Raw genomic sequence first — 68,523 nt, 5'->3', positions numbered from 1 at the left:
CTCCCTACTCTAGGCTTGGCTCTCTATCCACTGGGCTAACTAGCTGCTCCCAGGATTCATGTTTTTCCCTTTCTTTGCTAAGCACAGAATAAACATAAGCATAATACCTGCTTAATAAATATTCATTTACTTGACTCATTTCTGCCCCACTCCTCTGTATTGGGGATCCCATTCCCTGCTCTCCCATCTCCTTAGCTCTGAAGCTCATTGGAGTGCTGCCACTTCTAGACCCCCCAAATCCATCCGCACCCCCCCCCAAGGAGAGAGGTTTCTTTTCAGGGCTGTCAGTCTGGCCCCTTTCCGAATCCTAGACTTGATCCGAGAATCAAACTTGGGCAGAAGAAGGAAACAAAGGTCTTTTCGGCTCAGACCTCGAACTCCCCTCTCCCCCTCCTCATCCTGACTGCCCTGTGGGCGAGGCGGCTCCGGTAACTGGGGCAGGAAGAAGTCTCTTCTGGGAGTTCCCAGGGGACCTGAGGCCAGGAAGGGAGAGCATCCTGCTCAGGGAAAGTGGGGGAGGAGGGAAAAGTGGGAGCAGAGACAGGAGAAGCACTAGCTGGGGCAGTCCTGAGGGGAAAGAGTAATCCATTGGGAGTTAGAGACCCTGGGTAAGGATCCAAGTCTGTGTGATCTGGAGAGGGTCCCAATCTGTCTGGGCTGCTGTCCATGCTTCCTTAGTGGTCAGATGAGGAGCTGGGCCAGACCAGGAGCCCTTATCCTGGTTCAGAGAGCTTGTTCTGTAAAGACACTGTCAGAATGGAATTTCAGTGTCTTTGTCTAAGAAGGGTTGGTTCCCAGAGCTTCTCTGGAGCTACTGGAAGGGTCCATGACCCAAAACAGGTTAAGAAGCCTTGTGCTAGATGGCCATTAAGGTAAAACCATCTTCAAGCATTTATCAAGTATTGGCTGTGTGCAGGACCCAGAGCCAAATACTGGATCCAAAGCCAAGGGAAAAATAACTGCTCTCATTAGAGGGCCTTCCATTCTAATGAGGGAGATATCAAATAGGGACCAAAAAGCTATCACTTGCAGATTAGGGGGAGCCAAAGGGCTGATTGGGAAAAGCCCCTCTGAGAAGGTGGGAGCTTCAGCCAGGGGATTCTACGAGCTGAGATAAAGAGGGAGGAAATTCCAGGAGTGAGCTACAGTCAGTGCAAAGGGATGGAGATGTTCGGCATGAGCCCTAGGAACTGGCCCCCTACCCTTTCTGAGCTGTTCACATGATCCTGGTCTTCTCCTCTGGGGATTGTTCCTTGACTAATTCCACCTGGCTCTTTCAGTCTCCACCTCTCTCTGCCCCTGCTCCTCTGGAGACCTGTCCTACCAGATCAGGAGCTCTCCCAGGGAGAAATGCTATCTCCTCCCCTCAAACAGGGGAGCTCCTTCAAAGGCAGAGGGCCAGACAAGCCCATCCTTGAGATTAGAGCCTGAGGCTTCCCTCATCTATTTTGATTTTTTTTTTTTTTTTTTTTTTTTTTTAAATATATTTTATTTGATCATTTCCAAGCATTATTCGTTAAAGACATAGATCATTTTCTTTTCCTCCCCCCCACCCCCCATAGCCGACGCGTAAGTCCACTGGGCATTAGATGTTTTCTTGATTTGAACCCATTGCTTTGTTGATAGTATTTGCATTAGAGTGTTCATTTAAAGTCTATCCTCTGTCATGTCCCCTCAACCTCTGTATTCAGGCAGTTGCTTTTTCTCGGTGTTTCCACTCCCATAGTTTATCCTTTGCTTATGAATGGTGTTTTTTTTTTCTCCTGGATCCCTGACAGTTGTTCAGGGACATTACACCGGCTTCCCTCATCTAAATGGGAGTCTGCCCCAGGACCAGGGCCTCCCCTTCTCTTCCTTTGCCCCCTGGGTAAGCTTTGAAGAGCTGGGGATGAGGCTGCATGGACTCCTGGCTGGGGGTAAAGGCTTCACAGGCAGTCCTTGTAGACCAAATCAAGCAGGGCTCTTGTCAGACTCAGGGGCAGCCTCCTGCTGGTCCCCACCTCCCCCAAGAGGAGGGAGGTTTCCTGCCTTAGACAATGTCCCAGCTGGACCCAGCCCAGCCTCACAGGCCACTGCAAGCTTAACCCCTTCACTGCCAGATTCCAGATTGCTTCCCAAACTGACCTGGATCTTCCTCTGGAGCTGAACATGTGCTTAAAAGGGGGGATGGGGATAGGGGAGAAGGTCCAGAAAAATGACCTTTCATAGCCCCCTCCAAGTTGTGAGGATGGACCTAGGAAAATGCCATATGCACCTACTGGCAGGCATATAGTAGGTGTTTAATAAATGTTTGTTGGTTTATTTAAAAAAAAAAAACTCTTGTGGGCAGCTGGATGGCTCAGTGGATTGAGAGCCAGGCCTAGAGATGGGAGGTCCTAGGTTCAAATCTGGCCTTAGACATTTCCCAGCTGGGTGATCCTAGGCAAGTCACAGCCCCCATTGCCTAGCCCTCACCACTCTTCTGCCTTGGAACCCATACACAGTATTGATTCTAAGACAGAAGGTAAGGGCTTAAATTAAAAAAAAAACAAAAAACTCTTACCTTCTATATTATTTGGGGTTTTGGTTTTATAAGATTATTAAATGAATTATATGGAAATAAGTTTTTGTAAATCCTTTACCATTCCTGGGTCTCAGTTTTCTCATCTGTAAAATGGGGGTAATGATGGGAAAGAGATGGCCCCTGACATCTCTTCTGGCTCTAGCTCTCAGATTCTAATCTTGAAGACCCCTTCCATTCTGATTTGTTCTGTTCCAAAGTCCCTTCCTACCCTTTCGGGCTGTGGGCTTATCAATCCATTTTGCTCCTGGAATATAAACCTGTGGGGAGAGCTTCCCCTTTCCAAAGCATTTTCCTACCCAACCAGACTCTCATTTGATCCTGTCAGGGAAATAAGGCAAGATGGTGTATCATGGCCATTCTTCAGATGAAGAGCTGAGGTCCAGAGAAAGTCCAACAGGGAATCAATGACAGAGAAGGGGCTGAAACCCAGGTCTCCTGCCTCCTACTTCTAGGAGAGAATACTCTATAGAATCATGAAGTTAGCACTCAGGTGACTAACAACCCTCCTAAGTGATGCTGGGAGAATGTTTTTAAATGCTTAAAGTAGGGGGCAGCTGGGTGGATTGAGAACCAGGCACAGAGATTCAAGATCCTGGGTTCAAATCTGAATTCAGACACTTCCTAACTGTGTGACCCTGGGCAAGTCATTGAAACCCTGAGCCTCTGTACAAGGCTTTGCACCTCAAAGTCTTGTAAGGATTAAATGAGATCTCATTACCAAAGCACTCTTTAAATGCTGGCTATTAGCACTTTGTCTCACTGAAGCACAATGCATCCATGTTTGCCCCACCGAACATCGGCTCAGCATACTTGGACCTACTTGGAGCTTTCTTGACATCTTCAGGGGTTGTCGGTGGGCTTTGGGGATGGCCATTGGTCATCCCCTCAATCTTTAAAAAAAGTTTTTTTAAACCTTTACCTTTTGTCTTAGAATCAATACTATGTATTGGTTCCAAGGCAGAAGAATGGTAAGGGCTAGGCAATGGCGGCTAAATGACTTGCCCAGGGTCACTAGTAAGACCTAGCCCTTAATGCTCTTCTGCCTTGGAACCAATAAATAGTATTGATTCTAAGATGGAAAATAAAGGTTATTTAAAAAGACAGACAGAGAGAGAGAGAGAGAGAGAGAGAGAGAGAGAGAGAGAGAGAGAGAGAGAGAGAAGAGAAGAGAAATGCAATGACCCAGGACAATTCTGAGGGACTTATGAGAAAGAACACTATCCGCCTCCAGAGAAAGAACAGTGGGAGAAGAAACACAGAAGAAAATCATCTGATCAATCACTTGTTTACATGGATATAGGATTTGGGGTTTTGGTTTTAAAAGATTTTAAAATGTATTAGCTATTACAAAAATGAATAATATGGAGATGGGTTTTGAACAATAATACATGTATAACCCAGTGGAATTGCTTGTCAGCTCCAGGAGAGGTGAGGGAAGAGGGAAGGGAGACGACATGAATCAGGTAACCATGGGGGAAATTTTTTTAAATTAAAAAATAAATACATAAAACTGGCCATACACCATCCCTGGTTTAACTTTGATGTTCAAAAGATGGACTTTTATTTCAGAGTTTTCCTGAATCCTGGCCTGGTGCTCTATCCACTACAGTGTCACCTAGCCTCCCATACATATCCTTTGATCCAGTCATCCTACAATTAAATATGTATACCAAGGAAGACAAACACAGAAACAAAGGTCTAATACATGCCAAAATAGTAATAGAATACTCTGTGGCAGAAACAAAAACAAAAACTAGGGAGCAGGGGTAGCTGGGTAGTTCAGTGGATTGAGAGCCAGACCTAGAGACAGGAGGTCCTGGGTTCAAATCTGACCTCAGACACTTCCTACCTGTGTGACTCTGGACAAGTCACTTAATGGGGATTGCCTAGCCCTTCAGGTTCTTCTGCTTTGGAACTGATGATTCTAAGACAGAAGGTAAAGGGTTTTCCCCACCCCACTGAAAGTATGTATTTATTATCAGGCAAAACATATTTCCATATTGGTCATTGTTGTAAGAGAATACTCATATAAACCCCACTCTCCCAAATAAAATCGTAAACAAACTAATGTGAAAAATCATCTGCTTTGATCTGCAGCTGACTCCACCAATTCTTTGTCTGGAGGCAGATAGCATTCTTTGTCATAAGTTTTGTTGTTTTATTTCTAGAAGGGAAAAAACTTTAAAAATAAAAAAAAAAATTTAAGAACTTCACTGGTCAGTAGAAGCAGGAAGACCATAGGCACCAGGACTGCCCCATGGGCATGAGAAGACCTGCAGCAGGACTATGGAAATGATCATTACAATCACTTGGGTCCAAGCTTGGTCCCAAAGAAGAGCTGTAAGAAGGCACCCCGCCTCGCTTCCTTGGCAGAGGAAGGGGATGATGGGTATGAAACACTATTAGACCTTTCAGATGTGTTCCTTCTTTTCAATGAATTGTTTTTTCTTTTTTTTCCTGTTCTTTGTTATAAGGGTAAGTTCAATAAGAAGGGAAGAGAGGGAAGTATACAGTGGGGAACAGAAGCCACCTTAGGCAAAAGATATCAATGTAAATTTATTTTTAAAAAATCTTTGTAATTTCCCAAAGATTATGCATCTCTCTTTTCTCCATCCCGGAGGCCCTTAATCACTGCAGGAGAGAAGGCCTGCCTGGAATCAGTCACACTCTCCAACCCTCCCGGAAACTGAGCCAGTCAGTAAGGGATGGGGGAGGGAAGGAGAGTAGCTAGGGATCTCTTTGTTCCCTGGACCTCCACTTCCTCAGCTACAAGATGAGAAGGCAGGACTGGCTGATTGTTAGATCCTTTTCTAGCTCTAACTCTATGTTCTCTCCATTCACATTGGAAATAAGCTGAGGCAGCTAGGTGTCTCAATGGATATAGAGTTAGGCATGGAGTTGAGAAGACTTGGGTTCAAATCTGGCCTCAGACACTTCTTAGCTGTGTGATCCTGGGCAACCTCCATTGCCTAGTTCTTGCCCTTCTGTCTTGGAGAAGGAAGGAAGGAAGGAAGGAAGGAAAGAAGGAAGGAAGGAAGGAAGGAAGGAAGGAAGGAAGGAAGGAAGGAAGGAAGAAGGAAGGAAGAAAGAAAGAAAGAAAGAAAGAAAGAAAGAAAGAAAGACAGACAGAAAGAAAGAAAGAAAGAAGAAAGAAAGAAAGAAAGAAAGAAAGAAAGAAGAAAGAAAGAAAGAAAGAAAGAAAGAAAGAAAGAAAGAAAGAAAGAAAGAAAGAAGAAGAAAGAAAGAAAGAAGAAGAAGAAAAGAAAGAAAGGAAGGGAGGAAGGAAGGAAGGAAGGAAGGAAGGAAGAAAGAAAGAAAGAAAGAAAGAAAGAAAGAAGAAAGAAAGAAAGAAAGAAAGAAAGAAAGAAAGAAAGAAAGAAAGAAAGAGAAAAAAGAAAAGAAAAAAGAAATAAAAAAGCTAGGGATGATAAAACTAAACTTGCCCACTGAGCTACAGAATCTGAGCCATTTGCCATCTCTGTAAAATGACTAGCTAGCATTTAAGATGTCTCTTCCAGCTCTAAATCATGTGACCATAGATCCAAATATTAGGCCTCCTACTTATCAGCTGTGTCCCTTATCAAATCTCTGCAGCTCTCCAGTCCTGTTTCTTCATCTGTAAATAAGGATTTTATTTTATTTATTAAAAAACCCTAACCTTCCATCTTAGAATCAATACTGTGTATTGATTCTAAGGCAGAAGAGTGGTCAGGGCTAGGCAATGGGGGGTAACTGATTTGCCCAGGATCACCCAGGTAGGTGGTATCTGAGGCCAATTTTGAAACCATGATCTCTTTCTTGTCTCTAGGTCTGGTTTTCAATCTGTTCAATCACCTAGCTGCCCCATAAATGAGGATTAAAAAAAAGAACAACCATTTAAATCTTTTTCTTTTTTACATGTAAACAAAATTGTTGACATGTTTTTAAAATTTTGGATTCCAAATTGTCTCCCTCCCTACCCTCTCTCCTCCTTGAAAAGGCTTTGATATAGATGACACATGTGCAGTCATGCAAAACATTTCCATATTAGTTGTGTTGCAAAAGAAAATATAGTCCCCAAACTCAGATTGTTTTCATTTGCATTTTTCTAATCAACAGTGATTTAGAGCATTTTTACATATGACTGCAGATACTTTTAATTTCTTCATCTGAAAACTCCCTGTTCATATCCTTTGACTGTTATCAATTGGGGAATGGATTATATTCTTATATATTTGGCTCAGTTCTCTATATCTTTGAGAAATTTGGTTATTAACAGAGAAACTTGCTATGAAAAAGTTTCCTCCCAGTTCCCTGCTTTCCTTCTAATCTTGATTGCATTGGTTTTGCTTGTGTAAAGAACTTTTCAGTTCCACGTAATCAAAGTTATCCATTTTACATCCAGTAACATCATTATGTCTTGCTTGGTCATAATTTCATCCCTAATCCGTAAACATGACAGGCAAAATATTCCATGCTCCCCTGATTTGTTTATATCATCCTTTACATATAAATCATGTACCCATTTTGCCCTTATCTTGGTATACTGTATGAGCTGTTGGTCAATACCTAGTTCCTGCCAAACTGCTTTCCAGTTTTCCCAGAAATCTTTGTCAAGTTATGATTTCTTGTCCCCAAATCTTGAATCTTTGTGTTTACTAAACACTAGATTACTAAGTCATTGACTGCTGGGTATTGTGTACCTAATGTGTTCCACTGATCTACCAGTTTATTTCTTAGCCACTATCAGCTTGTTTTCATGATTATCCATTTGTAATATAGTTTGAGATCTGGTACTGCTAGACTACCTTCTTTCACATTTTTTCCCCCTTGATAGTCTTGGCCTTTTGTTCTTCCAGATGAATTTTATTACTTTTTCTAGCTCTATAAAATGATTTTTTAAGTAATTTGATTGGTGTGGCACTAAATAAGTAAATTAATTTAGATAGAATTGCCATTCTTTCTTTATTTTTTTAACCCTTACCTTCAGTCTTGGAGTCAATACTACATATTGGCTCCAAGGAGAAGAGCAGTAAGAGCTAGGCAATGGGGGTTAAGTGACTTGCCCAGGGTCACACAGCTGGGAAGTGTCTGAGGCTAAATTTGAACCTAGGACCTCCCATCTCTAGTCCTGATTCTCAATGCACTGAGCCACCCAGCTGTCCCCTAGAATTGCCATTCTTATTATATTGGCTTGAGCAGTTAATCTTTCTCTAGGTGTTTAGCTCTGAATTGATTTATGCGGGTTCATTTTAGATCCTGCATCTTTGCTGACACTTAATTAGTGCCTGAGGATTCTGGATTCGTGACTCTAGAGTCCCTTCTAGCTCTGAGCTGCTGATCTGGTCCTAAACAGAGGAGGGACGCTACAGAGGCTCATCGGTCATACTGGGGGAGAGGAAAGAAGGGGTTAATGGAGGCTGGGCTAGAGGAGAAGGAGGGGTTAATCCAGGGACACCGAAGAAAGGCCAAACCTTTCCTGCTGGGAGGGGAGTCGGGGATGGGCTGGCTATGTGCCGCCTCAGCTAGCTCTGTCCTTCCAGTCTGCCCGCATCTGCCTGGTGCCCTCCTGGTCCGCTCCCAGGCACCTGGAGTGAGTATTAGACTCTTCCCGCCGCTCGCTTGGAGCAGGAGGGCTGCCGGACCCCGACGAGGAGGTGGGGAAGGTGGAGTTGCTGCCTGGGCAGTGAACATCCTGAGGTCTGGCCCCTGGACAGACCTGGGGCCGTGGAGCGCCGGGACCTTAGGGACGCCCCCCAGCCCCCTTAGGATGTGTCTGCAGCTGGAAGGAGAGGGAGTGGGCGGCTGGGTATTTTGGGTCCTATGATTAGGAAGAGCCTGTAGTTTGAGGCTTTTTATAGCTCTAGAGCTGGGGAGGGGGTGGATGGGGGAGAGTGGCTGTAAGCCTGCCCTGGCCCTGGGTTCCAGACCCACGTTAGAGCCACAGAGGGTCCGTTTTGGGGATAGATCCGGCCGGAATCTGTGCTGGTGCTGAACTGAGTCCTGCAGCTCCCCACCGCACGCCCATCTGGGGTTGATCGCACCTTCTCTCATCGGGGGAGTCAGAGAGAGAAACGAGGAGGGCTTGACTTCCTGGCCCCCTTCCGCCGCTCGCACCCCCCAAACCACCTGGCTGTCTCTCTGCCCACCCCAACCCCCAGCTCATCTTTGTTTCTTTGTCTCCTCTGTCTGTATTTGTATGCGGGTCCAGATCCCCTCCCTCTTAGCCCCCACTGCTGTGGGAGTCTAGATCTGGGGCTTTGAGGAGGGAAAGGGAGGGCACTCTCCCCATATGCCCTGTTTGGGTCATTCTCCTCTCCTCCCGCCTGGCTGCACTCTCTGGCTGCTCTCTCCCTATGCCCCACTCAGCTCCCCAAGGCTGCTCCTCCTCCTCCTCCTCCCCCCCCCCCCAAAGCCTGTGGTCAAGGGGCAGGCAGGATGTGAGGATTGGAGCCATGTGGGTGGCCGGTCCCTGTCCTGCCCGGAGCCCTGGGGGCTGCTTCTGGATCTCTCAGAAATCGGTTTATAGCCTCTGTAGCCGGCTGCCCTCCCTAGGCAGAAGCCCAGGGGGGAGGGGGGAGGGGGGCTCTCTGGTTCTCATAACTAAGCGGCTGATAGCACAATGGAGTAGGAGCCTCAGGGATGAAGACTGGAGGTAGGGGGTGGAGGAGATTCTAAGATTTAGAGATCCACTAGTGCAACCCTGGGTTAGAGCTGAGGAAACTGAGGCTGAGAAGGGAAAAGAGACGAATGCACTTCCAACAGGAAGGAGATAGGAGATGGGATGTCTAACAGGAAAGCTGGAGTGAGGAAGATTGTCGGTGTGGAGGCAGGGGACTGGACAAGTTGGCCCTGGTGACCTGCTCCCCTCCCCTCCTTCAGAGGCCCGGAAGGGCCTGGGCAGGCCCTGGACTATGATTACTGGAGGCTCCCACCCTGCGGTTACATCCTGGACCTCTGTGGAGGCGGGAGGGGCGGGGAGGGCAGCTGAGTCCTCTAGCCCAGAGTGGACAACTTTGTCTTGGCCTCTGGAGCTTTGGGGCTGGGAAGAGGTATTTTTTCCGGTTGAAGCCACTTTCGGGATTTGGGCTGGGTCAGTCCTTGGAGGAGGGGAGCCATCTCTCTTGTTCAAGAGCTGCCCTCCATTCCCACTGAGCCAAGCCTCCCACCCAGCTCAGGAATGTGCCCTCCATGACCGGGAAGGACCCGCTCAGTGTGGGGTGTCCGAGAGGAGTTGGGGGTCTGGGCCCCTCGTCACCTAGCCCAAGCTCAATGTCTGGCCACCCTGGCTACCTCCACCCACTCCAGCTCCCTGTTTTGTTTTTAAACCTGTGCCTTCTGTCCTACAATCAATACTAAGTATTAGTTCCAAGGCAGAAGAGTGGAAAGGGTTGGGGCAATGGGAGTCAAGTGACTTGCCCAGGGTCACCCAGCTAGGTAGTGTCTGAGGCCAGATTGGAACCCAGGACCTCCCATCTCTAGGCCTGGATCTCCATCCACTGGACCATCCAGCTGCCTCCAGCTCCCTGTTTTTAAGGGGGGGGGGAGAGGGTGGCAGTATAATATGGTTGGAAGAGCCTCAACCAAAGTTGGAAAAAACCAGTTCTAATCTTGGTTCTGCCCCTGCCTGGCCGGGCGACCCTGGGCCCAGAGTCACGGGCCTTCAGCCAGCACCTCTCTAGCCAGCGCCGTTGCTCCCTGACGCCTCTCGGGCGGGCCAGGCTCGCTCATGGGCCGCCTCCTTCATAGTCTTTCTTCTCCTCCCCACAGACGGTACCGGGGCCCATGGGGCATGGCCCACCCCTTTCCTGCCGAGATGCATTCGACGTCAGCGGCTACCCCATCCCCTTCCAGGACCCCCAGTGCCGTAGAGAGGCTGGAGGCAGACAAGGCCAAGTATGTCAAGACCCAGCAAGTGATTGCGCGGCGCCAGGAGCCAGCCCTTCGGGGAGGAACAGGCCCCCTGACCCCGCACTCCTGCAATGAGCTCGAGACCCCGGCCTCCCCCCGGCCTCCTGGGCCAGCGCGAAGAGGGAGCGGCAAGCGACTCCTCAGGCCCGACTCGCTTATCATCTATCGGCAGAAGAGAGACTGCAAGGCAGTGAACAAGGAAAATGCCAAGGGGCAGAGCCTGGTGCGACGTCTCTTCCAGGGAGCCTCCCCGGATTCTCCTGGAACTCCCGGCCCCGTGGAACGCGGGGCTCCAGGGCCCCGAGCAGGATGGGCCGCGGCTGGAAAGGGTCCAGGAGCTCCCCAGGCCACCTCTCCCGAGCCAGGCAAGCGCGCCCTCTGCCCCACGTGTTCCCTGCCCCTGTCTGAGAAAGAACGCTTCTTCAATTACTGCGGGCTGGAGCGGGCACTGGTGGAGGTGCTGGGGGCCGAGAGGTTCTCGCCCAAGACCTGGGAGACGGACGGCAGCCCTCCCCTGGGCAGGCCCAGCTCGGAGGGGGGCAGCGAGTGGGATTCGAGCGGGGGCGATGGCGGCGGCCGAGACTCTGAGGCAGGCACGTCTAGAGATGGGCAGCCCCCCGTGTCTGTGGTGGAGCGAAACGCCAGGGTCATCAAGTGGCTCTATGGGTGCCAGCGGGCTCAGGCACCCCCCCTGGAGTCAGAAGTGTGAGCGGCTGGGAAGGGAGGGGACAGGCGGGCGCAGGAGCTGGGCTCTTCCCTGCCCACGGATCGCAGAGGGACGCCCCGGGCCTGGGGCTCCAGCAGACGGGGCCGGACCCGGGTTGGAGTCACTGGGGAGAGGGAGGGTGCTCCGTGGCTCCTGTGGAGGCTTGGGTTGGGAGGGGGCATCAGGGCTGTGTCCAGGAGACATGCGGAATAAAGTGGATTTTATTTAAGCCTGGTCCTGTGTTGGGGGAGGGGGCATGAGGAGGCGGGTGAGAGCCCTGGCTGCAGAGGATGCTGGGATTCCCTTCTGGTGGATGCAGGAAGGGGCTGGGGAGAATCGGGACAATAAGGTAACGCGGGTGTATTGAATGAAGGCTGCCAAGCCTATCAGAGGGAGGGTAGCCGCCGGCCCCTTTGCCCTCTCTCCGGCCGGCCCGGGTGATGGCCAGGATAGACTTCCTGAAGTCTAGCCCCAGGCCCTCCTGCTGCACTCACAACCTTATCTGAGCAGCGGAGGGGGCTTCTCCCTCCACACCCCTGCCCTTCTGTGACTGGTCTTTGGGGAGACTGAAGGCCAAGTAAGGAGAATGGATCTGCCTGGGGCAGGGGCGCTTTGGGCGTCCACACTCCCCCACCCTAGCACGTCCTCTGCCCCCTTTCCTTGGGGCCCCTGGGGTGGGGGACAAGGAAGCATCTGGTCAAGTGGGACCTCTTGGTTCCAGGAGGGCCTTGGTTGGGCAGCTACGAGTGGGAGGGGGCACAGGGATGGGGGGCAGCTAATCTCCTTTGGGGATGGCTTTGCTGCGCATCTCGGCCAGTTTGTTGGTGAGGAAGCCCCACTTGAAGCCAGCTGCTGGGTCGGCCTCAGAACGGTCATCGGCTCCATCGTCCCCCTCTGGCTCTGCCGCCCCCTCACCCTGGAGCATGGCCTGGGCTGCTGTCTCTGCCTCCTGGGGCTGCTGCTGGAGATGCTGCTGCTGCTGCTGCCATCTGCTAGCGAAGGCATCCCAGAAGCCTGGCCCTTTGGGGGCCTCCTCTGAGGGGGGCGGTGCCGCCAGGGGACTGCAGGGGTGACAAGGCGTAAGGGTGAGGGTGAAGGGGAGATGGGAATGTGTCAAGGGAAAAGGGGGAAGGAAGGCCTAGAGGCTCGGAGCTCGAAGGGACCTTAAGGACCCATATTTTTCAGAGGAAGAAACTGAGGCTCCGAGTCACATAGCTAATAAACGTCTGGGGCAAGATTTGGACCCAGTTCTTCCCCACTCCAAGTCCAATGCCTTCTTCTTTTGTTTGGGGTTAAACGAGGAGGTTGTTGAGATCCCTTCTAAAGCAAAGTCTGTTATTTCATGATGGGATGTGAGTGCGAGACAGGAGGGAATGGGAGCCCCAGGGGTCTTTGCGGAGAGGAGGGGGGAGACGAGTGTGTGCCAGCATGTGTAAGGGCACACAATGTGGAGGGGGAGAAGATTGTGTGCAAGGGGAGAATGGGTTAAGGTTAGGTGAGAAGAGCTTTTGTGATATGAAGACAGTGATAGGGAAGGGTCTCAAGAGGGAGGCAGGGAGCATTTCTGAGGGGAGACATAAGGGTGTATTTGAGGGGGGAGCTGAGGTGAGGATGGGCACAGAGATATGGGAGGAAAGGGATATGCACGTGAGTAGGAGCAGGACTAGCTAGGGAGGCCTGTTTGTGAAAGGAGGTAGGTTTGTGTCCAAGAATGAAGGGATGTTGACGGGGCATCCAGGGTAGGGGGCAATTAAGGAAGTGGAAGGGTTGGGCAGAGATCTCTGGGAGCAGGGAGAAGGAAGGAAGGAAGGAAGGAAGGAAGGAAGGAAGGAAGGAAGGAAGGAAGGAAGGAAGGAAGGAAGGAAGGAAGGAAGGAAGGAAGGGAGGGAGGGAGGGAGGGAGGGAGGAAGGAAGGAAGGAAGGAAGGAAGGAAGGAAGGAAGGAAGGAAGGAAGGAAGGAAGGAAGGAAGGAAGGAAGGAAGGAAGGAAGGAAGGAAGGAAGGAAGGAAGGAAGGAAGGAAGGAAGGAAGGAAGGAAGGAGGGGAGGGAGGGAGGGAGGGAGGGAGGGAGGGAGGGAGGAAGGAAGGAAGGAAGGAAGGAAGGAAGGAAGGAAGGAAGGAAGGAAGGAAGGAAGGAAGGAAGGAAGGAAGGAAGGAAGGAAGGAAGGAAGGAAGGAAGGAAGGAAGGAGAGAGGGAGGGAAGGAGGGAGGGAGGGAAGGAGGGAGGGAGGGAAGGAGGGAGGGAGGGAAGGAGGGAGGGAGGGAGGGAGGGAGGCCACTACAAGATCATCTTATCTCCCTGGGCATGATGGCACTTTTCCAGATGGCTGAGGGAAGAGGCCACCCAGCCAGGCTTTGGCAACAAGATGAAGCAGTGATCTTCCCAAGAGAGCCATCAACTTGCCCCTTCTCTGAACTTGGAAGAATAACAAGCATGCACCCAGACTTGGCCAGGATTCACAGACATGAGCACAGACCCACAGACACAGAGTAGATCAGACCCCAATCCAGCCTCAGATGGGATATGCTTCGAAAGGCCAGAGAGGGAAGATCTCAGGGTATAGGTCCAAAGTCACCCTCCCTTCTCCCCATGCCCAGCCTGAGGTCAGGAGGAGCCACATGACCAGGCCTTCCCAGTCCCCTCTTACTGGTCAGCACAGGGTTCCGAAGGCAACAACTTGTCTTCATCTTCTTTGTTGAACAAGGATGACATTGTCCTCCAGCCTTTAGCTCCAGCTCCCTGGACCTGGGGGAGGAGGGGGTAGGGAGAAAGAGCAGCAGTGATAGAAGCAGCAGTCTCAGATGAACTCCCCACCCTGAATCAGGGGCACAACTCCACTGGCCTTCCCTGGCCTTCCCTCCCACCTGGATGGATGCTCTGTTCCCAGAGCTGGGCAGCCTTACCCTTCGGGCCAGCTGGGACATGGGGTTGCCGGCCTCCTCTGTCAGCTGCACAGCTTCCTGGTCTGCTAGCGCTGGACTCTCTGTCTGTGACACAAGCCCCAAGCCCAGCTGTGATAGGGCACCCTCCAAGTCCCCCCTCCCGCCATCTCATCCCTCAAACATATGCTCATCTGGCTCCAAAATCGCTCATCTTTGTTTCTTCCTCAGATAGATGTACCTATCTGTCCCCTCCTGCTCACACTGGTCTTCCTCTCCCACATGCAATTCCATCTTCCTTTCCCAGAACCTCATCTCCTCCTCCCTCCCATGTACAACAAAATCGTTTTTCCTCTTCATACAGACCATTCCTTACTTATACACATATCTATACAGACACGTCTCTTTGTGCTTTCCTGAGACTGTCCCCAATCTTCATGTACAGAGTGTCCCAACTGGCTTTCTAAAGTTTTAATAAACTTAAGATGTTTGCAATATTCTGTACATATCTTGTTTGTTTCCATTGGATATGACCCATTTAAGGTTTTCTTGTCAAAGATACTGGAGTGGGGACCAGCTAGGTAGCACAGAGGATTGAGAGGGATGGGAGGTCTTGGGCTTACTTTCTAGCTGTGTGACCCTGGGCAAGTCACTTAATCCCCATTGCCTAGCTCTTACCACTGCTCTTTTGCCTTTGAACCAATACATAGTATTGATTTTAAGATGGAAGCTACGGGTGACTTGCCCAGGGTCACACAGCTAGGAAGTATCTGAGGGCAAATTTGAATCCAGGACCTCCTGTCTCCAAGCCTGGTTTGCAAGCCACTGAACCACCTTGCTGCCCCCTCCTTGGAATACTCTTGACAAGGCAAGATTCTTGGGAGGCCATGGACCAAAGTCCCCTAGTTATGATAAGCAGGCATAGATAGGTCATTGGTTATCAGAGAGTATGCCTACATCCGTAAGATAATACATCCATGGGAGGACTAGAGTGTCCCATCTTTGATGTCAGAACAAATAGTCTGGGTCAGTTTGATTAAAAACCCCAAAGGTAAACTTGGCCTCTTTTGTCCTTTGCTGGTGTTCTTACAAGTCCAATCTGGCACCACTCCCTAGGTCCTGGGAAGATGCCTGTCTCCCTGGGGCCTAAGGTCTCTCTCTCTCTCTCTCTCTCTCTCTCTCTCTCTCTCTCTCTCCCTCTCTCTCTTTCTGTCTCTCTCTCTGTCTCTCTCTCCCTTTCTCTCTCTCTCTTCTTCTCTCCCTCTCTCTCTTTCTGTCTCTCTCTCTCTCTCTCTCTCTCTCTTCCTCTCTCTCTCTTCCTCTCTCTGTCTCTGTCTCTGTCTCTGTCTCTCTCTCTGTCTCTGTCTCTCTCTGTCTCTCTGTCTCTGTCTCTCTCTCCTTTTAGCCTTTTCTGCCTCTCCCTCCCTATTCTGTTGTCCTGCTCCTGTTTCTTTTCCCAAGTTCCCCTCTTTCCCTTTCCTAATTCCTTTTGTCCTAGAATGTCAGGACTAGAAGGGGCCTTAGAACATGGACTATCAGAACTGGGAAGAGAGCTTAGAACAGAGAATACATCACTGGCAGGGCCCTTAGAACAAAAAATATCAGTGCTTAGAATGGGCTCGAGAACAGAATTCGAGACACTTGAGAAATCATCTAGCCTAGGAGTTCTCAAATTTTCTGATCTCAGGACCTCTTTGCAAACCTCTTAGAAATTATTGTGAGAAACAAAAGGAAATTATTGTGGACCCCACATCCCTTTGCCCAGACAATTTTAGGTGGGTTATATTGTCAATATTTCCTGTATCAGAATTTTTACACACAGTTGTGACTTTGTGGACCTCCTGAAAAGGTGTTAGAAACTCCCAAGAGTCTGGGACCACACTTTAAGAACTTTGGGTCCAATAAAATAGTCCTCCCCTCTTTTTAACATAGCACAGTAGTTAGCACATAGTAGGTATTACTTAATACAGGTTGGTGGTCTGGATGACTGACCAAGGCAGAGATGAATGACTTGTTTAGGCTCACACAACAAGTTAATAGCCAGGCCAAAAATCAAAGCCAGGTTTCTGAAGTTCCAGTCCATTGCCTTTTTCAAAATACCACCAGCTTCCTTTTCCTCATTTTCCTCCCCCCCTCCTCCTTCCCTATCACTTTTGCCCCCAGCTGACCTGTGCCACCTGTAAGCACCCGTGCCACCCACCTCTTCTGATAGCTCTTCCCCGGACTCTCCACCCAGGGTCTGAAGCACCTTTGATTTGTAGGTCTTCCAAAAGGCTTGGTTCATGGCTGTAGGGGCACCGTCCAGGGCACAGGGCAGGTGATGGCTCAGTGGGTGCCAGTGCCCATCTCATAAGGCCACTTGGCTGGGCCTGGCTCTTGCCCTCTGGGATCAGGTGACCTCATTAAAGATAAACCAGCTTTCCCTTCCTGGCCCTGTGCCTCGGAGGCTGGAACCTGATCTAGAGGAATCTGGGATGGGGAGAGGGACCCCACCTCCCTTTTGCTCCCATGGAAGCTGCAGGGCCCATGACAACTGAGGTTCCTCCTCATCCCACTGGGATGGGGACTTTCTAACTAAAAGAATCAAGGGATGTTCCGAAAGTCCTTCCCCAAATCCTTTCCACTGCATTCGTCTCTGGCCCTAGAAGCACACTCCCCAGTGGGAGCACAGCTCCCCTCTAAAACCCCACCCTGGGGGGCAGAGCCACATCCTTTTCCCTCTCAGCGGGGCCCTGCCTATTTATTGCCCTTGCTTGGGCTTAAGGACCTGGCTGATACCTGGTGACGAGGGTCCCAGGGAGGCCCTTCAGCCCCCGGAAACACCAATGCTCTGGTCTCATATTTCACTGCATTGTCTGGACCCGTAACTGATTCCCCCTTCCTGGACTGGGGACACTCAGCCTGTGACCCTGTCTCCTGGCAACCGGCTCCAAATAGCCCAAGTCCCTGAATTATTGCTGAGCCCCAGACTGCTGGCTGCTCATTCCAGCTCTGGTTTCTCCCAGTCTAGGAGGAAGCAGGGCCCTGGGGAGAGATGGCTCGCGTTGGAGGGCAGCTCCTTCCCCCTCACCTCCAGCCCATCCTCTCCTCTCTAACCCTTGCCTGCCAGCCTGGAACAGAGAGATCAGACAGGCAGGCCCGAGCCCTGAAAACACTCATCCCCTGGAGCTCCAGGGAGGGATTCTCCCACGAGAATTCTCCTCCCCTCGGCCTGAGTGAGCCCAAGGTCACCTTCCCCCACCGCCCACTTGCCCCGAGCATCCCTGGGATGCCCTCCCTGTGGGCCGCTAGCCTGCCACTCCTACACGAGTCTAAGATAGAAGGCTGGGGGACCTTGGCTCAGGGGGAACCCCCAGGGATCCTCAGGGATTGCCTGGAGAGGGTCCCACTCCATCTAATGATTCAGCCCAGGCTAACACACATGAATTAAGAACTTGAGACTGTATGAACAAGGCTGGGTGCTCAGAATCAGGGGAAAAAACCATCCAGGCAGGGAGGAAAATAGCAACTATCATTTCCAGCTGTAATTAAGGCCGGAGGAGACAATCCCGTCGTTCTCTGCCTTCAACAACTTCAGCTTTTGAAGAGCTCTCGGCTTCATTTGGGTCCTCCCAGCAGCCAGCAGTGCGATTCACAGAATCAGAGAATTTGAGACTTGAAAGGGACCTCAGTGGCCAGCCATCTAGTCCAACCCCACGACAATATACCTGGGAAATGGGCCGTCAAGGAGGAGGCACCCATCCCTTCTCCAGGGGGCCCATCCCACTCAGGGCAAAGGCAGGACAAGTCATGGGCTACAGTGTCCACAGGCAATAGTGAGGTTCTGTGTTGGGAGTCTCTCCAGAGGCACTTCCTAACTCCCAGACAACTGAGATAAGACCTGACACTCAGAAGGTCTGGGTGATTTGCCCAGTGTCGTGCAGCTATGAAGTACGTGAGGCAAGATGGAAACCCAGGGCTTCCTAGTGCTTAGCACAGAGCATTTAATAAGGTTTTTTTTTTTAATTCATTTATTTATTTCTGACTAAAAGTCCAGTACTCTAGACAGGATGTCATAATGTTTCTGTGTCTCATACATTTTGTTGGGGTTCAGTCATTTTTCAGTCATGTCTGACTCTTCATGACCCCATTTGGAGTTTTCTTGGCAAAAATACTGGGGTGGTTTGTCATTTCCTTCTCCACTTCACTTTCATTTTATTATTTATTTAAAAATAGTTTTCTGGGGGCAGCTGGGTGGCTCAGTGCATTGAGAATCAGGACTAGAGACAGGAGGTCCTGGGTTCAAATGAGGCCTCAGCCACTTCCCAGCTGTGTGACCCTGGGCAAGTCACTTAACCCTCATTGCCTAGCCCTTACCGCTCTTCTGCCTTGGAGCCAATACATAGTATTGACTCCAAGACGGAAGGTAAGGGTTTAAAAAAAAATAATTGTCCATGTTTACATGATTCATTTTCTTTCCTTCCCCTCTTCCCTCCCCCCTCCCGGAGCCAAGAAGCAATTCCATTGGGTTGTACAATTATCACTTGATAACTATTTCCATATTTTTCATTTTTGCTCTCGAGCGATTTTTTTTAAGGCCTAAACCCAAATCACATCCCCATATATACATGTGATAAGTGATGTCATATATTCTGCTTTTGCATTACCGTTCCCATCGTTCTTTCTCTCAATGTGGATAGCATCCTTTTACACAAGTCCTTCAGGAATGTCCTGGCTTGTTGCATTGCTACTAGTAGTAAAGTCCATTTCATTGGATTTTCCCACAATGTTTTACTTTCTGTGTACAATGTTCTTCTGGTTCTGCCCATTTCACCCTGCATCAGTTCACTGAGGTTCTCCCAGTTCATATAGAAAGCCTCCAGATCATCATTCCTTCCATCACCATCACATACCACAATTTGTTCAACCATTCCCCAATCGAGGGACACCCCCTCATTTTCCAATTTTTTGCCACCATGAAGAGTGTGGCTATGAATATTTTTGTACATGTATTATTTCCTATTATCTCTTTGGGGTACAAACCCAGTAGTGGTATGGCTGGATCAAAGGGCAGGCAGTCTTTTAAAGCCCTTTGGGCATAATTCCAAATCGCCTTCCAGAATGGCTGGATTAATTTACAAATCCACCAAAAATGCATTAGTGTCCCAATTTTGCCACATTCCCTCCAACATTTATTATTTTCTTTTATTGTCATATTGGCCAATCTGCTAGGTATGAGGTGGTATTTTGATTTGCATTTCTCTAATCAGAAGGGATTTAGAACAATTTTTCATGTGCTTATTGATAGTTTTTATTTCTTTATCTGAAAATTGCCTATTCATGTCCCTTGCCCATTTATCAATTGGGGAATGGCTTGATATTTTGTACAATTCATTTAACTCCTTCTAAATTTGAGAAATTAGACCTTTGTCAGAGATTTTTTTTAATAAATTTTTTCCCCCAATTTGTTGCTTCCCTTCTAATTTTGGTTGCATTGGTTTTGTTTGTACAGAAACTTTTTAATTTAATATAATCAAAATTATTCATTTTACATTTTGTAGTGTTCTCTATCTCCTGCTTGGTGTGTAATTTAAATCTGTTACCCTAAAAACTATGATCCCCAGCAAAACTACAATTCCCAGCACCCTACTCTCTTCCTGTTGTTACATGCTGACACAGACAGGAGATAAATCCAGTGGCGTTCCATCTCTAGGTCTCTTTTTCCTTCCTGTGGCAGCTTTGGTGGAGAGGGGATTTTTGAGCAGGTAGAAAACTTAGTCACATGGTTCTATTTTGTCAGATAATAAACTTTATAAAATACTTGAAGTATTGGACATTAATTTAAATCCTACATTTGTCTTAAATTCCTTCCTTTCCCATAGATCTGACAGATATACTGTGCTATGTTCACCTAATTTGTTTATGGTTTCCCTCTTTATATTTAAGTCATTTACTCACTCTGAGTTAATCTTGGTGTAGGGTGTAAGATGTTGATTGAAGCCTAATTTCTGCCGTACTGTTTTCCAATTCTCCCAGCACCTTTTGTCAGATAGTGGATTCTTGTCCCCCAAACTGGGATCTTTGGGTCTATCGAACACTATCTTGCTACTGTCATTTACTCCATCTATTCCATAGATCCACCCTTCTATCTCTAAACCAGTACCATATAGTTTTGATGATCACTGCTTTATAGTATTCCACTTCATTTTTAGAGACAAGGGAACTAAGGCAAACAGAGTTAAGTGACTTGCCCAGGGTAACACAGCTAGGAAGTGTCACCAGATTTGAACTCTAGAAGTTAAAGACTTTCTGACTGCAAGTCCAGTTCCATTCTGGTGCCACCCTGCTGCCCCATTTCTGCATAGCTGGCCTCAATAAATGTTAAGTTGAATTGAGCCCATTTCTGAAGCAGAGTTTGGTCAGACCATAGACAAATGAGAACAAGTGTAGGCAGGAGGAGCACCAGAGTGGGAAAGGGCTTTGAGTGGCTAGTTCATCTCTATCTCTGCATCCCTTCCCTTTTAACCTATATTGTTTTTTGTTCATTTGTTTATCTATTACCCTCCATCTTACTCAATACTGTGAATTGGTTCCAAGGCAGAAGAGTGATTCGGGTCAGGCTATTGGGGTTAAGTGACTTGCCCAGAAGGAAATGTCTGAGGTCAGGTTTGAACTCAGGACTTGCCATCTCTGAGCCTGGCTCTCATTCCACTGAGACATCTAGCTGCCCCTACCTAGGTTTATTCATTTGGTACATCCTGAGCAGGCAGTGTAGTTAGAGTGGTCTTGGAGTTGGACAGATCTGAGTTCAAGTCAACTTGATACACACTGGCTGTGCAAGCCTATGCAACACACAACTTCTCGGGGCCCTAGGGCAATTCTTTAAGACTATAAATTGTATTTGCATAAAGTGTCTGGCCTGAAGTCAGGAGGACTCATCTTCCAGAGTTCAAATCTGTCCTTAGACATTCCCTAGCTGTGTGACCCTGGACAAGTCACTAAACTCTGTTTGCCTCAGTCTCCTCATCTGGAAAATGAGCTGGAGAAGGAAATGGCAAACCACTCCAGTATCTATGCCAAGAAATCCTCAAATGGGATCATGAATAGTCAGACCGCTGAACAACAACAAATCTGCTGAACTGCATTTTCAGTTTCCTCATCAGAACTTCTACATAACAATAGTGAGCATTTTATATAGAGCTTGAAGTATTGCAAAGCATTTATATCTATTATTCCATTTGATTGGTGCTCTTATTATCCCTATTTTACAGAAGAAGAAATGAGGCAGATGGAGGTTAGAAACAGACTCTGAGACCATAATTGAACCCAGGTTTTCTTGATTTCCAAGTCCGGGCTCTCTCCAATGGGGCACCCAGCTAATGAAACCATAGGTCTGGTCTCTCAATGCCTCTCCTTCCCTGTTTCATCATATCTATTTTTACATGATCCTGTTGTTTCCTTGGGAGAAACCTTGCTCTTTAAAATATATTTGCTTCGAGTCTTTCCCAACTCCAGTCCATCCTCCATTCAGTCACTACAATTATTTTCCTAAAGTAGGGCTTCTCATGTCACTCCTCAACTCAATAAACTCTAGTGGCTCCCTATTGCGTCCAGTAGTAGTAGTAGTAGTAGTAGTAGTAGTAGTAGTAGTAGTAGTAGTAGTAGTAGTAGTAGTAGTAGTAGTAGTGTCTCAGTAACCGAGGATGACTATTGTCTTTGTGTGTTTTTGTGCACAAAGACACTTGTGCATGAAGATTTAAGTGGAAAAGTCGATGCACAGAGACAGTCCCATTCTCTCGGCGTTGGAAGCCTGGGTCCAGTGGCACGAAAAGTCGTTACACCTGGAGACTTCCTCAGCTGCATTGGAAGGCCTGCTGTCTTTTGTGCTCCAACACGCCCTGAGCACTCCACAGTGCTTTGCTGCGTCGCCCTCTCAGCCGTTGAACCTTCTTATTGGTTTCTTCAGCCTGTTCTGCAGAAGCAGTCTTCACATGCTGGGTGAGCAAAGCCCTAGTTCACCAGGGGTCGACGCATTGGCTACCCTCACAAAGTTTAGCTGGCCTGTCGAAGCCGTTGCCCGGGGTGTGGCTGCTAGCATGCTAGCAGCTACTGGGAGCCACAAGTGAGAGCTGGGTGTCAGGTGAGGGTCAGAGGCTAGAGAGCTGCCCTAGGAGGGCACGACAAGCCCTCCATACCAGACATACTACCCCTCCCTGAGCACCCCAAACACCCCATTGCCTTCAGGTACAAATATAAAATGCTGTTTGGCATTGAAAGCCCTACAAAAAGAGTTACTCCTACCTTTCCAGTCTTCTTACATCTTATTGCCCACTATGTACTCTCCCACCCAGTGGAAATGGCCTCCTGGCTATTCAAGAATAAGATGCTCCATTTCTCAACCCTGCCATTTTCTCTGGCTGTCCCATATGCCTAGAATGCCTTCTCTCTCTCTCTCCTCTCCCGGTACTGACCACCCTGACTTCCTTTAAGTCCTCTAAATTCACCTTCTCCAGGAAGGTTTCCCCATCCCTCCTAATGCCAAGGCCTTCCTTGTTTTCATTATTTCTATTTATCGGGCATACTGTTTACTTCATATATGTATATATGAGTTTATCCCATTAGAGTGTAAGCTCCCTGAGAGGCAGGGATTATTCTTTACCAAATCTTTTTGCATCCCTTGCGCTTAATAATATGGTGCCTGGCATATAAAAGGTAGGCACTTATGTTGATTGATTGATTGAGGGCAAAGATGAGTTGTTGTTTTTTGTCTTTGAATTCCAAGGATTAAACAGTGCCTGGCACATAGTACTTGTTGTTTAGTCGTGCCTGACTCTTTCATGACCCCATTTGAGGTTTTCTTGGCAGAGATACTAGAGAGGTTTGCCATTTCCTTCTCTACTTCATTTGACTGATGGAGAAACTGAGGCAAACTGTGTTAAGTGACTTGCTCTGGGTCATAAATCTAGGAAGTGTCTGATTTCAAGGAAGTGGAGTTTTGCTGACCCACCTGTGCCTGGCACACAGTAGGGCTTCATGAAAGCTGACTAGTACTGATCGGAGGAGGGGACTGTTCTCTTAGTTTGTCTTGGTATACTCGGAGCCAAGCCCCGGGCTAGGGGCTCCCTAAATGCAAGCTTGTTGCTAGATCGGCTGATGTACGGCTTGTCCAGAGGTGCAGGAAGAGGAAACACTTTGGGGCTGGGGGGTGCAGTCCACTAGAAATAGCCCCAAGTGGCTTGAAGAGGGATCTTGGGGGTGAAGCAGTGAGTAAGAGGTAGAGACAGAGCCACCAGTCTGTTCACGAGGGAGCTTCCCGACTGAGCCCCGTGCCTCTGTGGCTCCCATCTTGTCCCCCAGGGGGCGCTCACCTGGATCGCGCCCGTCAGGACCCTCCCCATGACGTCAAGAAAGTGGCCCCGGAAGTCTAACGGAAGTCAAGCTCACGTGGGCGCCGGCGCCCGGAGCTCCTATGGCCCGCTCTCGGCGCACTGGAGCGCACCGCGCGCACTCTCTGGCCCGCCAGCTGAAGGCTAAGCGGCGGCGGCCGGACCTGGATGAAATTCACAGGGATTTGAAGCCCCACAGCGCCGCCCGCCAGGCCCAGCCAGACGCCGAGCCCGACCCCGACTTGCCCGGTGGCGGCCACCATCGCTGCTTAGCCTGCGCGTAAGCTCCGGGATCGGAGGGAACATCCGGGGGCGGATCATCTGGGGGATGGACTGGGGAGTTAGGGGGAGGTGTCGGAGCTCGTGGGGCAGCGAATGAGGGACGTAGGAAGGAAAGGCTCTTGGACGCGGCTAGGAGTGGGGACCTAGTGTTGAAGGCCTATGGAGGGGCCAGGGGAATGGGGTCCTACGGGTGGAGGTTCATAGGAACCAGGAAGTGGGGACCTTGGAGTGGAGGCTTATGGGGGGACTGGGAAGTGGGAACTAGGGTGGAGGCCTATGGGAGGTGGGGCAGGGGCATTGGAGACCTAGGAGTGTGGAGGTTTGGGGAGGGGTTGAAAGTGGGGCCTAGGGAGTGAAGGCTTATGAGGGGATGGGGAATTGGGGAGCTGAGGACTAAGAGGTTTAAGGTTTTGTGGGGATGGTATTTGAGGATCTGGAAGACGGAAGCTTTGGGAGATAGAACTAGGGAATTGGGAACTTCTGGAGGCCAGAGACCTGGGAATAGAGGCTTTGGAAATTTGGGACCTGATGGATGAAGGCTGGGAACAGGATGGCCTGGATCCCAAGTCAGGAAGGAGAGGAAGCAGGGAGTTGAAAGATCCCAGTATGAGGCCAGTGACTTATCTGGATTCCTCATTTCTTAGCTCTTCTCCTTTGGGATGGGGGGGAGGGTATGGGGAGAGAAGGAAAAAGACCCTCCACCCACATCTCACCTTTATCCCTTCCAGGAGATACTTCATTGATACTGCCAGTTTGAAGAATCATTTGAAGTCCAAAGATCATAAAAAAAGGTGGGAGACTGGGGGTAGCTTGTCCAGCTTATGGAAGCCCCCATTTTATCATCCTTCCTGATCCTTCCTCTCTTCTCACTTTTACCACTTTTCCTATTTGCCCTTCCCCGCAGCATTTTTCCTTTCTCTCTAGTCTCTAATCTCTTCCCTTAGGTTTTCTTTCTAATCTGCCCCTTCCCCATTTTTTCCCAACCTTGCCCCTACCTTATTTTAACCCTTGTTTCTTTTCTCCTATAGACTGAAGCAGCTGAGAGTAGAACCCTACAGTCAGGAAGAAGCTGAGCGGGCAGCAGGCATGGGCTCTTATGTGCCCCCCAAGAGGTTGGCAGTGCCTACGGATGTATCCACTGAGACATCTGATATGGAGGTGGCCAGCTAATGCTGCTCAAAGGCAGAGGAAGCCATTCTTGGATAGCAAAGCCAGGCTGGACTGGCTGGACTATATTTTTCCCTCAGTGTTCAGAACAGAAACTAATTCCTCTTTCCCATTAAAGGAAATGAGCTGCTCTGTCTCTATTGTGTTTCTGATTTCCCCTAAATGCCAGGCTGGTGCTGATGCCTATTCTGTACCCATGTTCCCTCAGGAGCTCCTATATCCCCTAGTGCTCCAGACTTCTGTGGTTGCCCCTGGGCTATGCCTGTGGCACTCTGCTTCCTGCTGAACCTTTGGTCCACTCCCTTCTTTCCCCTTTCTTTGCTTTGGACACGTTGTTACCAGATGGAACCCCAGGCATGGCAAGTTTTCTGTATTCGCTCCTTGCAATTTCCAGGTTTATTCCATCCAAGGCTCCCATTCAGCTTAGACAGGCATGGGTGCTCCCTGTACCCCACCCTCTTCCCCATGGCCTCCCAGCCTGCTGGGACCACCATCTGGTGGGACAAGGGCAGGAGGGTAGGTTCTTCTGGATATTGGGTCAGATGGATGCTGGGGCCCCTTGCTCTCCCAGACTTCCAAGGGCTCAATCTCCTATCATGGTGTCTTGGGGGACTTTCCTTGATCCATCAATTGCCGGACACTGTAGAAGGAGAGCCCTAGGCCACACACAGCCAGCAGTGTGGCCAGGGCACCCATCAGTTGGTTCCGGGGCTCTGCCTCCAGCTCCCCAGCCACTTGCATCTGGGTAATGGGGCAGAAAGAGAACAGTGTTGGGAGGGGCGAGGCGGCCAGGGAGTCTATTGAAATCCCGGGGTATTCTCTGGCCTTATGGAGCCAGACCTGGGAGGTTGGGAGGGCTGCCCAGGAGAAGGGGAGGGACTGGGTGGGAGATGACAGTAACCCCACCACCCCTCTTCCTCCTCTGGGTCACGAAGGGCAAGAGGATGATCTCCCTCCCAGGGACATTCCATCCCAATACTCTTTCGCATCAGTGCTGCAGAGCTGGGATATGAGGCCCAGCTGCTCAGGCGGCATGCAACGTGCCTGACTGTCTCCTGGGATGGCAGGATGGGGGTAAAGGAGAAGGAAATGGGGGAAGTTAGGGGGTGGAGGGAGTTACCTCTAGTCTCCGAAAGTAGCCAGGGGTCAATCTTCCAAAGCGCATGATTGGCCTAGGGCTGCGGGGCACATATGGGTGTCCTTGTCTTCCTGATGGTGGTCTGGTAAAGGCAGGAAGGGAACGAGGTTGGAATTTCCTATGCCACCGAACAGAAATTGGGTCAGGGGGAGGGGGCAAGAACGCCGAGGGCTACTGTGTCCCCACTTCTTGCTTACCGCCTTCTTCCGGACGCACATATGCAACGCAGTCTCTGACTTTCTTCGTTGCTGGACGCTCAGCTCTGTTCCAGTCCTGAATTATCCTTTCTACCCCTTATCCCATGCCAGGAAAGCTCCTTTCATCTCCCCCCAACCCAAGAGTATGGATGCCTGGAGAGGATGCTCACCTGCGGCTGCCCGCAGTGACTCGGTCAGCCAGGGCGGCAGCGGGTCCTTTAAATCAGGTCCCCTCCCCTTGCTGGGCCAGTCTGGGCGGCAGCTGTCAAGAGATATCAGCATCAGGCTGGAATCAGGCCTCTGTGCCCACCCCACTTCCTGCCATGGAGGCGGGCACCTAGATTCAAGGAGAGAGAAGGCCATGCTCCAGCAGTTTGTGCTTCATTCAGGGTAGAGGTGAAAGAAGACCCCTGTTTCTGCCTGGACTGGGGCCCCAGACCCTATTTGGGTGTGCGGTGAGACTTCAGGCTCCCTGGAGGCAGCCAGCAGTGGCGCAGTGTAAGGAAGCTAGAGATGTGAAGCCTCCCTTTGACACTATCTGCGTATGTTGTAGACCATTTCCACCGTCCGTGCCCCTTTATTTCTCTATCTCTACTCTTTGAGGTCTTCTATAATCGGGGCCTTGCTTCCCCTCCCAGTCTTCTAAACCCTCTGCAGTCTGGCTTCTGAGCTCATTCACCGTCATTCAACTGAACCTGCTTGCTCCAGTTACCAGTAATCTCCTAACTGCCAAATGGAATGGCCTTTTCTCACCCCCATCCATCTTAACCTCCCTGTCACCTCTGGCACTGTCGACGGTCTCCCTCCGGACACTCGCGCTTCAAGGTGTTCCTGACACTCTTCCCTCCTGGTTCTCATCCACGTCCAATCGCTCTTCCGTCTCGTTTGCTGGTTCCTCACTGACATCACATCCTCTAGCTGGGTGTCCCCCAAGGCTCTGTCCCAAGTCTTCTTTTCACTCTGTACTCCGATGTGGTGACCTCATTAGCTCCCATGGGTGATCATTTTTAGGGAGATGCTTCCCATATCTATAGACACACCTCTAGTCTCTCTGATGATCTAGTCAACAGTTCCCTCTTGAGTATCTCACTGGATGTCCCAGAAGCATTGTAAACTCAAGTCTAAAATGATTCATTATCTTTTCCCATAAACCTTTCCCCACCCCTCCTAGGTCGCTCTATCAAGATATATATCATATATATGTATATATATATTAAAAACTCTTATCTTTTGTCTTAGTGTCAATTCTAAGACAGAAGAGTGGCAAGTGACTTGCCCAGGGTCACAAAACTAGGAAGTATCCATCCCTGTCGATATCGTGAGCACCAGCATCCTCCAAGGCTGGACATCTCAGTGTTATTCTTGACTTGACATACTCTACATTCCAATCAGTGGCCAAATCTTTCTACTTCTCAGTATCTCCTGTCTACACCCCCTCCTCTCCTCTCTTAGAGCCACAACTAGCCTGAGTCCAGGCCCTCAGCCCCTCTCACCTGGACTTTAACAGTTGGTGTCCCTGCCTCCAGGCTTCCCAATCCAATTCATTCTCTCCTCATCTCCCAACATTTTTCTAAAGCAAAGGTCTGACCAGGTTACAATCCTGCCCCCAAATGAACTCTAGTTGGCTCTCTGTAATGAACAAGATTAAATATAATGCTCCAGGAGGCAGCTGGGTGGCTCAGTAGATTGAGAGCCAGGCCTAGAGACAGAAGGTCCTGGGTTCAAATCTGCCCTCAGACTTCCCAGCTGTGTGAACCTGGGCAAGTCACTTAACCCCCATTGCCTAACCCTTACCACTCTTCTGCCTTGGAACCAATACACAGTATTGATTCTAAGACAGAAGGTAAGGGTTTAAAAAAAAAAAAAAAAATATATATATATATATATATATATATAATGCTCCATAACCTGGCCCATTCCTCTTTCCAGCTTACCCTTCGCTCTTCCCTCTACCCTGATGACAAACCAGATCTCTTCCTAGTTCTTGAACATTACTCAACTCCCACCCCTGGGCCATTGCATTGGCTGACCTCCATATTGAGGCGTTCTGCCCCCTCACCTCTCATCGGTTCTTTGACTTCCTTCAAGACTTAGCCCAAATCTCACTCTCTCTACGAGTCCTTTCCTGGATCCTCTAGCTGCTAAGGCCCTACCCTTTCAGATCCCCTTCCGTCTGTCCCATAGGTGGGCATCTTCCTGGCACAGTGGATAGAGTGCCAGGCCTGGCGTCAGGAAGACTCCTCTTCTTCCTGAGTCCAAACTTGACCTCAGACACTAGCTGTGGGACTCTTGGTCAAGCCACTTAATCCTGTTTGCCTAAATGTCTTCATCTATAAAATGAGCTGCAGGAGGAAATGGCAACCACTCCAGTATCTTTGCCAATTGTTGGCATAATAGTAAGCACAAGTAAATGCTTGTTGGCTGACTTCAGGATTTGCTTAATTCAACCTCATTTTACAGAAGAGGAAATAAGCCCAGAGAAGGGGTTACTTGCCCAGGGCCACCACAGGGAGTACAACAGGATTTGAATTCAGGTCCTTTGACTCCAAATTGCACTCTTAGAGAGCACATTTGCTCTCCCTTAATAAATGTTGAACTGCATTTCTTCCTAACTAGGCTGGTAACGACAGAGTAGCCCTAACTTTGGAGAGCACAGAAAGTGTTCTTTCAGTCCAACTTGAGGTTCTAATCTCATTTCTGCAGTGGTTTAAGGTTCAGAAAGGGCCTTCAACATGTTCAGCCCATGATGTAGTTGCTACAGAAACATACCCATTCTATGAAGGGGGAAACTGACACCTTCAGAAGTGATATCATTTGCCAAGGAGCAGAGGCAGAATCATACTGCCTATACCTTCTGGCTGCATACCTGATGTTTTTCCCTTCACTTGGATTGAAGCATTTTCAGTCCATGAGCTGGGACTGTCTTTACACACCACTTAGACTCCCTCCTGAGTTTAAATTTGGCCTCAGAAGCTGCATGACTCTGGGCAAGTCACTTCACTCTGTTTGCCTTAGTTTCCTCATCTGTACAATGAGCTGGAGAAGGAAATGGCAAGCCACTGCAGTATTTTCACCAAGAAAACCCTAAATGAGAATATGAAGAATGCAGCATCTCCCCTTGGTGCTGGTAGCCCTTGAAACAGTTGACTCCTCTAAGGCTTAGCTGCAGTGGCAATTTGAAAAGTCAGTTTTTAGTCTTCCTCAACCCCCTGACATTTTGTATGTGAAGTTCAGACACCTGGAAGGGATCTCAGAACTCATCTAGGCCACTCCCCCAATATATTTATTTATTTTCAAAACCTCTGTTCCAAGGCAGAAGAGTAGTAAAAGCTAAACAATTGGGTTAAGTGACTTGCCCAAGGTCACATAGCTAAGAGGCCACACTTGAACCCAGGGCCTCCCATCTCCAGGCCTGGCTTTCTATCCAATGAGCCACCCAGCTGCCCCAATCTCCTCTCTTTAATAGGTGAAGCCCAGAGAATGCTCACAGGCTGTCAGAATCAGATATGATTAGAATCCTTGGAGCTCTTACTTCAGATCCAGGACTGATTCTACCATACCAATATCTAGTATTTGCTTCTCTCGGGCCCTGTTGGTTGTACTTCACCTAGTCCCAGGGAATCTTAGCCAAAATTTGTTCTTCGTGGACCCCTTGGCAGCCTAGAGAAACAGAACCCAGGGCTGCAAAGGAAAGCAATTGTTCTGAAATGTGTTTACTAAATATATTTATTTTTTTATTTCCCCACAGAACCTCAGGCTAAGAACCTCTGCCTTGGTAGATTATAAGTCCCATGACAGCAATATGGACTGGTTATTTTTGTGATGGTGTCTGTGGGTCAGGGTACTATCTATCCTCGCTGAAGGGAACCACCTATCAGTGACTATTTATACAGAATCCCACTTTCTTTGCAATTTTAAAAAACTCTTTCCTTCGTAGAATCAATACTAAGTATTAGTTCTAAGGCAAAAGAGCAATAAGGGATAGGCAGTTGGGGTTAAGTGACTTGCCCAGGGTCACACAGCTAAGAAGTGTCTGAGGTCACATTTGAACCCAGGACCTCTTGTCTCTAGACCTGGCTCCCTCTCCTCTCTGGGCTGCACCCTTCTTTTATAGATCTTGGGTAGCTTCCCTGGGATACTGAGTGGTTGTCACCCAGCCTGTGTATGTCAGAGGTGACACTTTGTACACAAGCCTTCCTGATTCCAAAGCCATCTCTCTAGTCACCACCTCCTCCAGCCTGGCACATAGCAGGGATTCAAGAGATGCTTGTGGCCTGATTAATTAGGCACCTGACCCCCACTGACCTTAGCGGGCTGGGGCTGGCTATTCTGGGGGAAGGAGAGGCTCGCTGGGCCCCTCTCCCAGCCCTGTGACACTCACACCCTCCAGTCCTTAGTTGTGGTTCTGGTCCCGTCTCAGCGTGCGGTGGCATCTTGAGCTCTGGGCAGCCCCAGAGAGTGTTCAGCGCCCAGCCCTCCGGCGTCCCCCCTGCTACTTAACCCGCCACAAGCCCGAGGGTCAAGCCCTTTCGCTTTGTTGACCCTCAGTTTCCTCCCTCCAGGGTCAATGTGGGATCATATGACGGCGGGAGGGCGGTAAGGGGTTTTGTAACCAGAAGGTGCTGTGCTTGTGGGTCAATGACCCCTACTCTACCCCCAAACCCGACCCCCATCCTGACTCTGCCCAGGAGCAGCAGTCCGCCCAAGCAGGGAACCGGGGTGGATGATTCAGAACCGGAGAGATTCGCAGTCCAAAAGCTCGGAAAGCCCGGGTGGCGGGGGCGCCCCCGGAGTTTCGCCCTAGCCGCGTCCGCCCCCCGAGGCTAGAGTTGGGAGTGGGGTGGGGCTGAGGAGGGGGCGGGCTCTCCTAGATGACGGGCGGAGCGGCCGAGCCAATAGGTTTGCCGGGATGCTCACCTGGCACGGGCCACGTGGGCGCAGGTATGTGGCAGGCTCCGCCCCCTGCCCCGCCCGCCCCAAACCCTCGGGACATCTCCGGGTTTCGGGGGCGGAAATTTTCCGGACGGGACGGTCTGGGGTTAGCGATGGAACCGGTGGCATCCTGGGGTCCTGGGTCGGTGGTGGCCTGGCTGAGAGGTGGGTAGGGGCTGCCCTGAGCTGGCAGGTGGAATCTACATCCGCCGACGTCTAGGTGGGGAGGAGGGAGAGAAAGAGATGGAGTCTGTCCTGGTCATACTCCTGCAATCAGGGAGTGGGACCTAGTGTGTGTGTGGGGGGGGGCTCCTGGTCTACACTGGCCTGAACTGGGAGGGGTTGTTTACACTGGCATTGAGGGCGGGTGCTGTTTACACTGCCCTCCCAAAGATGGGAAGCCTTCAAGTTGTGGGTTCCGGGTTTCTGAGCTTCCACCCTTCTTGGGAAGAAGCGTGTCCTCCCCGGGAGCGAGCGATGTAAGGAGGAGAGGGTCCTCAGCCCTGTATGGAGGCCGGGGGATGGAGGCAATGACCTCTTCTTAGGGGTCCTTCCAGTTTCAGAATCGCAGGCCCATCCCACCCCACACCCCTTCCTGTCTTAAAGAGACAGCGAGACACTCCTAAAATTTCTAGAGAGATTTAAGATTTGCCAAGCACTTCCCTCACAACCATCGCGAGAGATAGGTACATTTATGGCCTTTTTGCAGATGAGGAAACCGAGGCGCTAAGGAGGTTGGCCCAGCTTCATCTCTGCCTCATTTCCATACAAGTTCAAAGGACTTTTCTGATCGCCCACAACTTTCTTTCTCCCCCAAATAACCCTTACCTTTTATCCTAGTATCCATTCTGAGGCAGAAAAGTGGCAAAAGCTTAGGCAGCTGGGGTTGAGTGACTTGCCCAGGATCCCACAACTATGCCTCCCTCTACCTGAAATGTACCCAGTATGTATTCTGAATGCATTTATTTATGTGCGGTTTTTGTTGTCTGTCCCTGGGGTATGCCTGCTCCTTGTGGGCAGAGACTTTAATTTTTTGCCTTTTTATCCCCTGTACCCAACCGCTGGCAGGTATTTAATCTGTGCTGTTGTTGTTTTCATTGGTTATTTAAGTGACACCCTCTGGGTCTTGTAGCAGGAGGTGCAGACTTCCCAGGTTCCCAGGAGTCACACGCTCTCCTTGTTACCTGCCCTTAGAGGGTTTCCATCTTCAGGGATTAAAGGTTTGGGGAAGGAAACTGGGCTATAATCATAGCCAACATAAAAGCAGTCCCATATTATCTCCATCTTCAAAAGGCCGCCCCTGAGATCTGGAGGAAGCTATCATTAGACCCATTTCTCATTTGGAGAGACTGAAAAGGGAGGAAGTGATTCGCTTAGAGCCTATGGGAGGAGGTGCAAAAATAATGCCCATAAATAACTCCATTTTTGGACAAGTTCAAATCTGGACTCAGATACCAGGTGTGTGCCCCTCAGCAAGTCACCTAACTGCAGTCTGCCTCAATGTTCTCCACTGTAAAATGGCCACACATAATAGCACCTACCTCCTTGGGCTGTTATGAGGGTAAAAATGAGATATTTGGAAAGTGCTTTGCAAACTTAAATGCACTGTATACATGCTACTAGTTATTAGTAGCTGCTATTTTTAGGGTTACAAGAAAGTTTCTAAAGCAGTTTTTTTTTGTCATGGACCCTTCAATATGGTGAAGTTAGATGGTATCCCTTCCCAGTCATAATTTTAAAGATAAAATGAATAGGATTACAAAGGAAACCAATTGGATTGAAATAGACTTATCAAAATATTTTTTAACAAAACAAATTCATGGACCCCGGGTTAAAGAACCCCTTAACCCAGGGGCAGCTGGGTAGTTCAGTGGATTGAGAGCCAGGCCCAAAGATGGGAGATCCTAGGTTCAAATCTATCCGCAGCCACTTCCCAGCTGTGTGACCCTGGACAAGTCACTTGACCCCCATTGCCTAACCCTTACCACTCTTCTGCCTTGGAACCAACACACAGTATTGATTCCAAGACAGAAGGTAAAGGTTTAAAAAAATAAATAAGAACTCCTAGACTAATCTGTAGGGGAGATACAGCCCCCAGTCTTAAAGGGAAGGTACACCCAGGACAAAGACCAACAAATTTAACTCTCTCAAGGGTAGAGAGTTATAGAAACAAGTGCTGGGAAAGGTGGGGAGTAGAGAGCAGAAACCAGGTAGGGTGAATCAGGAAAGGCTTCCTGGAGGAGGAGAATCTGGAACAAGTTTTTGGGAAGGGCCACAGAAACAGCCTTTGTGCAGGCTTAGTGGTCACGGTGTCATGAAATTGGAGCTAGCAGGTCATCTGGTCCAACCCTGTGGTTTTATAAAGGAGGAAACAGACCCAGAGGGAAGAACTCATTTGTTTAAGGTCATACAGGGACTCAAGCCATTGCCCTTTCTATTAATTTGTGGGCTTTCAACCAGCAAGGTGTCCACACCATCTTAGAGAGGGGGGAGGAGGGGAAGGGAACCCTCAGATGAAGTGGGTTAGAGGGTCTTAGCTGAAAAGTTGAATATAAGAGAAGATAGAATTTGGTTTTTTTTTTATAGGCTAGAAAGGAATTTAGAAACAGGTAGATTCAAGCCCTATTGGTGAAGGTTATTATCTTAAAGACAGCCTTGTTGTTGTTCAGTTATGGCCTACTCTTTGGGACCCCTTTTGGGGTCTTCTTGGCAAAGAGACTGGAATGATTTGTCATTTCCTTCTTCTGCTCATTTGACAGATGAGGAAACTGAGGCAAAGAGGGTTTTGGAGAGGTTTGCCATTTCTTTTTCCAGCTCAGTTTATAGATGAGGAAATTGAGGCAAACAGGATGAAATGGCTTGCCCAGGGAGACGTATCTGTTGTGTCTGAAGCTAGATTAGAACTCAGGAAGATGAATTTTCCTGACTCCAGACTGCCCTACCAAGCTGCAGCTAGCTGATGATTTAATCCATAAAGTGCCCGGACTAGAGTCAGGAAGACCTGAATTCCAATTCTAGCTTCAGGTACATTATTAGTTGAGTGACCCTGAACATGTCATGTTGCCTCAGTTTCCTCAACTGAAAATTGGACCTAGCACCTACCTTGCAGGGTTGCCTGGCACATGGTAGGGGCTATATAAATGGGCTTCTTCCCTTTACTGTCCGTGGACTTCGTCACTTAACTTCCCTGAGCTTCAGTTCCCACATCTGCGGAATGACAAGGTTGGATTAGATGGCCTGTTGGTGCCTATGAACCATTTAAACCAGAAATTATTAACCTGGGCTTTGTGAATTTGCCTGTGTGAAGCTCGTTTGTTTTTTAAACATTTGATAGCTTTATTTCACAATTGATTTCTTTTATTCTCCTCTCTATTTTATTGTAAGCATTTAAAAAACATTGTCCGAGAAGAGGAGTCCATAGGTTTCACAAGACACCCCAAGGGGTCCATGACCCCCCAAAGAGGTTAAAAATCCTTGTTCTAGTCCAAACTCTGCATCTACAGAAGGGGAAGTTGAGACCCAGAGAGGGGAAATAACTTATACTAGGTTGCTTGGCAAATTAGGAGAAAATCTGGAGCCCCCAGTTCAAAGAAGCCTTTGTAGTAGATTTCAGTGGTGGGGATAGAGGGGGAGCTTGCTGTGTGATGAACCCAGGAGCCCTGATTCCCCAGCTCTATTAAGGGGAAGATGTAGAGAATAGTCACTCCCCCAACTCTGCAGAAAAAACAGGGCATGGGCTAAAGGAAGGGAGCTGGGAGCTGCTAGCTGAATCCCACAACCCTCCCCAGAAGGGGTTTCTTTCTCCATAATTTGCCCAGATTCCTTATGGGAAGATGCTGTTATCATTCCCTCCCAGGCCTCTAGGATTCCTGGATTTCTCCCCTGCAGTCCTTGCCTATGCTCCAATCAGAACAAGCCCTTCTTCCTGTTTGGTGTTGGTAAATGTTTAACCACTGGCTCTCCCCAAAAGCAAGTGCTCAGGACACGCATTAAAGTTTAATCTGCATTATTAACACTTTTTTTCTATCACTTTTTAAAGTCGAAATGATAAAACAATACCAAAATAATATAAAATAATAAAAATAATTAATATTATTTGTAGCTTTTGCTTAGGTCTAAATGCTCAAACTGAAACATTTAACCATCAGCTCTTTCTAGCATACCCCTTTAGAAGGGGAGATCAGAGACAGCTAAAGCCAGGCATCTTGGTAAATTTTTTACCTCTATGAGCTTTGTCTTTTTTTAAACCCTTACCTTCGATCTTAGAACACTACTGTGTATTGGTTCCCAGGCAGAAGAGTGGTAAGGGCTAGGCAATGGGGGTTAAGTGACTTGCCCAGGGTCACCCAGCTAGGAAGTGTGAGGTCAGATTTGAACCCAGGATCTCCTGTCTCCAGGCCTGACTCCCTATCCACTGAGCCATCTATCTGCCCCTGTGAGTTTATTTTAAGGTTCCTTTCAACTGACCCATTAATAAGCATTTACAAAGCCCCTACTAGGTGCCAGACGCTGTGCTAAGTGATGGGGATACTAGGATAAAAATAGAACTCTGGGGACATCTAGGTCGATCAGTGGATAGAGCCTCTGGACCTGGAGTCCAGAGGAACTGAGTTCAAATTTGGTTGCAGACATTCTAGCTGTGTGATTCTGGGCAAGTCACTTAATTCCATTTGCCTAGCCCTTGCCTCTCTGTCTTAGAGTTGTTTCTAGGACAGAAAGAGGGGTTAAAAAATGGAATCCTCCAGCCCCTCTGTGGGGAGGCCCTTAGAAAATAAATTGGGGGTGGGGAAGGAGAAAGGGCATGCAGAACTATCTTGGGATGAAAGGAGCATTTGAGCTTGGCTTGGAAGGAAACTAGGAGTTCTGAGAGGTGTCGGGGCTCGCATTCCAGATGGGAGATGGGGGAACCCCAAGCAGGAGGCAGTGAAGACTGGCAAGCGAATGGAGCGGCATAATGGCTAATTAGGCCAGAAATGTCAGCTGGAGACAGCTGGTGAGGAGCTGGAAATGCCAGAGGAGTTTGGATTTGACCCTGGAGGGAGAAGGGAGGCCCTGAACATTGAGCAGGGGAGTGAGCTCATCAGGCTGGCTGGGATTTAGGAATATCCATTTGGTATCTGGGTGGAGGACGGCCTGGAAATGAGGCCTGGAAAGGAGGGAGACCGATTCCTTAATTAAAACGATAGAAGAACTGGGAGGGCCCCGAGAACAGAGGATGTCAGAGCTGGGAGGCCCCTTAGGACATGGAATGTCAGGGCTGGGAGAGCCCTTCTTGTCTAGTCCAACTGGCTGGAAAATGGGTCCAGAGGGGATCAGTAACTTGTCTCCCAGCCCAGATCTTTCTCCTTATTCCAGGGAGCTTCCAAGTCAAATTTTCTTTTGAACTTGTCCCTGTCCTAAGGGGAGCAAGGGAAGGATTTTAAAATGATCATCATTAGCCTTTATAGAATGCTTTAAGGTTTGCAAAGCACCATGTATGTGTTTTCTCATTTGATTTTCACAATAATCTTTTTGTCAAATGGTGCCTTCTCTAATAGAGGGTAGAGGAGGAAGAGGGTTGGTTGTGTATTTTAATGTAACAAACAACTTAATTGACTTCATTTATTTTTTAATATTTTTTAAAATAAATATGGGGCTCCAAGACAAAGGTAAGGGTTTAAAAAATAAAAAAATAAAGTCGATTAAGTTGTTTGTTGTGTATTGGCTCCAAGGCAGAAGAGTGGTAAGGGCTAGGCAATGGAGGTTAAGTGACTTGCCCAGAGTCACACAGCTGGGAAGTGTCTGAGGTCAGATTTGAACCTAGGACCTCCCATCTCTAGGCCTGGCTCTCAATCCACTGAACCACCCAGTTGCCTCCTTAATTGACTTTAAATAATAGCTAATTTTTAATTAGAGGCAGCTATGGCTCAGTGGTTATGAATACTGGGTTTAGAATCAGGAAAACCTGAGTTCAAATCTGGCCTTGTACTCTTCCTAGTTGTGTGACCCTGGGCAAGTCACTTAACCTCTATACAAACTATCCACTAGAGTAGGAGATGGCAAACCACTCCAGTATCCTTCCCAAGAAAATCCTGTGGATAACTCTGGTTCACAATATCCCCTTCTACCTGGCAGAGACAGGTGTTGACACTCCTGGGGACCCAAGTAAAACAAAGGATTCTGGCTGTGAAACTGAGTTTGACTTGGGCAGACCCTGGACCTCCCTGATGCCCAACTGGGTAGACTTTATGCCCAGAATTCCAGCCTCTGCCCTATGACATCTCTGACTCTAACTCTGGGGCTCGGACGTCTTTCAATCTTCCCTGACCCCCAGGCCCATGGTGTTATGAGGAGCAGGGCTCAGTTGAACAACAACAACACTTTTATTTAGTGCCTACTGTGTTCTGGGCACTGTGCCAAGCAATTGACAGTTGAGGATCTCCTTTGATCCTCAAAACAAACCTGAAAGGTATTATCATCACCTCCATTTTACAGATGAGGAAACTCAGGCTGAGAAGATAAAAGACTTTCCTAGGGTTGACTAGCTAGGAAATGTCTGCCTTAGGATTGGAATCTCAGCATTCCCGACTCCCAGATCTAAGCCTGCCCACTGCCTTTTTGGCCATTTCTACACCATGAAAGTTGGCGTTACCCGGGGACCCTTGAGGCTAATCAAGGGCTGATGAAAGAGTTGGAAGCTTTCCTCCAACCCATCAGATCTGGAAGTATGAGGAAACATACCCAGAGAGTGGGTCTGGGTTGTGAGTGCCAGTGATGGTAGCCCCTCTCTTGGCTGTAGTAAGAAGGGGAGAGGGAAGAAGCCCTGTTACTTCATGCCCTCCTGGATCTCTCCTCCTCCAGGCCTGGATGTCCCGGTACAAGAGTACCCCTTTGAGGAGTGGGCCCTAGTGGGGAATGATCTGCTTCAACTCTGCCCTCGGAGCCTGAAGGACTTGGGGGTCTGGCATATTGGTCATCAGGAGCTCATCCTAGATGGGGTGGAACAACTCCGGACGCTGGTGAGTCGGCACCAAGTACACCTCCTGGAGGGCCCTTCTCCAGGGACACCACCTGTCTATAAGGCTTATAGGGTCTAAGCTATTTGCCCAAAATTCTATAGAGATCAGAGGACGGAAGCAAGCCTAGAACCTAGGTGTTCTGATGATCCAGAGTCCTGTATCCTTGTTCTTCTCATAGTCCCGTTTGCTGGGGCTGAGTTACAAGATCATAGGACCTAGAGTTGGAAGGGACCTTGGAGATCATCAAGTCCAGTCTTCCCATTTTATAGTTGAGGAAACTGAGGCACAGAGAGGTTAAGGAATTTCCTCAAAGTTACCCAGGTAGTAAAGAACAGAATTGGAGTTTAAGCCAAAACCTTCTCATTCCTAATCCATTTTTTCCCAATGAGAAGGTCTGGTGCAAGAGAATATGGGAGATGGTGATGGGGTGAGGGATAACTGCTTATGTTCCTCTCATTGGCCACAGAGCTCTGGGCTAGAGACTGAGAATCTCCGGAAGCTAACAGAGCAGCTGCGGGCCCTAACGCACAAGTTGTGCAGCCTTGTCCCAGGCTGCCTTGGAGCCAATGGGGAACCCGCCCCAGAACTTCTCACTGGAGCCATCGAGCTAGTCAGGGCAGCTTGGGCCCTTCTCTGCTGGCTCAACAGGTAATGTTGCTAATGAATAATTATTCCTATCCCCTTGTGTTTGCTTAACACCTCGACAGTTTGCAAAGGGCCTTCTTACCAGTTCCATGTTCCATACAGTCCTCAGAAGGATGGGAGGAAAGAGCGATGGTCAGCCCCATTGTGTAGCCAAGGCTGTACATAACTGTAACTGAGGTCTCTGTCTTAAGTCGCTTCCCCAAAGTTATCCAATGAGTTGACGGCATCAAGCGTTTGATTCCTAGACCCTTTTCCCTTCCACGATATCCCCCTCTACCTGGCAGAGGCAGGTGGAGACACTCCTGAGGACTAAAGTAAAACAAAGGCTGTGAAACCGAGTTGGACTTGGGCAGACCCTGGACCTCCCTGATGCCCAGAAGTCCAGCCTCTGCTGGGGAAGGTTGTGAGGTCCATTGCCCTGTGACATCTCTGACTAACGCTGGGGCTCAGATGTCTTTCAACCTTCCCTGACCCCCAGGTACCTTTTTTCTCAAATCAATGACTTCTCCGCCTGCCAGGAAATCGGGGACTTGTGCAGGGAGCTGGCCCGGGCCTTGCAGGAGGTGAGTGACCCTCTAATTCCCTGCCCCACAAGCCCAGAGGTGGTACTGAGCCCAGCCCAGAGGGGCGGAGCAGGAGGAATCGGATCCTAGCAATGCTTTTTATAACCTGTGAATCAGACCGGGATCGGGTGTGGGGGCCAGACAGAGCCAGGAGAGGGGTGACTGGCCACTTGAGGAAGCCCGGAGGTTTCAGGTACTTGAGGGGAATAGACAGAACTTGAGATCTGGAGCTGGGCTGAGAATGGGTTCCCCTGGTCTTTACCACCCTGACTCACCAAGCCCTCCCTCTAGAGGCTCTCAGCCCACCTTCACCCCGCACTTTCCTGACCTTGACTTTCTCGTGTCTGGGCCAGGGGCTGCTTTGGGCTAGGAGCTTGGGTGGGAGGAGGCTGTGAATGTGGCCCTAAGAAGCCCCTCTTTGGGAGATGGGGGAGAGAGCAGCCAGGGAGAGGAAGGTCACAGAAGCAGGTCTAGGAAGAGCTGGCATGAGCTTGAGGCAGGAAGGGTCCTAGGACTCAGCTGGAGAAGAGAGTGCAGTGGGGAAGTCTGCCTCTGACGATCTGTTTGGGGAATAAGGAATTTGAATGTGGCCCTAGAAAAGAACATATGAATGTGTGTGTGTCTGTCTGAGAAGGGGCAAGTGTGACCTACTGAGAATGTGCCCTCAATGAGGCATGTCTGTCTAGAGCAGCGTGGGAGTCCCCTGGAGAGAGAAGGAGAGTATTTTGCCTGCAGGCATGATGTCGGGACCCCAGTTGATGATAAGAGGAAATAGACCAGGTTGAGGTTGTCAGAGAATAGGGTACTCTGATCCTTGGTGTTCATCTGGTTTTAAGACGGACTGTGGTCTCCTCTGAGGCCATTCTTCCAGGAGATAGGGGAAAGCAGTGTCTCACCCACTGGCTAGTCAGATTCCTCTGTTCAGTTTGGGGGTCTCTCTGGGCCTCCTGTCTCTTCTTTTAGGATTACCCAGTGGAAAAAAAGGAGGCTGAGATCCTGAAGCTTGTGAGTATTATGGGAGGAGAGGGAAGCAGGGGTGCAGAGAGGAGATGGGAAGGCTGCTCAGTGGGACTGACCAGACATCCTCATCTCTCTCCCCCTTCCCCCACATCTCTCTTTGCCCCTCGAAACATTCCCAGAGTAATAACATTTCGATCATCTGTGATGCCATTCTGAACTTCAGCCCTGATCACTTGCTGGATCAGCTGGCTATCCTGGAGCTGGTGGAGCTGCGAGCCAGGTGTCCAGAGGAAGCCCTGGTGAGACTGGTCCAGACCCTTCTCTAGACCTTGGCCTTAGAGGAAGAGAGGCAGCACAGGAGAGGGAAGAAGACTCAGAACCTGGAACTGAGTTCTCCAGCTCTGACATTGCCTTGGAGATCTTAGACGAGTCCTTTAACCACAGCCTCAGTTTACTCCTCTGTAAAATGGGGCCATCAATGCTTACACTCCCTACCTCACAGGATTGTCAGCAGAGTCATATGAGACAATGGATGGAAAGCTGTGTTTAAATAGGAACCATTGAGTACCTGGATCCTGCAATTAGAGGACCTTGCAAGGAGTAGGGATGCTTGAGTATAAAGAGTCAGAGCTGGGAGAGAGCTTAGAACACAGAATGTCAGAGCTGGGAGGAACCTTAGAACAGAGAATGTTAGAGCTGGGAGAGACCTTAGAACAGGGAATGTCAGAGCTGGGAGAGACCTTAGAACACAGAATGTCAGAGCTGGGAGAGACCTTAGAACAGAGAATGTCAGAGCTGGGAGGGACCTTAGAACCCAGAATGTCAGAGCTGGGAGGGACCTTAGAACAGAGAATGTCAGAGCTGGGAGAGACCTTAGAACAGAGAATGTCAGAGCTGGGAGAGACCTTAGAACAGAGAATGTCAGAGCTGGGAGGGATCTTAGAACACAGAATGGCAGAGCTGGGAGGGAGCTTAGAACACAGAATGGCAGAGCTGGGAGAGACCTTAGAACACAGAATGGGAGAGCTGGGAGAGACCTTAGAACAGAGAATGTCAGAGCTGGGAGGGACCTTAGAACAGAGAATGTCAGAGCTGGGAGGGAGCTTAGAACACAGAATGTCAGAGCTGGGAGAGACCTTAGAACAGAGAATGTCAGAGCTGGGAGAGATCTTAGAACAGAGAATGTCAGAACTGGGAGGGACCTTAGAACCCAGAATGTCAGAGCTGGGAGGGACCTTAGAACAGAGAATGTCAGAGCTGGGAGAGATCTTAGAACAGAGAATGTCAGAGCTGGGAGGGAGCTTAGAACAGAGGATGTCAGAGCCGGGAGAGATCTTAGAACAGAGGATGTCAGAGCCGGGAGAGATCTTAGAACAGAGAATGTCAGAGCCGGGAGAGACCTTAGAACAGAGAATGTCAGAGCTGGGAGAGACCTTAGAACAGAGAATGTCAGAGCTGGGAGAGATCTTAGAACAGAGAATGTCAGAGCTGGGAGAGATCTTAGAACAGAGAATGTCAGAGCTGGGAGAGATCTTAGAACAGAGAATGTCAGAGCTGGGAGAGACCTTAGAACAGAGAATGTCAGAGCTGGGAGAGACCTTAGAACACAGAATGTCAGAGCTGGGAGAGAGCTTAGAACAGAGAATGTCAGAGCCGGGAGGGACCTTAGAACACAGAATGTCAGAGCCGGGAGAGAGCTTAGAACACAGAATGTCAGAGCCGGGAGAGACCTTAGAACAGAGAATGTCAGAGCTGGGAGGGACCTTAGAACAGAGAATGTCAGAGCTGGGAGGGACCTTAGAACAGAGAATGTCAGAGCTGGGAGAGACCTTAGAACAGAGAATGTCAGAGCTGGGAGAGACCTTAGAACACAGAATGTCAGAGCTGGGAGGGAGCTTAGAACACAGAATGGCAGAGCTGGGAGAGACCTTAGAACACAGAATGGCAGAGCTGGGAGAGACCTTAGAACACAGAATGGCAGAGCTGGGAGGGACCTTAGAACACAGAATGTCAGAGCTGGGAGAGACCTTAGAACAGAGAATGTCAGAGCTGGGAGGGACCTTAGAACAGAGAGTGTCAGAGCTGGGAGAGACCTTAGAACACAGAATGGCAGAGCTGGGAGAGACCTTAGAACAGAGAATGTCAGAGCTGGGAGAGACCTTAGAACACAGAATTTCAGAGCTGGGAGAGACCTTAGAACACAGAATGGCAGAGCTGGGAGGGATTTTAGAACACAGAATGGCAGATCTGGGAGGGATCTTAGAACAGAGAATGGCAGAGCTGGGAGGGACCTTAGAACAGAGAATGTCAGAGCTGGGAGGGGCCTTAGGGATCAAGTAGTTACCCCCTCCCCTAAGCCAACCTGTCATCCCCCTTATTTAGAGAACCAAAGTCCAAGCCAGAGCAGTTCAGTGATTTCTTCCAGTTCCACAGCTAATCAGTGACAGAACTGGGCCCAGAACTCAGGTTCTCTGCTCCCCACCCTAGACCTTTTCTGCTTTTACAGCAGAATAAGAGCTCATTGGGAGCACTTTTTGCCTTATTTCTTAGTCCTGATGTTTTAGCATAGAGACTGACTCACTCAGAGTGAGCCCTTAGTGTTTGTTGATTGACAGTAAGTCCTCTTACTGCTTCTCACTTCCCCATCCTCACTGAGCTTGCTGGGTGCCTGGGTGTGTCTGTGTATGCAGGGCCTTGAAATCCTGACCACCAGCAGCTGCCACCACTTTGTGTCTGGAACAACCCCAGAGGTAAGAAGCCCTCCTCACCCTGCCTGGCCCCAGCTTCACCCCATCCTTGCACCCTGACAAAGGAATGTAAGACTCTGACTCCCTGTCTGTGAGTTCCTAAGCAAGGCTCCAAGGTGTGGAGAGAGCTCAGTCACCCCCCCCCCCAAGTCCCTCGTTTCTCTCTTTTTTCTCCATAGTCTCCTGCTGACAGCTGTGCCCAGATCTTGCTTGGAGACGAGATTGTCCAGGTCAATGGGCAAGTGGTGGTGAGTTTCTTGGGAAGGGAAGGAATGAGAGCATCCCATGTCAGTTGCCCTGTGGTTGGCATGGGAGGGAAGAGGACGTTCTGAGAGTGGGACCTGGATCTGGAAATGGGGATCCCAGCCCTTTGAAGGATCCCTCTCCCATGTGGAGACTTTCTCCTTGTCTTTTTGGTGTCCATAGACGAGGGGGAGAGATGGCAGTGGCATACCTAGAGTATGGACACATGGACGCAAGCACACGTTGTAGTTGAAGTGTTAGACATGGATGGGGAGAATTGGAGAATAGAGTTAAAGAGTTGAGTGGTGTTTGCAGGGAAAACTTCCTAGAAGAGAGCAGGGTATGGTGTGCAAACTGGGGAAAGGGGAAAACAGGATGGAGAGTAGGTTTGTCTAGCTGGAGCAGAACCTCTCATCTGTGTATCAGGGGATTGAGGAGGGAGTGGGTAGGTAGGTGGCACAGTGGATAAAATTCTGAGCCTGGAGTCAGGAAGAAGATCCAAGTTCAAATGTGACCTCAGGTACTTACTAGCTGGGGGACCCTGGGTAAAATCACTTCACCCTCTTTGCCTCAGTTTTCTCATCTATCAAATGAGCTAGAGAAGGAAATGGCAAACTTTGCCAAGACAGTCCCAAATAGGGTCATGAAGAATGGGACACAACTGAAATGACTCAACAGTAGTGGTAGAAGTGGAGATGGGGTAGCAACCCTTGCCCTAAATCCCAACTTAGAGTGTCCTTGTTTGTCTCTGCCCTGCCTTGGTCCTTTAGGTGGGCTGGCCCCGGGCTAGCTTGAACAGGCAACTGCTGCAGGACCCAGCTCTACTCAGACTTGTGCTGAAGACTGTCCCCGTGCCTAAGAGTGCCCCTCAGGTAGGTTTCTTTTCCCCATCCCTATCTCTGCTCTCTATCCTCTCTTTTTCCTCGCTCATGATTTCTTCCTCTCATTCCTCAGAGCCCTTCGGATAATTCCTGCTTAAGGAACCAATCACCAGACTTGGCCTCCCCATCTCCTAGGTAATGGACTCTATCAGCAGAGTATGTCTTGATTTGGGGATGGCATGTGAAGAAGAGTGACAATTTGTCCCTGTATTCTATGTTTTGTACAGGACCTCAGAAGAAAAAGCTACTGCTTTCATCTTTGACCAGTGTCCAGATCCAAGATCTCCCACCTCCCCTGAGGCAGGTAGGAAGGAAGAAGTGTTTGGTGTCAGGAAAAGAACACTTGCTTGGGAATTCTAGACTTGGATTCTAGTCCTGGTCTGCTACGTCCAGCTATATGAACCTGGATGAGTCCCTTCTCTTCTCTGTATTTCAGTAGAAAAAAAACTAAGGTCTAGTTTATTACTTTAGGATTCAGGCTAGACTACCTCTATGGTCACTTTTGGCCCTAGGAGTTTATATTTCAACATTCAATATTCTAAGAACATATCAAGTTCTGGCACTCTATATTCTAACATTTTATATTCTAAAGGCCCTCCCAGCTCTAACCATTCTCTATTCTAAGATCTCTCCCAGCTCTGCCATTCTCTGTTCTAAGGTTCCTCCTAGGTCTGCCATTCTCTGTTCTAAGCTCTCTCCCAGCTCTGCCATTCTCTGTTCTAAGGTTCCTCCTAGGTCTGCCATTCTCTGTTCTAAGCTCTCTCCCAGCTCTGCCATTCTCTGTTCTAAGGTCTCTCCCAGCTCTGCCATTCTCTGTTCTAAGGTCTCTCCCAGCTCTGCCATTCTCTGTTCTAAGGTCTCTCCCAGCTCTGCCATTCTCTGTTCTAAGGTCTCTCCCAGCTCTGCCATTCTCTGTTCTAAGGTCTCTCCCAGCTCTGCCATTCTCTGTTCTAAGGTCTCTCCCAGCTCTGACATTCTCTGTTCTAAGGTCTCTCCCAGCTCTGCCATTCTCTGTTCTAAGGTCTCTCCCAGCTCTGCCATTCTCTGTTCTAAGGTCTCTCCCAGCTCTGCCATTCTCTGTTCTAAGCTCTCTCCCAGCTCTGCCATTCTCTGTTCTAAGCTCTCTCCCAGCTCTGCCATTCTCTGTTCTAAGCTCTCTCCCAGCTCTGACAGTCTCTGTTCTAAGGTCTCTCCTAGCTCTGACATTCTCTGTTCTAAGGTCTCTCTCAGCTCTGACATTCTCTGTTCTAAGGTCCCTCCCAGCTCTGACATTCTCTGTTCTAAGGTCTCTCCCAGCTTTGACATTCTTTGTTCTAAGGTCCCTCCCAGCACTGACATTCTGGGTTCTAAGATCTCTCCCAGCTCTGACGTTCTCTGTTCTAAGATCTCTCCCAGCTCTGACATTCTGGGTTCTAAGGTCTCTCCCAGGTCTGACATTCTCTGTTCTAAGCTCTCTCCCAGCTCTGACATTCTCTGTTCTAAGGCTCCTCCCAGCTCTGACATTCTCTGTTCTAAGGCTCCTCCCAGCTCTGACATTCCATGTTCTATGGCCCTTTCCAATCTTCCAGTTTTATTATTCTATGATTCTATCTCTAGTATATTCTAGTATATCTCCCTTTGTGCTGTTCCCACCATCCCAACACATACACCAGACTGATAGGATACTCCAGCCAGCCCCATCACAGAAGAGCAATGTTATTATTAGCATGAATATCTGAACATCTGGATTCCATTGTTCATTCTCTAAACCACCAACCCTTCCTAGCCCTGGTTCTCTGTAGGCCCAGAATATAACATGTGTTGAGAGAATTGTTGTCTTCCTAGGTCCAACTACACCTTTAAGCTTTGGCAATATCTGGGGCTCTGACGAGCCTCCTAGCTCCCCGACGGTGGCAGATCCCAGGCCAGCAGCCCAGCCAGCCTCAGAGGAAACGGAGAATCAAGGATCTCCAGAGCCCCCAGACAAGGTAAGCTGAGCGCTGAGGGGCAGGAGTCCCTAGGTCTGGCCTTCTTCCTTCCCCCAGGACTGAACATGTTTCCAGAAGTGGAAAATCAGGATGGAGCAGTAGCTAGAGACCATGTCAGACAATGAATGGATGGAGGAATTGGGCCTATTCAGCCTGGGGAATACTAAGAGGAGACCGAAGGCTAGCATACAGAGAACAGGTTATCCTTGTTCTGCTTGACCCCAGAAGCAGGTAGGTGGGAGTTGCAGGGAGAAAGATTTTGACTAGATATAAAAGAAAGTTTGAAGAGGAGGTCTCCGAAGGTGAATCGGTTTCTCCAGAAGGTCAAGGTTCCCCATCACTAGAGGTCGTTAATCAGACTGATCACTTGTGAGAAGGAATTTCTGTTCAGGCATGGGTCGATCTAGCTGACCACTGAGGTCTCTTCCAACTCTTAAGATTCTTCAATCTTTGTGCCCGCAGAGTCCTTCCTGTAGTCGGAAGAAGTCAAAATCCAAAGGTATGTGAACCTGATGGTATTATAAGGTCACTCCTTCCTTTAAATGGATCCCTCTGGTGGACACAGAGGAGTACTATAAAGATGTGGGTTGGCTGTGTGTTCTTGGGCAGTCCCTGGCCCTCTCTTAGCCTTTTTCGTAAATATGAGAGGAGTTGGACTAGATCATCTCTAAGGTCAGCTTGAATGTTCTACAAATTCCATGCTTCTAGTTCTGACCTCCTCTCCCCTTGGAAATGGGATTGGAGACAGAATGGAGGGAGGGCACAGGAGAAAGAAAATTATTTTCCTTGGACCACACAGGGGTGGCGACTCGGCTGAGCCGGAGGCGGGTGTCGTGCCGGGAGTTAGGCCGACCTGAGTGTGATGGGTGGCTCCTGCTTCGGAAGGTGCCTGGAGGTTTCATGGGCCCCCGTTGGCGCCGATGTTGGATGGTACTGAAGGGTCACACCCTCTACTGGTACCGACAGCCCCAGGTGAGGGCTGTAGGGGAAGCAGTATATGTGCTACTACCCCAGGAGACCTTAGATCTCAGTGCATCCTCCCTCATATCTAGTGTAGTTCAGCCCCAGCCAATGGACTTGCCTTCTCTATCTATCTAGGAGATAATTAGCTAGAGGCTATTGCTTCTCTGTTATCCTCAACCTCTTGTCTGTCTACCTTCTGCTTGTCTCTGCTTATATGGAATGATCAGGGAAGACTAGCCGCTCTGGTGCTCATTCAGGGCTGCTCATTCATCTTTGGTGTCCATCTCTAATTTGGTGTTCCCCTATGGGTCCAAGAAGCTGTAGTATATGTAGTGGCCACATCTCAGTAAACCATCTTTGCAGATGGTTTAAACCAGGTTTGGGGTAACTGATAGGCTTCAGACCCATCAGTGAGTTAGGAGAGTGTCTACTGCAAGCATGTAAAGTCTTTGCTGGTGGAAGGGGAGGATGGGAACAATTTGATGCAGTAGCCATGAAGGCAGTGGAAGTGAGTGTTGTGGAGTGCTTAGAGCTTGGTCAGTCATGGAAGACGCCAAGGTCATCCCCTGCCTCCTGGGCCATCACCAGTCATCTTGACTTTTGTCTTGCCACTGAACCTTCATGGCTCTGGAAGAAAGAGTGAAGCCTATGACTTTGTGAAGTTCTGCCCTACTTAAATCCAATTTATGCTCATGTCAGAAGACATCCATTTTAGTGCTCTTCAAGTATGAAGGGCAGCAGCCAACCAACCAGCTCGTCCCTCTGCCTGTCTGCCCACCTCTTATCTGTGCTCACTAGGACTACAGGGCCGCCTTTTTGACCATCTCTCTCCTTCCCCACCACCTAAGGATCTCTGGAGTGATATTCCTCCCTTAGATCCCTGGGAAGAGCTTCATCTATACTGGAGAATTCTGAGTTTCCTGAGTCTTCTCTTCTTCCTCAAATCTGTCTCCTCCAGGATGAGAAGGCGGAAGGCCTGGTCAATGTCTCCAACTATAGCCTGGAGAGTGGTCGGGACCAGAAGAAGAAATAGTGAGAGAGGGAGATGTAGGAGGCTGGGGGCACCCTTGGGGAGGAGATGGAGAGATGGGATCAGATTTGAGTGGGGGGAGGAGATTGGAAGGAATGGAGTCAGACCTGGGGTGGGAGAATGAGGGTGGGGAGATGGGGTCAGACAGGGTGGGGGAGATGAGGGATAGAGGTCAGATTTGGGGAGCAATGGGAGGAGAGAGTCACGCTGGAAAGTATTGCTTTGTGAGGGAGGAGAATGATGGTCTTTCAGTGGTTTGGGGGTCAGGCACTGGCCTGGGAGTGGCCTTGCTCTTTCTCCCTCCCCACAGTGTGTTCCAGCTTACCCATGACATGTACAAGCCCTTCATCTTTGCTGCAGACACCCTGGCTGACTTGAGCATGTGAGAGATTGATTCCTATTCCTTTCCTTCTTGTCCCCATCCCTGTCCCCATCTGTGTCCTCTTTCACATCCTTATTCCCATTCTCCTCTTTCTCCCAACCCTTCCTCTCTCTGCTGTACTTAATCAGGGAAGTCCTTCTCCTTCCACCCTACCCCCACCTCCATCCTCTATTATTCTGCCTAGTTTGAGGTCAAAGGTACATGTTCTCAGGGGCAGGAAGGTGGTTCAGTAGGCCAGGTCTGGAGGTGGGAGGTCCTGGGTTCAAATCTGGCCTCAGATACTTCTCAGCTGTGTGACCCTGGGCAAGTCACTTAATCCCAGTTGCTTAGTCCTGTTATTGCTCTGCTGTCTTGGAACTTAGTATTGATGCTAAGCCAGAAAACAGTGGTTAAAAAAAAAAGGAAAAGATACATGTTATCCCTTCTTGCCCACTCTTTCCACTTGTTCTGCCCTTTGCCCATCACCACTTACCCCTTCTGCTTTTTTGGCAGGTGGGTGAGTCACCTGGTGACCTGCATCTCCAAGTACCAGTCTCATAGCCGAACTCCTGCACCCAGAGAGGAAGGTGAGGGTGGTCCTTGGGGCATAGGACCTTTTCTTCCCCAGAGACCTTCCCCCACATAGTACCAAGGTCTACCTTCTTATCAATCTCCCTACCCTCCCATATAATCTAGGACATGTGAAAGGGCAGCCTTGAGTCCTTAGCCTTTTCCCTGGCCTCAAACTGCCCCTTCTTCCACCAGACTGTTATAGTGAAACAGAAGCAGAAGACCCAGATGAGGAGACGGGGTCCCGCTCAGCCTCAGTGAGTATCCAGGGGATGGGGAGGGAAGGGAGGAAGATAGGAGAGGAGAGAAGCCTGAACTAACACTGTTCCTGTCTCTCAGCCCAACCCAGGAGCCTGGGGCTCTCCCCATGGAGATAGCTCCCCCTCAGCCACAACCCCTCAAGGCAGCCCCCGGGTGTCATATAGTCCTTCAACAGGTAGGCCCTGCAGTTAGGGAGGGAATGAACTGGGAGGCTGGTACTTGGCAGGCAATAGATGGGGAGGAAGATGTCGGGTAAAGGAAGGGGACATCAGAGGGTGAGGGGAGTTTGGAGAGGGGGTATAACCCCAGTCAAGGCCTTGTTCCTGCTCCACATATATCCCCAGCCTCAGACAGCAGCAATGATGGAACTCTGGAGCACCTGGTCCGGGGCCTCCAACAAGGAGGTGTGTCCTTTCTGGGGCGCCCACATCTGACCCAAGAACAATGTCGCCGCTCTTTCCTGCGCCGTGCTCGCGACCCCCAGCTCAATGAGCGGGCCCACCATGTGCGCTGCCTGCAGAGCACGCTCAAGGTTAGCTCCAGCTTTGGCCCTTAGCCCTGATCTTGGGAAGGAGAAGAGGAGAGAATCCCTGGGTTGGGGGACTGATGAGGGTTGGGGAGATGTCAATGTTCAGCACCCGTCCCTCTTGATTCCCAGGCAAAGCTACAGGAGCTGCAGGCCCTCGATGAGGTGCTGAATGATCCCACTTTGACTTCTGAAAAGTTCCAGAGGTGGAAAGAGAAGAACCAAGAATTACTTTCAGACAGACCTGGAGCTTGGGCTGGGCTGGGAGCTGAAGGGGCCTCCTGCCTTCGGACTCCTAAACCTGAGGATGGGACTTCCTTTGAGCCCAAAGAACACCTGCCTCCTGACCCCCCATGCCCAAAGCCACCTGACCTTTGACTCTGGGGATAGGAGGACATTTACCTTCTGGTCTCTGACCCAGGGAGTTCTCAACCTTGACTCCAGTGAGTTGTCTACCTACCACCTGACCTCTGAGGCCACCCCCTACATCTGGGGTCTAGGACAGGCCAGCTGAGGTCCCTAGAGTAGGGCTGAGAACTCCATCCTTCTCCTTCCATCCCCAATTTCCTGACCCTCAGGCTGTTGGGACAAGTGACAAGTCTTTAATTATTGCTTCCCAAACCTTTGCCCAAAGTGCTTCTTCTTCCTGCCTTCTTCCCTCCCTCCCTGGGTCCCTATAAATGATCCGATCTATTTCTCTGCCACTCTTAACTCGTGACATGCTGCCTTCTCCTGCCAGAATTGCCTGGACTGGAGTCAGGGAGAACTGATCCTTGAATTATTTTAGAGCTTAGCCTCAGTTACTCCAAAGAGAGATAATGAAGTAGCAGATGGGGAGAACCTTTTTGGAAGGAGAATCCAGAGGTTGGGGCAAGGGGAGGCCCAGGGACCGGATCCCCTATTCTGGTCATGTCCAAGGGTGACCAGGGTGTCCTGCACTGCTCAATGCCTACCTCTCCCCCACCCCACCCCACTGTATCAGCACAGGTGCACTTCACTTTACATAATGGCTGCATTTCAAAACATTAAAATGAATTTACTCCAAAGTATTCCTTGGACTGATGGTCTAAAACCAGGGGTGAGCTTCTAGATAAGCAGGGCTCCAGTTTTCCAGAATCACATAATTATTAATTTGGAAAAGAGACTCTAGGGGTCAGAGGGTGTCCTAAATGGGACAGCATCCCCGAAAAGGAGTCAGTCAGCCTTTGGGGGTCTATATTTTATTTTTCCCCCAATTACATGTAAAAACAATTTTTAATATTTGTATTTTTTAAATTTTGAGTCTTGAATTTCCTACCTCCCTAGCTCCCTTTTCCCCACTGCAATGGTGAGCAACCTGATTTAGATTTTATGTGTGTAATCAACAACCAACCTTTTGTCTAAGGTTTCCAAAGAAGCTGAGTCTAGGGGGCAGCTGAGTGGCTCAGTGGATTGAGAGCCAGGCCTAGAGACAAAAGGTCCTGGGTTCAAATCTGGATTCAGACAACTTTCCAGCTCTGTGACCCTGGGCAAGTCACTTAACTCCCATTGCCTAGCCCTTGCTGCTCTTCTGCCTTGGAACCAATACACAGTATTGATCCCAAGATGGAAGGTGAGGGTTTTAAAAAATAATAAAAATTAAAAAAAAGGGGAGTCCACCACTTCCAGAGAACAACCCAATTCCCTTTTGGATAACTGTAAGGAAAATTTTCCTTATGTCGGATCTAAAAGGAATGGTGGTTACAGCGTTGGACTTGGAATCAGAAAGATCTGAGTTCAAATCCTGCCTCAGATACTAGTAGTTATGTGACCCTGAGGATGGGGTTGGGGTGAGGAAAGCTTCCTGAAAGGGTCATATTCTCTTTTGGTTCATTATGCTCCACTTGAGTTTACTCCAGTTGTAGTTCATGTCTTAGATTTCCATAGCTGTTGGTAAAATGGAGGAGGGGAGCATGGTCTCTGATTCTTATATAAGCACTCATGTCAACACACTTATATCAGGAATAGAACAGCTTTTATTTCACAGGAAATGCAGAAGATGCAAAGGGTCCCATAAACAGCTGAAACAATTCATATAAAGTCATACAAAAGACTCTGGACTCCATAAGAAGATATAGAGAACACAGGAAGGAATGTTCTCCTTGGAAGAAACTAAATTTGGGGTTGCCCGTGGGGTGATAGCTGACATTCTGGTGAATCTGTAGCTGTCCTAGAGTTCTATATGGTCCCTCCAAAACTTGTAATACCTTCTATGATTTGGACCAGCAAACCCACTAGAGTTGTTGGATGGGCAACCCCTTCACCATCCAAGGTGAACTATCTAAATTTTATTATTGTTGTTCAATTGTTTCAGTCATGTCCAACTGTGACCTCATTTGAGGTTTTCTTGGCAAAGATACTGGAGTAGTTTGCCATTTCTGGATCTTCGGCTTGTTTTACAGTTGAGGAAACCAAGGCAGATCATTTTAGTTACCTGTTAAGGATCTGATTAATGGCTAAGATATAAAGAGAATAACAGAAACATAAACCAAGCTGTTCTTGAGTGCATGTAAGGTCAAAGGATATCACAAATCACAAAAGAATCACAAATGATTAACAACTATTGATTTGAATCATTCAAGAGTCCACAATGTCCCCCAAAATATTTAAGAACCTCAGTTTTACAGGAGAGGAAAAGTCATCAACCTGATCCAGGAATGACTCTGAAGTTACCATGAAATTGATTCCCTGTGCATCCAATGGAGTTCCTTTGTAATTTCCCCCATGCTTCTTTGGTGGTATTGTTCCTGTGTGTGTCTTTAGAATTTCACCCTTAAAGCTTCTCATCCCTCTTGGGCTATGAGATCTTATCTATCTTATCTCTGAACCTGAAATCTGCTCTAAAAAAAAAATAGACTTGGCCTAACTTTCCTCTCCTTTATCAGGAATGCCAAGATTAAGGGATCACCTTCTGTTGAGTCTCCCATCATTTCTACTTTAGCAACTAATCCTTTTTTGTGGCTCAGACTCTTGAGTCTCTTTACTACTACCTTTGCAATTGAGAAGTATGAAATTATTAAAGCCAGCCATGAATGTATTAGCTTCACAAAGGATCAAATAGATGATTTTAGTTACATGAAATTGGTATGAGCCTGACATCCAATATATATAGGGAATTAATGTAAATATAAAAAGCTAAGCTGTTCCCTAGTGGATGCTTAGTCAAACGGCATGAATGAATGGCCCTAAAATTATTAAATTGATTTCATTAAAATTATTATGGCCCATAAATTATTAATAACTTAATTCAAGTCACTCATAATTTGAAGGGCAGATCACAACAGCTCTAAGGTTTCACCTCACACCCACAAAATTGACAACGCTGACAAAAGAAATAGTAGACGTCGACAGTATGGCCAGAAGACAGGCACACTAATGTCCTCTCAGCTGACTTGTGCCTTGTGTAAAATGGAGATTTGAACCCTAGACGTCAATCCCCAGAAGTCCTTGGTACTTCCCAGAATTCCCTATAATCTCACCTGAGTCTCCACCTGGGCAGATCACAATGAGTATTTTAACTGGCAGCAACACCTACTTCACTCTCTTCCATTGCAGTGATGTAGTGGGTAAGCTAAGCACAGGGGTTTTGAATGGGCTAATCAGCCCTAGGCACGCGGTTTTCTTATTTCGTATTTTCTTTATTCTTTTATTTCTAACAATCCTTAATAAACCTCATAAAATATAATATTTTTATTACTAGAGACCAAATTTAATTTTTACACTTGGTTCAGACATTCTGGAACGCGAGTTGGAATCATACTAGAAAAAAATGATTAAAATGTCCCTACTCTTTGATACGGAGATATATATAAACAAAGCCTTTATGGAGTGGCAAAATAACCCAAACTCTGCTCCTAAAAAGGACAGATTCAAGTCTCTCCAAGCCACGGCACAGTGTGAGATCAGGAAGATGCAAGACCGATGGTGGGAAAAAAAGGTAGAAGAAATCCAGCGCTTTGCTGATACAAAAAACTACAAACAATTTTTCAGTGCCCTCAAGACTGTCTATGGGCCATTAAAACCCACCACCACTCCCTTGCTATCCTCTGACGGTGACACTCTCAAAAGATAAAAAAGGCATCAGCAACAGGTGGAAAGAACACTTCAGTCAGCTTCTCAACTGACCCTCTTCAGTCGACCAAAGCGCCCTTGACCAGATCCCCCAAAACCTCACCATTGAACAACTTGATGTCCCTCCTTCAATAGAGGAAGTCCAAAAAGCCATTAAACAAATGAGTGCAGGCAAGGCACCCGGTAAAGACGGGATCCCAACCAAGGTGCACAAGGCCTTAAATGGAAAGGAGCTCCAGGCATTCCACATAGTACTGACCAGCATATGAGAAAAGGAAGACATGCCCCCAGAACTCAGAGATGCCTCCATCATAGCCCTATACAAGAACAAAGGCTCACGAGCAGCCTGTGACAACTACAGAGGCATCTCACTACTCTCCACTGCTGGAAAGATCCTCGCCCGTGTTATACTCAACAGACTCCTGTCATCTGTTTCAGAGCAGAAGCTGCCTGAATCACAATGTGGCTTCCGACCAGATCGTAGCACCATTGACATGGTCTTCATGGTGAGGCAAATGCAGGAAAAATGCCTTGAGCAGAACCTGAGTCTCTACATTGTCTTCATAGACCTGACAAAGGTGTTTGACACAGTGAACAGGGACGCATTGTGGGTGATCCTCAGCAAGCTCGGTTGCCCAGCAAAATTCGTCAAACTGATCCAGCTCTTTCATGTCGACATGACAGGGGAAGTCCTATCTGGTGGAGAGACTTCCGATCGCTTCAACATCTCCAATGGCGTGAAACAAGGCTGTGTCCTTGCTCCAGTACTATTCAACCTATACTTCACCCAAATATTACGACATGCTGTGATGGATCTAGACCTGGGCATCTACATCAAATACCGACTGGATGGCTCACTATTCGACCTTCGCCGCCTGACTGCAAAAACAAAGACAACAGAGAGACTCATCCTGGAAGCTCTCTTTGCAGATGACTGTGCTCTCATGGCCCACCAAGAAAATCATCTCCAAACCATTGTGGACGGGTTCTCCACCGCAACAAAACTGTTTGGCCTGACTATCAGCCTCAGCAAAACAGAGGTGCTGTTCCAACCTGCACCAGGGAGGCCAACGAACCAGCCGTGCATTACAATCGACGGCACGCAGCTTTCTAACGTCAACACTTTCAAGTACCTGGGCAGCACCATCGCCAACGACGGGTCCCTAAACCACGAGATTAATGCCAGGATCCAAAAGGCCAGCCAGGCACTCGGGCGGCTGCGCTCCAAAGTCCTCCAACACAGCGGTGTAAGCACTGCGACGAAGCTCAAAGTGTACAACGCAGTGGTCCTCAGCTCGCTCCTGTATGGTTGTGAGACATGGACACTACTGGAAGCACATGAAACAGCTGGAGCAATTCCACCAACGCTCCCTCAGGTCAATCATGAGGATCCGATGGCAGGACTGAATCACCAACCAGGAAGTCCTCGACAGAGCCAACTCCACCAGCATCGAAGTCCTGGTCCTCAAAACCCAGCTACGATGGTCTGGACACGTCATCCGCATGGACCCACAGCGAATACCAAGACAGGTATTCTATGGTGAACTGTCCGCTGGACTCAGGAAACAAGGCCAACCAAAGAAAAGATTCAAGGATCAGCTAAAGTCCAACTTGAAGTGGGCTGGCATGACACCAAAGCAACTAGAACTCGCTGCCTCTGTCAGAAGCAGCTGGCGAACCCACATTCACCAGGCCGCCACCACCTTTGAAGATGAGCGACGTCGACGTCTTGCCGCTGCATGTGAACGCCGACGCCAGGCCACAGCCGCACCTCCGGTAACAACTGGCGTCCCAGGCCCCATGTGCCACAGACTGTGCGCCTCAGTCTTTGGACTCCAAAGCCACATGAGGGTACATCAATAGATGATAATGCACAAAGACAATCGTCATTCTCGGTCACCGAGAGACTAATATATATATATATATGTGTGTGTGTGTGTGTGTGTGTGTGTGTGTGTGTGTATGTATGTATATATATATGTGTGTGTGTGTGTGTATGTATGTGTGTGTGTGTATATATATATATATATATATATATATATATATATATATATGTCTCAATGAGGACGAGAATGAGAAAAAAAAGGCCCATCTAGATCCAAATTTTCATGGCAGCACTTTTTGTGGCAGCAAAAATTTGGAAACAAAGTAATAGTGATCACTTAGGAGAATGGCTAAGCAAATGGCAGTAACTGAAAGTAAAATAAAAAAAGAATAAAATGACAGTTTCAGAGAAGCATGGAAAGCCTGGACTGATGTAGACTGAAGTAAGAAGGACCAATAGAAACAATGTTTAGAATAATGTAAAGGGAGGGGAACCCAATCAAATTAAATGGAGTACTGTGTAGTTTTAGGATTGGCAACTAGGTGGCATAGTGGATGGCATGTTGGTTTGGTGTCAGGAAGACCTAATTTCAAAGTCTTCCTCATACACCTACTAGTTAGTTGACCCTGGGCAAGTCCCAGAATGTCTCACAGCCTCAGTTTCTTCATCTGTAAAACGGGAGTGATGATAGCATTTACTTCACAGAGTTATAAGACTCGAATAAAAGAGAATGTATGTCAAATGCTTTGCAAACTTTAATGTGCTCTATGAATACAAGCTGCATAATTTTTAGTTTGAGCCTGGAGAAGAGTTGAGAAAATGTACCTCATTCCTTTTGTTGCTGATGGGGAAGGACTCTGAGTGTTTAATATGTAGCTGGTATATTTCTTGGTTTTGCCAAGGTATTTTTTCTTCTTTATTTTGTAATCTTTGTTATAGGGCATGATTCATTGGGAAAAGGTGGAGGAGGAGATGTATTCAGAAAAAGATGTGATACTTGTTGTAGGAAAAGACTGGAAACAAAGGGAGTAACTATTAATTATGTGATGGCTGAACTACTAATTGTGGTATATGAATATAATGGAATAGTATTGTACCATAGGAAATGATGAAAGAGATGGTTTCAGAGAAACTTGTATGAATTTGAAGACTTGTATGAACTGAAGCAGAATTAAGTGACCTGAATTAGGAGAGAACATTGTAAAGAACACAACTTCAAGTCTTAAAAACTTTTTAAAAAAGGAAATGCATAGGGGCAGCTGGGTGGCTCAATGGATGGAGAGCCAGGTTTAGAGGTGGGAGGTCCTGGGTTCAAATCTGGCCTCAGACACTTCCCAGCTATGTGATCCTGGGTAAATCACTTGACCCCCATTGCCTAGCCCTTACCTCTCTTCTGCCTTGGAACCAATACATGCTATTGATTCTAAGATGGAAAGGAAGGGTTTACAAAAAAAAAAAAAGCAAATGAATGCCATATAACAAAACATAGAAATTGTAATAAATTAAAACAAATTATAATCTCTGTCTTTGGCTCAAGGAGATCTAATAGATTTCCAGATAACTTAAGTTTTCCATTACCACTGTATTATTCCTCCACACTAAGTTTGTGAATTGTTTCCTTCCTCCTCTGTTCCAAAGAGTCTTTAATATACTCCTACACCATCACTCTTGCTCCTCTCTCCATTGGTCTACCTCTAAATGCTTTTCTTTGTCATTGGATTTTTCCATACAACATTATCTTATTCATGTAAAATATTATCAAACTTATTTCTTTTGAAAAAGGCATACACTTTTGTAGTCATGTTTTAGTCATAAATCCCAACTCTCTGAGTTCATACTGGGGGACTTCAGTATACATCATGACTCCATCAAATACCAAATAACCATTCAGTTACTCAATACTTGCCTCCCATGAGCTACTCTTCCACCCACCTCAGCCACCCATGATGATGGCCATAAACTTGGTCTGGCCATCACCCACAAATAAACCACTCCCATGTTCAAGTGTATCAGAGTCCCCTTATTTGGCCATAATCTATTGACTTTCCCACCTCTCCTGCCTTCCCTTGTAAAAGTACTTACTCATCCTGCATATCAACAGAGACCATCTTTTGACCCCTCCTTTCTCCCACACCATCTTCCAATTCAATTCCACCATGTTCTGATCTCTGAGTCCCTCACTTCCTTATTTTGACAATTTTTTTTTTAGGCTAAGCCTCAGCCTTACATCATTTCTACCATCTCCCCTTCTTTTCAATACATGAGCCGCTAAAGGAAGTTATAGGAAATCATACTATCATTCAGACTATAAATTTATGTTACACATCCTTAATTGGACCCTCGCTGCTGCTCGGCAATCCTATTAGACCTCCTTTATCAACTCACTGTCCCTCTCTCCACAGTCGCTCTTCCCAAACCTTTTCATCCTTACTCAAAACTCTCATAGCTGCTCCTCCTGCCCTCACCCTTTCAAGGTCACTCTCTGGGAGCTCCATCTGCTCCCTTCTTCCTTTCACTTCATTCACATGCCTTTTGCAGATCTCTCATCCTTCCCTTCCATCTCACACTTTTTTAACCAAGGCTAGTCCCTTTACCTGTTCAAGTTATCCCACTCTCTCCTGTATACATTAGTCTTTTTGGTTGGTTCTCTGGAGTCCTTAAGGTATGTCATCATATTATCTGCAAAAAATGATAGTTTTGTTTCCTGATTGCCTATTCAAATTTCTTCAATTTCTTTTTCTTTTTTTTTATTACTATAACTAGCATTTGCACTTTTTCCCTCAAAAAATCCTTACCTTTCATCTTAGAATAAATACTATGTATTGGATCCAAGGCAGAAAAGCAGTAAGGGCTAGGCAATGGGGATTAAGTGACTTGCCCAGGGTCACACAGCTGGGAAGTGATAGAGACCAGATTTAAACCTAGGACTTTCCTGTCTCTAGGTCTGATGCTCTATCCACTGAACCATCTAGCTGCCCACCCCTCTATTATTGATTTTCAATCTCTATTTACTGACTCCTTTCCAACTGTCTACAAACTATACTCATGTCTCCCTCATCCTCAAAAACCCTCCCTTGATCCTTCTGTTATGGGGTTCAGATGTGTACCCCTGGGGTTCAAGAAGGATACTTTTTGCAAGAATGCAAGACTCCAAAACTTAGCTTAAAAACAAAAAGAGAAATTTATTAATTTAGGAAAGTAATGTTGAGAATGGCCAGGAGGACAGCAAGGTGGAAAAGCAAGATGGAAGGCTGCTCCCAGAACCCTTCAATTCTGAGGATTTTATACTCTTGCAACAAATGCTGTGTCACAGTGTGGACGTGACTCTAGAGTGGTCATCACTCGGGCATTTGGTGGGGTGGGTTGGTCATCTGACTGGGATCTGCCTGGAGACATGGGGAATGACCCTCATAAAGATTCCTTAGTTTTAGGGAACAGACAGATGTCTGAGATGTAGCCTGATAGGATCGAGGTGTAGCCTGGAGGTGCATCTCTCTGTCCATCTTAAATCTAAAGGAGGATCAAAGGAGGACAATCATGTCAGGGTCCTATCGGGGTCATTGGATGTTTTAGGCTAGGAGTCATGAAGATGTAAAGGAGCAAAGGAATTTCCCTGATAATAGTTTGCCTGAGCTTCAGGAGGTCCAGTGCCCATGTCACTTCCATCTCCATGAACAATCCACTGTCCTGCAGCTCTGCCTGAACTCCACAGGACAAGATGTTACATCTAGTACACTCTGGTGTCCATTTCTCCCACATCACTTTCCAGTTTCCTTTTGGATATTGTCTTCCCCATTAGATTGTAAGCTCTTTGAAGGCAGAGGTTGTTTTTCTTTTTCTAATTTACATCCCCAGTGCTTAGCACCGTATCTGGCGCATAGTATGTGGTGCATAATAGGAGGCACAGGGGCAGCTAAGTGTTGCAGTGAGTGGATAGAGCACCAGAAATGGAATCAAGAAGACCTAAGATCAAATCTGGCCTCAAACATTAGCTGTATGATCCTAGGCAAGTCACTTTACCCTATTTGCATGAGTTACCTTATCTTTAAGATGAGCTGGAGAATGATATAACAAACCACTCTAGTATCTTTGCCAAGAAAACCCCAAATGGGGTCATGAAGAGTGGGACCCAACTGAAATGACTGAACAAGAAACAAAAAACAAGAAAAATTTTTTTACTGAATTGAATTCCTAAATCTCTTTTGCTCTTGTGGTTAAATTCCTTGAAAGGACCATTTACAAAAATATGTGCCTCTGTTTTTCTCTTCTCTCACTCTCTTCTGAACCCCTTACAGTCCAGCTTCCAATCTCATCATTCCACTGTATCTGTTCCTTCCAAAGCAACCAAAGATCCCTTACCTGCTAAATGGCCAGACTGAGGCTTGTGGCCATCGTCATGTGTAGCTGAGGTGAGTGGAAGAGTAGGTCATAGGAGGTGAGTATTGAGGAACTGAGTGGTTAGGGTATTTGATGGAGTTATGATATATATTGAAGTCCCCTAGTATGAACTCAGAGAGTTGGGATTTATGACCTTTTCTCTGTAGCCTTTCATACTGTCAATCACTCTCTCCTCTTTGATACTCTTTTCTCTACATTTTTAGGACACTCTCTCTCCTGGTTCTTCTTTAAAACAGCTAGGAAACATCTGAGGCCAGATTTGGACCCAGCACCTCTCATCTCCAGGCCACCATCTCTCTCCACTGAGCCACCCGGCTGACTTGGCTCCAGATTACTTTTTCTGGTTGTTCCCCTTGCCTGGAACTATCTCCCTCTTCTGCTCCAACCACTGACCTCTCAGGCTTCCTTTAAGTGCTGATTAAAATTCTACCTCCTACAGGAAGCCTTTCCCAACCCCTCTTGATTTCAGTTGCCTTCCCACACTTAATCATTTCTTATTTATCCTATATGTGGATTGTTTATTCATAGTTGCTTGCTCCCCCCCTCCCCCATTAGATTGCAAACTCCTTGAGGGCAGGGATTGTCTTTTATTTCTTTTTGGATCCCCAGTGCTTGGCATCCAGAAAGTACTTAATAAATATTTACTGTTGACTGGCCTTATTTACATTTTATTTAATTGATTAGTTAAGAAAAATTTTCCATGGTTACATGAATCATGTTCTTTCCCATAACTCCTTCCATACCCCTCCTGTAACCAATGAGCAATTCCACTGGGTTTTACATGTGTCATTGATACAGACCTATTTGCATATTATTGATATTTGCACTAGGGTGATCATTTAGAATCTACATCCCCAATCACGTCCCCATCAACCCATGTGATCAAGCAGTTGTTTTCCTTCTGTTTCTACTCCCACGGTTCTTTCTCTGGATGTGGATAGTGTTCTTTCTTGTAAATACCTCTGACTAGTTCTGGATCATTGCATTGCTGCTAGTAGAGAAGTTGAATGGCCTTATTTAACTCTTCTAATTTCTACATCTGCATATAGCAGCCTGGGATTATTTTTCATTTTCTTCTTAGAGTTTATTCCTGTGATTTATATCAATCAATCAATTATTAATACAATATGTGGAAGACTAACCATGGAGGGCACAGTCCTTAAAGAATGAACAATATTAGCCATCTGCCTATCCACATTTAGGTGTGGTGAGATTGCTTCTTGAAATGTGTGGTGGAGGGATCTTTTCCCCATCTGTATCATAGCACTTGCTGGTATCTATCCTCTGTTTCCTTCTGACTTACTGTATAATGTTGAAAAGTCTTTTAATTAGCTCCTGAACTACAGCTGTTAAGCATGTAACTGCTCTCCTGGGAAGAGGAAAAGGAAATGCTAAGGTCCTCCAGGTGTGGGTATCCCAAGACCTGCCATCAGCTTATCTTTCTCCTCGATTGGCCAACATATGACTGAACATATGGCCCCATTGTTTCTTCTGTCTGTATTCATAAATGTTAGAGATAGAATGGACCAGATTACAAACCTGTGATCTGTGGAATTTGAGAACAGTATCAAAGACCTCTCACAGAAGTTAGCCCTGGGAGGCTATAAATTACTTTGGAGGAATAATCTACTTGGACCCTTCTCAGTGGTGAGTCAACCCAATATCTGTGTGTAATACAAACTAGCAGGGAGTGATGTGCTCAACAGCTATGCCACATTCAGAAGTGAACTTGTTAGAAGGAATGTTCTGGAACAATCTTTTAAGTTTGAACCCATTTTTCCAAAGGGCCAAGGCATGTAGAGGGGAGGGTTATGTTCCTAGTTAGAGATATAGTTATACTTTTATTCTTGCTATTTTTGTGGTTGTTTAGTCATTTCAGTTGTCTGACTCCTTATGACCCCTTTTGGGGTTTTCTTGGCAAAGATACTGGAGAGGTTTGCTATTTCATTTTCTACTCATTTAACAGATAGGGAAACCGAGGCAAATAAGATTAAGTGATTTGCCCAGGGTCACAGGGCTAGTCTGAGGCCAGAGTTGAACTTGGGAAGATGAGTATCCTTAATTTTAGACCAGGCACTCTATCTATTGAACCATCTAGCTGCCCTAAAAGCAGCAATTATCTGTGGCAATTAAAAGAGCCCTAGGAACTTTGGAGAGAGCTCCCATGAATTTAATTACCCTCTCTATGCTAATGATTCTGAAATCTACCTCTCCTGCCACAAATTCTCTGCTACCCTCCAATCTCTCATCTCCAACTGCTTTTCAGATGTCTCAAACTGGATGTCCAATAAAGGACATCTTAAACTCAACATGTCCGAAATGGACCTCATTATTTTTCCTTCCATTATAATATTTATAGTGGAAAGATGTGGGGATTGAAAAAACAGGGGATACGGAAGGTTTGTAGCAGGGGAATGGATGGATTGAAGGGAGAGAGGGAATATGGCTGTTGGTAAGGCAAAGGTGAGAGATGCCCCCTGCTGAGAGGCTATTTCTTGACCAAAATGGGGTGTCTGAGAAATGAGCCACTTATGATAGCCTGCAGGGATGTCTTCTCACTGGATTGCCACCCAAGTTGCCCCAGAGCAGGCTAAACACGGACCCTCCTCCTTTCCCCAGAATTTGGTCACCCAGCAGGGATCTGATAAGGACCATTTGTAATTGGATGACTGAACTGAGGTTCAGCTTCCTCTATGCCCCAGAAAGATAATCCTCTTATCTGACTGTTATATTCAAATAAGATAAATTTTAATAACCAGTTTGGATTGGAGAGGTATCAGGTAAAAGGGAAGAGGGAGGTCCCAAAATAAGGTTGGAGTCTTTCTCAGCTTTGGAGCCAAGGCCAGGCCTCACAGGCTGGTGGAGGGTTTCTCCTGTTCCTGTCTACGCTATATCTGTGCTAGTTTTCTTAATTTTAGAATCTTAGCAGTAGACAGCAAGCAACAAGAACAGTTCTAACCTTCAGAGCTGATTGGACCCATCTCTTCCAGCTGAAGCAAGTAGAGGAACCTGTAAAGATAATTTTAGTGTTTTGACTTAAAATCTAAATAAGTGGTTGCCATGGGAAATTCCCAAATATGAAAATACCCAAGTCAGCTGGGGATTTATGGAGATTTTAATTAATAAAGAGAGAAGGAATTAAGGGAAGAAGGGAGAGAGAGAGAGAGAGAGAGAAAGAATTAATTTAATTCTGCTCTGGCTTAGGCTGAGCCAAGCTGTAGTTAAAGGCCTAGGCCAAAGTGGCCTCCCTGAGCCTAAGGGAGAGAGAGTCAGTCTTATCACTCACCACAAGACCGTCTCCAAGCAAGCTCCAGTCCTCCACTGAATCTCCTGAACTGAGTTCAGAATCTAACTCAATTCAACTCCGAACTCCATTTCTCCACTGACTTTTTACCCCTTTCCTTTTAAAGAAATTTTCTCTTATGTCACCTCCCCTAAATTTTCATGTCTACCAATCACAGTAGACGCTTTTTTCCAGGACTGCCCATTCTTAGTTCTCACCTTCTTTGGTTAGATTATATCTTCTGAGTACTTCACACCTCTTTGTTGGGCTTGCCTTTTGTAAGTTACTTGACCTTTTTGTGATTAATTTAACCTTTACAGGTACTTAACACCTTTTTGTATTAGATCTAAAAATAGACCTCACTTAAGGTTCTAGCTTCACTATAAGGTATGAGTTAAGTACCTTCATTGTTTAATCAGGAGTTTACAACTTTTATCTTCCCCTAAAGTATGTCTAATTAGGGTGGAGTAATTTTAAAAGTTTCCAATACATTCCTGATTCTTGTTAGACCAAGTATCTCCATTGTTACAATAAGGGAATAGCTAAACCAAATCTTCTAAGGTACAGTCTGAGTAGTTTTTAAGATTCACACACCTCAATCCAGAGACTCGGAACCAAAAGCCAAGCTCTTCACACTCCCCATGCCAGGAAGGAAGTGGACTAGTCACAAGACCCACTGCTACTCCCAGTTGCCCCTTCCCAAACTAACTGTCAATCTTGTCAATTTCTTCTCTATGGATATTCCCACTGTTGCTTGTTCCAACACAGTGGCAGAAAGTTCAGAACTTGTTTTTGTTTCCTTTCCACAATGGGCCTCATTATTTTTCCTCCCAAATACTCCCTCTTTGTCCTTTCCCTATTATTATAGAGAGCAACTCATAGAAGATGCCAAGTTCAACAAGTTCAACTGGCAGCCCAAAGCACAGGGTCTCTTCTCACTGTACCAAAGCAATACTAGGTTTCTGTGGCCCTCTTTTGGATGTCTGAGCTACCTTTTTTAAGGACCGTACTTTTGTCTCCTGGCATGAGGAATGGACTAGACAAAGTGCTTAAATATGATCTGCTTGAAAGTGTCCACTTTGAGTGAAATGAGCAGAACCAGGAGAAAATTATACACAGAGATGGATACACTGTGGCACAATTGAATGTAATGGACTTCTCTACTAGTAGCAATGCAATGACCCAGGACAATTCTGAGGGACTTATAAGAAAGAACACTATCCACATCCAGAGGAAGAACTGTGGGAGTAGAAACACAGAAGAAAATCAACTGCTTGATCACATGGTTCAATGGGAATATGATTGGGGATGTAGACTCTAAGTGATCACTCTAGTGCAAATATCAATAATATGGAAATAGGTCTGTATCAATGACACATGTAAAACCCAGTAGAATTGTTTGTTGGCTGGAGGGAGAGGAGAGAAAGAACAAGAATCATATAACCATGGAAAAATATTCTAAATTAATTAACTAAATAAAATTTTTTCAATTAAAAAAAAGAAAGTGTCTGTTTCATTTAACCTTGTCCTGCTTACTGAGAAAGGGTAAGGGGTAAAATTTAGGGGTTATTGACTGAATATATTATACTAGTGGTCACCAGGGTTTAATACAATCCCAATAAAATACTCAAATCAGTTTGGGAATTTTATGGTGGTTTAATTACAATAGAGGGAAGAAATTAAGAAGAAGTGAGAGAGAGGAAAGAGAATTTAAACTGTTCTAGCCCTGGCTGAGCCAGGCAGGAGTTCAGAGGCCTAGGCCAAGGGGCCTTCTCAATCTAGCTCAACTACCAGCCATGAGGCCTCCTCCTAGATGAGGGGTCTCCTAGAAGTATAGCGTTTTAGGAGGTAAAGGAAAAAGGAATCCGCCTAAACCACTTAAAAGCAAGCTAAGAACTTCTCTCAGTCACTTCACTGGCAAGCTGCAAAATGCCAAAAACCCAACAAGAGCTGCAATCACACCAAACACCACCCAGCACTTGTCTCTGCAAGTGAGAGTGAAAGTGAGAGCCATATTTCTGCAAGAGAGGCCAGAGAGAGGAAGTGATGCAAAATATGTAGACCATTCTTTACATCACTTCCTGTGTCTCACATGTACCAATAGTAGCTTAAGCTTGACTTAGGACAGCCCATGTAACAGTTAAAATTTAGGGGAAACGGGGAGACTGAGGCAGGTAGAAATTAGTTTCTCTCTGCAAGGAGTATTATGTTTTTTAGAGGTTTATTGAAGATTAAGGATTAAATAAAATACAGGATAAGAGACACGTGTCTAGGCCATAGTGAGGCCTAGACACAACTTCACCTACATTATGAAAAAAAAAGCCACGCCTGCCCCAAAGCAGAAGTCCAAGAGCCCCCTAGAGAAGACCTTTGCCACCAGCTTAAATCCTTCCTCCATCTCGGCCCACCTCAGAATTCCCGTGAGATTACAAAGCATTTTGGGGAAGTGGAGCAAAGGCTTGTGGGGATTGTAGTCCTGTATTCGAGTCTATTATTTACACCCGGGGGTCTGTCAGTTGTTTCTTATTTGTCACTTGCTAGCACATGTCTGTCATAGGCCATCCTCCTCAACACTTAATCCTTAAATAGAGATGTATACATTCCTGGTTGCTAGGATTTTAAAGACTAATCAGGGTAGAGAAAATCTAAAATTCATAACAGGTGGGGATCCTATCTTGCTGACAAAACACAAAAATATACACAGAAACTTTTGCAATGATGATTCCATTCACCATTGTATGTGGAATATGCACACATTTATGGGCAATATGAAATCCAGTAGACCTGAAAGAGGAACAGCTTTTATTTCAAGAGAACTCAGTAGATATGGCATCCGAATGGCAGCCCTGATTAAAATGAGACTGGCAAATAAAGACCAGCTTACCAAAGCTGGTCCTAGATACATGCTTTTCTGGAGTTGTCACTGTGATAAAGAGTACAGAGAAGTTGGCATAGATTTTGCAATCAAATCTAATCTATTCAACAAGTTTGTATGCCTCCCAAAAGAGTGAATGGCAGACTCATGAAAATGTGATTGCCCCTTACAGGAAAGTGCCCGTCACCATCATTAATGAGTATACTCCCACAATGATGAACCCTGCTAAATAAGTAGTAAAAGGAAATTTTTAGGAAGACCTGGAGAACCTCATCAACAGTATTCCAAAAGAGGAAAAACTTGTGATTCGGGGTGACTTTAATAACAGAGTAAGCACAAACTATAAGAGAGTCCTTGGGAGGAATGGTGTTGGAAACAACAATAATAATAGCACTTAACTATTGAAGTCTTGTGTGCCTTGTGAGCTTCTCATCACCACCACTGTCTTCCATTTATTTGAGCACAATAAAACTTCCTGCATGCACTCTCAAAGCACACATTGACATATAATAAATTATGTCATTGAAGAAGAGACAGGCTCTGAGTAACTAAAGTGATATGTGGCACAGGGTACTGGACCAATCATAGACTTAACTTCTCCAAGCTAAACATTCACATTCAACAAAATCAGTGGCCACCAGGCAAGACGACTACCAGAAGACAATGCTAACATATTAGAGCATTTCTCAGCGTGAGAATAGTTTATTTCTGACTTGGAGGGAAAGCTGAGGCAACACACAGTTGGCAACAGTGGAGCAGAAAAGGAGTGGGAAGCTTTCAGAGACTTGGGGCATAGCACTACATTTACTCATCTAGCCAGAACACTCACAAACATCAGGATTGGCTTGAAGAAAATGATGGGGAAATTCAAAAACTACCAAATGAAAAATGAGAACTCCACCAAGTTTACTAGCAGGATAGTTCAACCATCTCTAAGAAGTTAGTATTTAATGGCTTAAAAAGTAAAGTACAAAGAAAAATTTAGAGAGATGCAGGATTCTTGGCTCATTAAGAAGGTAGATGAAATTCTGGTTTTTCGCACTGAAAGACACAATCCAAACCACTTCTATAATGCATTGAAGGTTATTTATGGGTCAAAAACCTATGGCTTCTCAGCATTCAATGTGGATGGAATCACATGTATCAGTGATAAGGCCATGATCCTGGAGGAATAGGCTGAATGCTTCCATAGAATTCTCAAGACTGTCCTTGATCAATACTGAGCATATACTTCAGGTTGAAGTTAATCCCTCTGTAGTTGAATTTCAATAGAAGAAGAGATTTTGAGTATCATTAGGCTCCTGTTGTGTGGCAAAGAACTTGATGCTGATTTCATTAGAGTAGAGATTTATAAGACGGAGGATCTATTGCTTACACAAAAGCTGACTGAAATCTTCTGGGTTATATGGCAAGAGGAAGTTATTCCCCAGGAGATCAAGGATGCCTCCATTTCCATTTCTATAAAGGAAAAGGAAATAGGTTGTCTTGTGAAAATCACAGAGAAGTCTCTCTCTTAATCATTGATGGAAAGATTCGTGCCAAAGTGCTCGTCACCTGGGGGATGGTCATCTAATCCAAGATCTAGTGTGGCTTCAGAATAGACTGAAGAATGGTCAGTTTGGTGTCTGTTGCCCAACAACAACTCCAGGTGAAATGTCAGGAGCAGAGCAGAGGTTTATACACAATGTTCATCAATCTGACTTTGATACTGTTGCTTATGATGATTTGTGGGAGATGATGGCAAAATTTGATTGCCTGAAGTAGTTTATCAATATTGTATGACATCTTCATGACAGCATGCTTATACAGGTTCTGGATAAAGGATTTTGATACTTTTATTTAGCATGATATTTCAGCAATGTTTTCAGACCCCTTCAGTGAGGATAAAATGGCATCAAGATCAGGTATTATACTGATCAGTAAATTATTTAACTTGAAAGGCTACAAGGGGAAAGCTGAGTGACTCAGTGGATTGAGAGCCAGGGCCAGAGTCAGAGGTTCCTGGGTTCAAATATGACACTTCCTAGCTGTGTGATCCTGGGCAAGTCACTTACCCCCCATTGCCTAGCCCTGACCACTCTTCTGCCTTAGAACCAATACATAGTATTGATTCTAAGATGGAAGGTGAGGGTTAAAAAAAAAAAAGGCTACAAGTCAAAACTAAAGTAGAGGGACAGTTAGTTGGTGCATGACTTTCTTTTTTATCCAAGATTCACACA

The 68,523-nt window shown here is 47.3% G+C and overlaps 5 protein-coding genes across 10 annotated transcripts; 3 read left to right on the top strand and 2 right to left on the bottom strand.

The window, feature by feature from the left end:
- Positions 1–8,006: 8,006 nt before the first annotated feature.
- FAM110D (family with sequence similarity 110 member D) lies at positions 8,007–11,388 on the top strand. 2 transcript variants are annotated; one of them, XM_007491347.3, is made up of 2 exons: positions 8,007–8,135; positions 10,313–11,388. In XM_007491347.3, the coding sequence occupies exon 2, from the start codon at positions 10,335–10,337 to the stop codon at positions 11,160–11,162; it is 828 nt and encodes a 275-aa protein (XP_007491409.2). In that variant the 5' UTR covers positions 8,007–8,135; positions 10,313–10,334; the 3' UTR covers positions 11,163–11,388. The 2 variants fall into 2 exon arrangements, with proteins under 2 accessions (XP_007491409.2, XP_056651477.1); XM_056795499.1 differs by having other exon boundaries at positions 8,031–8,199.
- Positions 11,363–17,212, bottom strand: C4H1orf232 (chromosome 4 C1orf232 homolog). Its single transcript, XM_056795500.1, has 4 exons — positions 16,239–17,212; positions 14,063–14,146; positions 13,807–13,904; positions 11,363–12,220 (listed from the first exon to the last, which is right to left on the bottom strand). Exons 1-4 carry the CDS (start codon positions 16,320–16,322, stop codon positions 11,935–11,937), a joined length of 552 nt encoding a protein of 183 aa, XP_056651478.1. The 5' UTR covers positions 16,323–17,212; the 3' UTR covers positions 11,363–11,934.
- A 1,370-nt stretch (positions 17,213–18,582) lies between these two features.
- ZNF593 (zinc finger protein 593) lies at positions 18,583–24,988 on the top strand. Its single transcript, XM_056795495.1, has 3 exons — positions 18,583–23,683; positions 24,414–24,476; positions 24,714–24,988. The coding sequence occupies exons 1-3, from the start codon at positions 23,487–23,489 to the stop codon at positions 24,853–24,855; spliced, it is 402 nt and encodes a 133-aa protein (XP_056651473.1). The 5' UTR covers positions 18,583–23,486; the 3' UTR covers positions 24,856–24,988.
- A 241-nt stretch (positions 24,989–25,229) lies between these two features.
- On the bottom strand, positions 25,230–27,255 carry ZNF593OS (ZNF593 opposite strand). 2 transcript variants are annotated; one of them, XM_056795496.1, is made up of 4 exons: positions 26,968–27,255; positions 26,358–26,449; positions 25,973–26,072; positions 25,230–25,593 (listed from the first exon to the last, which is right to left on the bottom strand). In XM_056795496.1, exons 3-4 carry the CDS (start codon positions 26,015–26,017, stop codon positions 25,447–25,449), a joined length of 192 nt encoding a protein of 63 aa, XP_056651474.1. In that variant the 5' UTR covers positions 26,018–26,072; positions 26,358–26,449; positions 26,968–27,255; the 3' UTR covers positions 25,230–25,446. The 2 variants fall into 2 exon arrangements, with proteins under 2 accessions (XP_056651474.1, XP_056651475.1); XM_056795497.1 differs by lacking the exon at positions 26,968–27,255 and adding an exon at positions 26,867–26,962.
- A 3,882-nt stretch (positions 27,256–31,137) lies between these two features.
- CNKSR1 (connector enhancer of kinase suppressor of Ras 1) lies at positions 31,138–50,883 on the top strand. Of its 4 annotated transcripts, none has more exons than XM_056795492.1 (21): positions 31,138–31,284; positions 37,960–38,117; positions 38,584–38,765; positions 39,241–39,325; positions 40,289–40,330; positions 40,465–40,584; positions 42,976–43,035; positions 43,212–43,280; positions 44,046–44,147; positions 44,230–44,291; positions 44,384–44,460; positions 45,981–46,123; positions 46,586–46,622; positions 46,923–47,095; positions 48,045–48,118; positions 48,427–48,498; positions 48,991–49,064; positions 49,243–49,304; positions 49,387–49,483; positions 49,653–49,840; positions 49,967–50,883. In XM_056795492.1, the coding sequence occupies exons 1-21, from the start codon at positions 31,233–31,235 to the stop codon at positions 50,210–50,212; spliced, it is 2,175 nt and encodes a 724-aa protein (XP_056651470.1). In that variant the 5' UTR covers positions 31,138–31,232; the 3' UTR covers positions 50,213–50,883. The 4 variants fall into 4 exon arrangements, with proteins under 4 accessions (XP_056651470.1, XP_056651472.1, XP_056651471.1 ...); XM_056795491.1 differs by having other exon boundaries at positions 31,139–31,284; positions 49,623–49,840; XM_056795494.1 differs by lacking the exon at positions 42,976–43,035.
- Positions 50,884–68,523: the final 17,640 nt, after the last annotated feature.

The sequence above is a fragment of the Monodelphis domestica genome, chromosome 4, assembly GCF_027887165.1.
Source record: "Monodelphis domestica isolate mMonDom1 chromosome 4, mMonDom1.pri, whole genome shotgun sequence".
In the NCBI taxonomy this organism is placed as follows: Eukaryota; Metazoa; Chordata; class Mammalia; order Didelphimorphia; family Didelphidae; genus Monodelphis; species Monodelphis domestica.
The sequence above is the reverse complement of the archived record's forward strand: the minus strand, read 5'-3'. Positions and strand labels throughout refer to the sequence as shown.

Coding starts and splice junctions, on each gene's coding strand:
- ZNF593OS (XM_056795496.1), bottom strand. CDS start 26,017: ATGCGCTTTGGAAGATTGACCCCTGGCTACTTTCGGAGACTAGAG. Junction 25,594..25,972: donor GCTACTTTCGGAGACTAGAG/GTAACTCCCTCC, acceptor CCCATTACCCAG/ATGCAAGTGGCTGGGGAGCT.
- C4H1orf232 (XM_056795500.1), bottom strand. CDS start 16,322: ATGAACCAAGCCTTTTGGAAGACCTACAAATCAAAGGTGCTTCAGACC. Junction 14,147..16,238: donor GGGAAGAGCTATCAGAAGAG/GTGGGTGGCACG, acceptor CTTGTGTCACAG/ACAGAGAGTCCAGCGCTAGC. Junction 12,221..13,806: donor TCGGAACCCTGTGCTGACCA/GTAAGAGGGGAC, acceptor TCACCCCTGCAG/TCCCCTGGCGGCACCGCCCC.
- FAM110D (XM_007491347.3), top strand. CDS start 10,335: ATGGCCCACCCCTTTCCTGCCGAGATGCATTCGACGTCAGCGGCTACC.
- ZNF593 (XM_056795495.1), top strand. CDS start 23,487: ATGGCCCGCTCTCGGCGCACTGGAGCGCACCGCGCGCACTCTCTGGCC. Junction 23,684..24,413: donor CATCGCTGCTTAGCCTGCGC/GTAAGCTCCGGG, acceptor TATCCCTTCCAG/GAGATACTTCATTGATACTG. Junction 24,477..24,713: donor TCCAAAGATCATAAAAAAAG/GTGGGAGACTGG, acceptor TTTCTCCTATAG/ACTGAAGCAGCTGAGAGTAG.
- CNKSR1 (XM_056795491.1), top strand. CDS start 31,233: ATGGAACCGGTGGCATCCTGGGGTCCTGGGTCGGTGGTGGCCTGGCTG. Junction 43,036..43,211: donor TGTCTGGAACAACCCCAGAG/GTAAGAAGCCCT, acceptor TTTTCTCCATAG/TCTCCTGCTGACAGCTGTGC. Junction 48,499..48,990: donor ACCCTGGCTGACTTGAGCAT/GTGAGAGATTGA, acceptor CTTTTTTGGCAG/GTGGGTGAGTCACCTGGTGA.